Raw genomic sequence first — 72,089 nt, 5'->3', positions numbered from 1 at the left:
CCCCAGGGAATTAAATATTTAGCATTAGTAATGTAACAGCACTTAGGACACAAATTTCTATTTTCGTAATGAAAGCTATACACTGTGTGCGCGAGCGGCTAAGACGACAGCCGCGACAAGTGAAACCGGCCAGGGATATTTCAATAAGACACCTCATTGGACAGCAAGTCTTACCACATTACCCGTTTGTAAGAGATCTGCAAGTTTAATTCCCAGTGGAAACCCGTTACCCAAGTATTTAGATTCCTAATTGCATGCAGGATGAACAGTTGGGCAAGATGTCTTGCCATAAGTGGCTGAAATGTATAGTGCTTTCTAAATAATCCTATATAAGTTCGTGCCTCTTGTCGATTTCAAAATAGCAGGACTGTCAGGGAATCAAGATCTTGTTTGTTTTAAGTTTAATTGCATTTTAAGCATAAATGCTCTCAGTGTTACAATGAGAAAAGTTGGATACTGGGCTCTAATGAGCTGTGCTGGTAGACGCCTGGAGACCCTAAGGGATTCCTTCCGTAAATTAACTGGATAAAAGTACTTGGTTAGGATATAGTTGATGGCTGAGCTGTTCTTAAAACCCAGTTATAGAGCTGTCTCTCCCGCCTGTTTTCATTCTAAACAGGCCCTGTAGAGACTTTAACAGCTGCCTGTTACAACTGTTCATCTTGTCAAAATGTATTATATTACTCCACTAATAAATAGCATTAAAGGGTATTTGACTTCATTTCTCATTTTCAGAGGGGATCAGGTTGATAAACACAACTGGCTTAGGTTGGCCTTATTTTAATTTGTTTGTGTCATCTAAGTAATATTAAAGGCCCACGGTTTGAATTTTGCAAACATTTCCGTCCCCCCCCCCCCACGTGAAACTCACAAAATAGCACTGACAGTGGAAACAATTAATGGAGGCTGTTTGTTGTGGAGTCTTTGTCCTTGAAAGACGTAGGACTTTGACATGTTTAGCCCACATTCAAAGCATTTGCAAAACCACAGCGAAACTGACACTCTCTGAAGCACAATCAGACTAATTCTTTTGCCGCTGGTTCCATCTTTTCTTAAAAAAAAAAGTTGCAAAATGACTTGATTTCATAATTTTCTTTTGCGTGCCGTTGTCTCTATGTCAGAATGTACCCTCACGGATCGTGATGTTTATCTATTCTATTTTTTGTAATTTTGATAAAAGCACATGCTGTTTTTTTTTTTCAACGTTTTTTATTTATTTTTGGGACAGAAAGAGACAGAGCATGAACGGGGGAGGGGCAGAGAGAGAGGGAGACACAGAATCGGAAACAGGCTCCAGGCTCCGAGCCATCAGCCCAGAGCCCGACGCAGGGCTCGAACTCCCGGACCGCGAGATCGTGACCTGGCTGAAGTCGGACGCTTAACCGACTGCGCCACCCAGGCGCCCCAAGCACATGCTGTTTTAACACAAAAGGGAGACAAGCAAAGTGTAGAAGTTTATTCGCTAAGCTCTCCCTTTCACCCTCACCCCTGATCCTACTTACCTCCTTGATGGTCACCTTTGCTAACAGTCTGATAACATATCAAGCCTTCATAACACTTTCTGCGCGTAGTATACATGTGCACATACAGGTATATATTTGCGTAGACACTACATATAATATATTTAAAGAACAGAATTTGGGTCATTCTGTATACATCTGTGACTCGCTTTTTTCCGCTTAATTTATCATGGACATCTGCTTATATTGGTGCCTGGATCTTCCTTGTTCTTTTTAACAGCTGATCGCCATTCTAAATTCTGGAGGTAGAAAATGTATCTACTGCCTGTTGATGTCGTTCAAAGTCATCTCCAGATTTTTATTTGGGCAAAATGATGTTACAGTGAACTTTGGAGTGTGCCTAGTTGTGTGTATGTTTGCGGCATATGTGGGTATACCTTTGTGGATGTGTCATGATAAAATATTGAACTAATGTTTAGTGCGTGATTACTCTGTGCCAGGCATTGTTCAAAGCACTGTACATATATTAACTCATTTCATCTTTATAATAAAGTGTGAAGATGCATAATTATCCCTGGGTGGCGCAGTCGGTTAAGTGTCTGACTTTGAGCTTGGTTCAGGTCCTGATCTCACAGTTTCTGAGTTCGAGCCCCACACTGGGATTCTGTCTCTCCCTCTCTCTGCCCCTCCCCAGCTTGTGCTCTCTTTCTATCAAAATAAATAAAGAAACTAAAAAAAATATATATATTATTATCCCTATCCCTATTTTACATAGAGGGAAACTGAGGCACAGAGAGGTTAGGAAGTTGCCCAAGGCCACCAGTGCAGTAACCAGCAGAGCTAGGCTTTAAACCCTGGAGGTTTGGCACACCAGAGTATGAGTTCTTAAGCAATACAACGTGCCTGCAGAAATAATTTGTGTTTTTTCCTTGTAACATGCCTTTCCTTGTTAGTGTGTTTGAATGCAGTTACGTGTATTTATTGCCATTACATTTCTCCTTTGGAGAGGTGACCTGTTCATGTCCTTTGCACGTTTTCCTGTAGCGTTGTCTTCTTATCAAATTATAGATGACCGCTATTGAGAACGGCTATTGACTCCTTGCTATACTTCATTAAATTTTGTTTCTAAGCCTGTTGCTTGTATTTTCCTCTGTTTTATTTTAATATTACCAAGTTTCGCTTTATGGATTGAGGTGTAAGAGAGCCTTTCGATACGTCAAGATTACAAGTACGGTTTCCTGCATTTTCTTCTACCACTTGTAAGCTTTTTGAAGCTTTGACCTTTAACCCATGGGAGATTTATTTGGGTGTGTGGTGTGAGATAAAGATCAAAGCTTTTGCTCCTGGTAACGACCACAGGTTCCTTTTTTAACTGTCCATTCTTTTTTCTCCATAGTTTGATATATGACACTTGCCTAATGCTATATCCCACCTCTCTATGTCTTCAGTTTGCCAGTTCTTTGGAATATTCCATTTGTCTAATCCTGCCACGTCACTTTTTACATTAGAACATGAAAGAAAGTCTAAATCCTTTTTAAAATTAAAAAAAAAATCTCTATCAAATACGCATCACTCTTTTTCTCTTTTTAACGTAAGTTTCACACCCAACACGGGGCTTGGACTCATCACCCCAAGATCAAGAGTTGCACACTGTTGACAATCAGCCAGGCGTCCCCATCTCTATCAAATACTCTTAATCTTAGATTATAAAGGCAGTGCAGATTTATGTTAACCAATGCAAATAGTTTCGAAAGGTGTAAAGTTGTGGTAAAGAGAGATGTCTATGCCCTAATTTTCAGAACCTGTGATTATGTTCCATTACATGGCAAAGGGGGAATTAAGGTTGTAGGTGGAATGAAATCACTAATCAACTGACCTTAAATAGGGAGATTATCCTGGATTATCCAGGTGGGCCGGTGTAATCCCAAAGGACTTTAAATGTGCAAAAGGGAGGCAGAAAGGTCAGTGTCAGGGTGATGCAATATGAGACAGACTCAGCTGAGCTTTGCTGATTGCTGACTCTGCAGTTGAAAGAATGGGGCTATGAGTCAAGGATTATCTTTGTGCTTTTTTGTGTGTTGGACTCTGTTTTCTTGGTTCTATGGCCTCCTCTTTCTTGCTTCTCATTTTCATAGATCACATCCTTCCACAGCTTTCTAAGGAAATATGCATGGAAGTAAAACATTTTTGTCTGAAAGTGTTTTTACCATAGGTATCACACTTTTCCAAAAGCTCTATTTTATACTCTGTTGATTCCTGTTTTGTAACAGCCTGTTCTTGTTTCATAGATACAGAAACTTCTCTTATTTCTCTGAAGTCATTAATAACTTGATAAAATTTTTTTGCCTTATTTTTAATTTGGTAGCATCTGGGATAAATCCTGACAACAAATATATATGACTATTATTGTCCACACTTCAAATTTGACAAATTCTGGGAAAGCCAGAATTTGAACATAGGCCTGTCACCAAGTGCCATCTCATTTTACCTGCCTTCCAATACATCTGGGGAGTCATTAGGAAGGATTTTCTCTTTTTCTAGCCAGCCGGGGAAGTTTTTGAAACTGATAACTCATGAACGACATTAGTTCTTTAAAAAAAAATTTTTTTTTTAATGTTTATTTGCTTTTGAGAGAGACAGAGACAGAGTGAGAATGGGGAAGGGACAGAGAGAGAGGGAGGCACAGAATCTGAAGCAGGATCCAGGCTCTGAGCTGTCAGCCCAGAATCCGACACAGGGCTTGAACCCATGAACCATGAGATCATGACCTGAGCCAAAATCAGACGCTTAACCGCCTGAGCCACCCAGGCGCCCCGGGGATGGTTTCTTTTCGAGGCTCCAGGGGAGAATCTGTTCTCGCCTCTTCCAGCTTCTGGCGGCTGCTTTCATTCCTTTGACTTGTGTTAATAATTTGATTTTAAATACTATTTTCTTTTGTTCTCCGCAGGTCTCAGTTTCCTCCAGATCCTATTTTTGTTCACATAGGTATTTTTCTTCCATGTTGGAGGATCTCCTCCAATGTCTTGTGGTCATTCGCTATAATACTTTAAATGAAGTTACTGAAAAGCAGACTGGAAGCCCTGTGTACATTTAGGGAGCTTGTCGGTGGATGAATTTCACTTCCAGATGATCAAGTGGCAAGCCAATTCTGGGTATGGGGGGACCCTTGAACTTCTGAGGATGTGGCATTCTGGAGTCAGGGAGGAAGAAGGGGCCAGGGCGTTCCTCATTCAAGGTGCTTCCTTTCCAAGCCCCGTGCCTTGATCTAGCCCTTCTGTAAGCCTTGTATGTGTAAGTCTGGAGCCTCTCGTTTAATTTCCCCTGCCCCACACAGTTGGCCTGGATGCACAGAAGAGAGGAGGACATCTGGGAGCCTGACCACTGCATACACAGACTTCCAGACCTTGCTCCTTGTCAGCCCCTACCGCCACCCCCCACCATACCTGGTTCCTCCTGTTCCTAAGCCTTTTCATGCCACAGGATTCTTTCTCATTATTGCTCCCCTCTGCAAAATTTAGCTTCTTTTGCCTTTGATCTTTTTTCTTTAAGTTTATTTCTTTGGAGAGAGACGAAGAGAGAGAGCGGGAGGGGCAGAGAGAATCCCAGGCAGGCTCCGCATCGTCAGCACGGAGCCCGACAGGGGGCTCAAACTCACAAACCGTGAGATCACGACCTAAGCCGAAATCAAGGGTCGGACGCTTCACTGACTGAGCCACCCAGACACCTCTAGCTGCCTTTACTCTTTAAAGCCAGTTTATGGGGCCACCTGGGTGGCTCAATCGGTTAAGCATCTGATTTCGGCTCAGGTCATGATCTCAAAGCTCGTGAGATCGAGCCCCACGTCGGGCTCTGTGCCGACAGCTCAGAGCCTGGAGCCTGCTTCGGATTCTGTGTCTCCCTCTCTCTCTGACCCTCCCCCACTCATGCTCTGTCTCTCTCTGTCTCAAAAATAAATAAACATTAAAAAAAAATTTAAAAAAAGATAATAAAGCCAGTTTAATACTTCACCCATTTCTGCTTTCTAAAAGTTTTGATGTCCTTTAAAATGGTTTCGATGCCTTTTATGCAGTCGTGTTTTCATCCCTTCCCTTTTTCCGTCTACACTTGCGCCCTTTTTATTGCTTTGTAGTACCTTTAGGGGATTCTAGGAAACAGGGGCAAATCTTTGTAGTTCATTCCCAACTAGTTGCCCCCCATCGTCCAGAGCTTCCTTTAACGTCTGATTTGTCCACGGCTCCTTTCTTGCCTACGGTGCTGTGGGAGACGCGTTTGCTTATTTTGTTCTCCAATGGAAACCGTAAGTTCATCATCTTGAAGCAGAAGTCGGCCATGATTGCTATTCCCTACCAGATAGACTTATTCAAGCAGCATAAAACGTGGTTTAAGCATTTGTTTTGAACATTTTCAAACCGATGGGAAATTTGCGAGGCTAGTGCGATGAATTCTTACTTTCACAGGACAACGATCAAATTCAGGGAAGTTAACAGGAGTACAATGCTGCTCTGGCATATTCGTTCCTATGCAAAGTTCACTAATTATCCCGATGTGGTTTTAAAAATATTCCCCCCCGCCCCCCAGCCTGGAATCCAATAGAAGATCACCCTTCTCATTGGTTGTCATGACTCTTCGGTGTTCTCCAACCTGGAAACGCCTTTAAAATTTTTTCATGCCAGTGACATTTGGGGTGGGTCCAGGCCAGTTGTTTTGTAGAATGTTCTTTCAGACGGGCTTCTCTGATGTTTTCTCATGATTAAATAAATATAGGACAACCCGAGAAGTGAGGCCGAGTTCCACTCAGATCATCACATCAGAAGGCACACGATATTGTGTCTTGATCAGTTGGTTACGGTGGTGTCGGCCAGGTTTCTCCACCGTAAATTTTCTCTTTGTAAACAATAAGTACCCTGTAGAGACGTACTTCGAGTCTGTGTAAATACCCGTTGTAAAATAATTTAATAGACCTTCTTTGAAATACAGCCGCTCTCTCTGGAGTCCTGAATTATAGTGGTGGTAGGTAAGAGGGTTATTGTACAGATTACAAGTCAGTCCTGCTAGGGATATGGTGGTGAACCAAATAGGGATGTCCTTCTCATCTAATTGCTGTCAATGGCGAACTAAAGGGCCTAACACCTTGAGGATGACCTTTCCCATCACCTTTAGCGAGGAGTCCCTTTCTTTCTTTGGCAGTGCTGCTGCGTATGGTTCTGCAGGTTGCGCACTGCACCAGAACATTGTTCGTGTTGTGGACATGGTAGATTTCGTACATTTATCTTAACAGTTTTTCAACAAACCATCTCTAGGACAGGGGGTCTTCTTCTCATTTGCACAACGTACCCGTTGCCTTTAAATATGGGGAGTGGGTTATAGTCGTTGCTTTCTACCAACAAAGTGGGTGCCGGTGTTTAAGACGATAGCTGAGCAATGTCAGTAATGTTAGACCGAGGCCAGTAACGTGAACGGCTTCTGGGGGCGGGGGACGTGCTGACTGGGGAGACGGGAACTCAGAAGGGTCTCAGTCCGGAATTTAGGTCAAGCAGTCAGCACTTGTTAGAGAAGAGAACAGACATGTCCACAAGCGAAGAGATCTACGTTAGAGGGATTTGAAAGATCATGAGTCAGTCCGATGGTTACAGATGCAAAAAGTTCCTAGAAAAAAAAAAAATTAAGCAGAAGGAAACGAAAGGAGATTAAAACCCAGCTCGTGAAATTCTTGGAGCTGACGCGTCTCAGAGGAAGTGGTTTGGGGTAAGAAGCAGAAGGATAGACGTGTCCAGGGGAAAGAGGACTAACTGCAGGAAAATCTAACCGGAGTGAAATCCCGGTCAAGTCTTGGATGGACTTGAAGACGAGCAGGAGAGCTCAGGAAGCAAGGACGGTTCTGAGAAAATGCCTTGTTTTTGGAGCGCCCCCCCCCCCAAATCTACATCCCTCTCTGTGGCCACTGAGCATTGCCTCCGGGATGGTGGCAAAATGCACCCGCAATCAAACACACCGTCTTTCCCCTGAGCAGCCTCTCCCGGAGCTTACAGCTTCAGGGCAGAGAGAGCGGATGCGCGAGGAGTCATAGCGGAAGGGGGATGGTTTCAGGGAGAGATCAGTTGTAAGCCCCCTTGCCTAGCGCTTGGACAAGATCCTGGTCGTGCTGGCCCATGGCAGTCCTGGTGGCCGTTGCCAGTTGCATACATGATTTACGTGCGTGTCCTGTCCTGCTGGTCTGGAAATGCCGCAGGAACAGGTGCTCCCTATATGCTCCCTCATGGAGAGGACAGGGCGGCCGGAAGGACAGACAGACTCGTGCATGGAGACGCAGACGTGTGCTGGCTGGCTCAGTCGGCAGAATAAACAGTAGCTTGCTAAAGACGCCATTTTTTGGTTTTTGGTCTTAACCCATGCCAAGTGAAAAGGACTACTAGGATCAAATTTCTTTATTGCGTCACTGCTTGAATTCCAAGGGCAGAACTGCACAGGGACAAGGGCTGGGGACAGGGCAAGCAAAAAGGTGCGTGAAACCCCCCGGCCCCGGCCCCCCACCAGCTTCTCATTTTCCGAACCGATGCACAGGAAGCTCACCCTGGTGGTAATTTGCCAGTTGTGCAAACTTCCGAGACCTCTTAGGATTCGGGTCTGATCTACCTCAAGTATAATTACAGAGAGTATCTTAATGAAACCAATAAAGAGCCGAGAAGCTTCTGAAAGTTGCTGGCTGCTTGTGCCCCTCAGAGCTCTGTGGAAGGGCGACATAATGATCTCCGTATGGAAGATTCTGGAAGGAGGTGCCCTTGACCATGGATGCCGGGTGAGCCACCCCTAAGTGTTTTGCTGCGGCCGATCGACTTTTCCTGCTTCCTGCCAGTGCCCTTTTCAGCCTCTGGGTCTTGTGTTGAGCACGCCTGGAGCTCTTGTTCTCTTCCTGAAGGAAGAGCTCCACCATTACCTTCTCAGAAAACCCCTCCTGGATCTCCGTGGTCTCCAGCGTGTATCGCCTCCTGCTCTCGACGCTGTAAGCTTTGTCTTTTTACACGCTCGACTCAAATTCAGGCACCGGCTGGGTACCTCTTTGTTGCATGAATAAACCAGGCTAACTGAGGCGGGGCCGGATGGTTCTAGAACGGAAGAGGCGTGCCGTTTTCCGCGTCCCCGGCTGGAGGAGGCTGCCATCAGAAGCACCTATGTATGTTACCTTGTAATGTTGCCACATCTGGAGCCACGTACTCCCTCGTGAAGGAGTTGACATCGGGATCCATGCAGAGAGGAAGCTTCTGCCTCCTTCTCTCCCCGTGCCCCGCCCCATGTCTGTGTTTCAGCTGGGACGATTCATCTCTGCTCCTCTTGGAGAAAAGTGTGCAGATCCGTGCTCTGGGGTTGGAAGTTGACTCGTGACATTAACTAATGAGTACTCACGTTTATTGTGCATTTACTGTGCACCAGGGACCGTGCTTCGTGTCAAACATGTGTGACCTCATTTAATTCCCACACGATGGTAGATTACCCTCGTTATTCCTATTTCACGAGTAAGACATCTGAAGCTCAGAAGGCAAGTTCGTTGGGTTCACGAACGCAAGGGCTAGGACTCGTGCCCGTGTGTCCCCACTGCCAAAGCTTTTGCTGGTATAGTCAGTCATTCTATGGTTTGCCCTGGCTTTCTGTTCTCCCTCCCACTTCTTTAAAAAAAAAAAACACACTTTTTTTTAAGTTTACTTATTTGTTTCGAGAAAGAAAGAGACTAGAGAGCACAGCGGGGGAGGGGCAGAGAGAGAGGGAGAGAGAGAGAGAATCCCAAGCAGTGTGCAGCCCGACCCGGGGCTCAAACCCACGAACCGTGAGATCACTACCTGAGCTGAAGTGGGACGCTTAACCGACTGAGCCACCCAGGCCCCCCCCTCCTTCCCGGTTCTGCATCACAGAAGCACTGGCTGGGGTCATGACGTCTCAGAGAAAGGAAAGGTGGTACAGGTCCTCTATCCGACCCGACTCCTGTTGGCACTCAGGAGAAAATGACATTTGTAAGCCACCACACTTCCACCCTTGGTCCGCAGGATGACGCAACCTACACTCTGGAGTCCCTGAAATAAGGACAGTGCTTAGCCTGGGAGACCCTCGGGGGATCTGCTGTGGCGTGCGTTTCCTTCTGACTTAACGTTACTGCCAAACACCGAAGATTCCAGCGGCCGGCCTTCCAGAGCCCCCGCGCCCCTGGGCTCTGTGTTTAAGCGCAGCCCTCAAGCAGCCCGAGATCGCAGACTCGCGGGATCATGTGGAATAAAAACAGCGGACCTGGCTCCCAGATTTACTCTACGGGACAGATTCCGGGCTGAAATCGCAAGACCTCTCTCCCCACCTTCCCCTCCCCTCCCCCCCCCCCCCAAGTTCATCCACTCCTGCGGTTCCTTAAGCTTGAAAAGATTCGAGGGTAAGGAGAGCACCGTCGAAGCAGGTAGGTTTCACCTCCTGGTGATGTATTTGTAGCTACCACATGTGGCCCCGTGTTAAGTAGCTGAACATTTCTGCTTGCTAGCAGCCGAGGTCAGCCCTCACCTCCTACGGAGCTCCCGCGGACTTCAAAGAGCATTCCAGGAGCTTGCAGAGAAGAGGAAACGGACAGGGTTACCCCCCCCCCCCCCCCGAGCTGCCCCCATTCATTTTCCGTCCTTGCGCTCCCTGCTTCTTACAGCCGTGCAGGGGACACCAGGGCAGAGGAACTTGAGGGGTTTCTTCAGATAACGTGCTAGGAGCCCCGACACTCGAGGGAGACGTCGCGTTCTCTTAGCAGCCACGTCTTAAAAACAGCATAACTAAATGTGATCTCAATCGGGAAGGTCCAAGGGTCAGAAAGCACAGGTACGCTGCATCAGCTAAGGACATCCTTGTTACATATAAAAGCCTCTCTCTTTCCCTCTCTCAGGGAAACAGCAGCCGCTTGGAGGGTCGGCCCCAGCGTGACAGTTCCACGGGTGGAGGCAAAGCCAGCCCGACAAGGCGCTGCCGACAGAGCGGACAGGAAATGCGCCATTTATAAACCCTCGCTGTGCCTAGCTTGAAAGCATGAATGAGGTTGGAATAAATAGAAGCTAGCTGGACGCCCCCTGTTCGGAGAAGTCGTCACGGTGGTCAGCCCGTCGAATTTTTGCTTTGCTTTGCTTTCTTGCCGGTGAGGTTCTCAGAGCTCGAAGCGGCCCTTACAGTCTTCTACGTAGTTTCCTGTACTGAACACAAACCGACATAGTCCGTGTTTCGTTCTACTTGATCGTTTGCATGCAAGGTTAAGGCAATAAAATAATGGATTTGTTTAGATGTGCCAACGTTTGGCAGAATTTTTAGCATAGTACAATGGGTTCCGACAGAAGCAAAATTACTCCGATGGACTTGACGTGGGCATAATTTGTGAGATTAAACGAACAGTCGGAGAGTGTATTTTAAATGTTTTGTGTTTATTTATGTATCTTGAGAGAGAGCTGGCGAGGCGCAGAGAGGAAGAGAGAGCGTCCCAAGGAGCCTCTGCCCGGTCAGCACACAGCCCAACTCTCGGGGCTCGAACTCACCAACCTGGAGATCATGACCTGAGCCGATATTAACAGACTGAGCCACCCGTGTGCCCCTAGACTGATTTTTATTTTCGAATGTCGTCAGTCGACAGCTGTCTGTCGTCCGTCACGGTGCATAAGGAGCTGCGTTAGATACTGTGGGCGTCACGTGTGTAGGGCGGAACGACTCACGTAGAACGTGGAAGATCCCCTTCGGATTTCTTCCTGCAGTGATACATGTGGAGTCTGGCCTCTGGATTCTGGAGTCTGGATTCTCTTGGGGACCAGAGGGGGTGGGGCCCTGCGATCGGCCCCTGCGCTTAGAGCTGTGCCACACGGTCTGAACTTGAGTCAGGCCCTCTGTCCCTCCCCTCTTCTAACCGTGCGGGGGGGTGGGGGGACTGTGGCTGGAGCTGAGCTGGACATTTCTCTGTTTGTCTACCTGTGAAGCCAGCTGGCCCATTTGGGGCTTAAAGTCAGGTTCTTAGACTTCTTCACACCTTTCTTTAGACAGCTTGCCGCTCGGGATGTAGATGCTAATTATTACTCCTTAATGACGGCTTTCTCTAATGGAGTCACCAAGGGGGAGAGACTCACTCTTAAGAGTGTGAGCTAGGTCCTTGGCCTAGAAGCAAACAGTTTGGGTATTATGGGGCCAGTATGTCTCCTCTCACATTCCAGGGGACAGCTCCGTGGACATCACACCCCATGACCAGCCTACTCCACGATAATAAGCATTTATCAGGCGCTAACGAGTACCTGGAGATGGCGAAGCCATTGATGCAAACGTGTGAGCTGCAGCCCTATTTTTTTGGTGACAACCAAAAGGCCACCTCGGTGACTTCTTGAGGCAAAGTTTGTCTTCCTCTGACAATGTGTGATGCTATGGGTTAGTCAGCTTGAGTCAGAGCAACGTGAAAAGTGGCTCAGCGGATGGGCTTTGTTAGCTCAAGACGGAATGTTCTCCTTCCTTATGTTCTTGTATAACAAAGCTGGAATGTCACGAGACATATGTGTACAAAGAAAAACGTTTACTTTTTAGTGAGTTCAGAATTTCCGAGTTATGGTACTCCAACACCTCCAATATGCACAGGAGTCTGAATCTTTGGTAGGCCTTGAACCTGTAAGATGAGGGTTAGAAGGGCCCGTTCACCAATTTCCAGATCTGAATAGTCACCACGTAGCACCCTTACCACTACCCTTCTCTCCCCGTGTTCAAACAGTGTCTCCCTCGTCTCCCGTGGCACCCCTCGCTGAGCCCGGATGTGTGAACAGAACCTTTCTCAACAAAAGAGGTCAGGTCAGGTGATTGGGGCTGGCCCTTGAGATGACATTTCTATGCCAGCTCTGATCGAGGTAGCTTCAGTCAAGGACATTTCAGTGTCCTACTTGCTTTGATCTGCCCCTGGTTTGTGTTTGGCTATTCCCACCCTCGTCCCCTCGTGACTTTCGTCCATTACCCTCAACATGGCGCAAATTTCCAACCTACCCTGACGGACTACGCATGCCCTGATAACTACCCAGAAGGAAAGTTGCTTTTCAAAGTCATCTGCAATTTCACATCACACGGTGAGGCCATATGATCGTCACTGACGTTTAACCAGTGCTAGCTAGACCTTAAGAGTTTGAAAAGTGAACCATATTCAGTCCTTTGATTAAAGTTTCATGAAGTCTATTGATTGGGACAGATGCATTTTTTCAGAGTATATTCGAATATTTTCTTTAATCCCAAATAAAGGGATTAAATTTGTGTATTTGTGTGTATCTGCAACTGACCCAATAGTAAAACCCTTTCTGAGCACTCATTATTTGCCAGGTCCCACACTAATCATTTTAAATACATTTGGCTCGGGGCGCCTGGGTGGCTCAGTCGGTTAAGCGTCCGACTTCGGCTCAGGTCATGATCTCGCGGTCCGTGAGTTCAAGCCCCGCGTCGGGCTCTGGGCTGACAGCTCGGAGCCTGGAGCCTGCTTCCGATTCTGTGTCTCCCTCTCTCTCTGACCCTCCCCCGTTCACGCTTTGTCTCCCTCTGTCTCAAAAATAAATAAACGTTAAAAAAAAATAAAAAAAAAATACATATATTTGGCTCAGTCTGCAAGGGCTGCCATAACAACACAACAACAACAACAACAAAACCCCACAAACTGGGTGGCTTACACAACAGAAATTTATTTTTTCCTACTTCCGGAAGCTGGAAGTCCAAGATCAAGGTACTGGCTGGTTCGGTGTCTCCAGCAGGCCTTTCTTCTTGGTTTTTGCAGACGGCCACAATCTGGTGTCTCTGTGTGCCCAAATTTCCATTCTCATTTAGGACACCAGTCAGATAGGATTAGGGCCCGCCCTTTTTACTTAATCGCCTCTTTAAGCCCCTGTCTCCAAATACGGTCACAAGGTCTGTAGTGAGGATGCTATCGTCTCCATTTTAGCGATAAAGGAACGGAAGTTCATGGAAGCTGAGTCGTTTGCCTGATGACCTTCATGTAGCAAGACTACATGCTATATTTGCACGCTCCGTATTTCTTATTCGGTTGTGTCTATCAGAGATATAATTGAGTTGATGGAGTGAATTTGAAAAGGCCCATTAAGGGGCGCCTGGGTGGCGCAGTCGGTTAAGCGGCCGACTTCAGCCAGGTCACTGTCTCACGGTCTGTGAGTTCGAGCCCCACGTCGGGCTCTGGGCTGATGGCTCAGCGCCTGGAGCCTGTTTCCGATTCTGTGTCTCCCTCTCTCTCTGCCCCTCCCCCGTTCATGCTCTGTCTCTCTCTGTCCCAAAAATAAATTAAAAAAAAGGTTGAAAAAAAAAATTAAAAAAAAAAAAGAAAAGAAAGAAAAGGCCCATTAAAACTTCTAGATTTCTTTCAAAGGAGGTGTATGTTGCAAGGCCGTCAATGGAGCGTCTGCCCCTCACCAGTGGCGTGTGACCTGCCAGAGGTCACTTCACCTTTCTGGCCCTTGGTTTTCTTGTCCATAAAAAGGGACAGTAATATACCAACCTTAGAGGGCTGTCATGAGGAGGATGTGAGATAATGTACCTTAAGGCCTCATAATAATATCTGTGCGCAGCAGGTATTAAATATGTTGGCGGTGCGGCACCTGGGGGGATCAGTCAGTTAAGCGTCCGACTTTGGCCCAGGTCGTAATCTCATGGTTCATGAGTTTGAGCCCCGCGTCGGGCTCTTTGCTGGCAGCTCGGGGCCTGGAGCCTGCTTCGGATTCTGTGTCTCCCTCGCTCTCTGCCCCTCCCCTGCTCACGCCCTGTCTCTCCTTCAAAAAAATAAACATTAAAAAATGTGAATAACTAAATAAATAAACACATCGGTCGCTATTATCATTTACGTGTTGTTATGCTGAGAAAGACGTATTTTCGGAAGGGGACAAAGTGATTATTGCTGCGTTTTAATATGTGAAGGTGTTATTCCATGTCAATTACTTGGATCTATATATTACACTTTTAAATATTATCACTTTTAGGGGCGCCTGGGTGGCTCAGTCGGTTGAGCGGCCGACTTCGACTCAGGTCATGATCTCACGGTCCGTGAGTTCGAGCCCCGCGTCGGGCTCTGTGCTGACAGCTCGGAGCCTGGAGCCTCTTTTGGATTCTGTGTCTCCCTCTCTCTGACCCTCCCCCGTTCATGCTCTGTCTCTCCCTGTCTCAAAAATAAATAAAACGTTTAAAAAAAAAATTATCACTTTTAGTATGTTATGTCATTTACATTGGCAGCGTGTCAGAGCCTGGTGTCTATGTCAAAAGTGATTTAATTCATCGGCCGTGTGTCACAAATGTGACACGGCGCTGAGAATCAGACCAATAGTACCTGCTTGTAACACGCGTTGGGTGTACCAGTGGGCTTTGCGTAGAGTTAGGTGACATGCTAGGCCATTGTAGCAGCTGAAGAATTTTCTGGAGGGTTCTGAAAGACTCTAAGAGATGGCCATCATTCCCTAAAAGTCAGTGTTTAAACAATCCCCCCAAAAATGGCTCTGCAGTCACTCCATTGTGCTGAGGTCTAAACCGGGCCAACGGAATGTTGTAGAATGAAGTCCATCAGAGCCCATGCTAAGTGGTAAAATTTGGCTTATCTTTCTAAACAAAGCCTTTTGCACTCCTGGTCTTCCATGTTTAAGAACAAATTGAAGTCAAATCGAATGAACTGAGGACTACGAGAAATGCTTTGTCTATCCTTAGGGTAAGTGGGCTACTGGAGAATCTATATATTTGGTTATTATTTTGTGAATATTGTTTTTATTTAAAAAATTTTTTTACATTTATTTATTTTTGAGAGACAGAGAGAGAGAGACAGAGCACAAGTGGGGGAGGGGCAGAGAGAGAGGGAGACACAGAATCTGAAACAGGCTCCAGGCTCCCAGCTGTCAGCACAGAGCCCGACTCGGGGCTCGAACTCACGGACCGTGAGATCATGACCTGAGCCGAAGTCGGCCGCTTAACCGACTGAGCCACTCAGGCGCCCCTGTTTGTTTTTATTTAGAAAAACAGTTGAAATAAATGGTCTCACTTGCCAACGTGATGGGATGGTGGAGCGAGTGAGCCCTATGTTTTCAGGCTTAGTGCTTACAGTGACGTGGAGAAGGCAGTCAGGGAACTAGAAAACACAAATGTAATGGGATCGTATTACCTAATTCCAGGCTTGTAATAGTCCTAGTTTTTAATCTTTCTTCCCTTTGCCCAGGACTTAAATATTAATCACATCATATTTAAAAGTGTATCATCGGGGCGCCTGGGTGGCGCAGTCGGTTAAGGGTCCGACTTCAGCCAGGTCACGATCTCACGGTCCGTGAGTTCGAGCCCCGCGTCAGGCTCTGGGCTGATGGCTCGGAGCCTGGAGCCTGTTTCCGATTCTGTGTCTCCCTCTCTCTCTGCCCCTCCCCCATTCATGCTCTGTCTCTCTCTGTCCCCAAAATAAATAAACGTTAAAAAAAAACCAGTGTATCATCAAAATTATATATCTAATATATAATATATAAAAAATATATATCAAAATTATATATACATTGAACATATTTAACCAAACAAGGTCAACTTTATTAAGCAGTCATTATACATATGATAGCAAAACAAATTAGAGGAACATACTGGTAAAAGAAAAAAATACAGACACCATCGCTGTTAAAAAAAAGTCGAGTTTAGGGGTGCCCGGGTTGGTCAGTCGGTAAGCGTTCGACTCTCGGTTTTGGCTCAGGTCATGATCTCATGGTCTCGTGGGCTCGAGCCCTGCGTTGGGCTCTGTGTTGACAATGCAGAGCCTGCTTGGGATTCCTTCTCCCTCCCTCTCTTTCTGACCCTCCCCCACTCACACTGTCTCTGCCTCTCTCAAAATAAACTTAATTTTTTTTTTTTAAGTTGAGTTTATAATTCACGTGAAGGATTGTTGGAATTTGCTGTTATTGTTGGCCGCTGGTGTAAGTCCAGGAAAGTATCGTCTGTCCGGGTGTCTCGTGGGAATGTGACCACATGGGAGCGATGACCAGGCCTTTCTGAGCAGGTTCCCGCTGCCCCATGATGCCCTGAGTGTCATACCGCAGGGCTGTGGTTTCTCCCTTTGATAAACAGCCATACTAATGGGTGCTTCACCCATTATGGTGCTTCACTCCCTAAAGACATGGTAACCTCCAACTCAAAAGCCTCTCTAAAGGTCAAGCACAGACAGAGCTGTTGGCTTCAATGAAAATGACCGACACCATTTCATGAGTGTTTACTATGTGTCAGGCTCTTTACATGCATTCTCATTTAATCTTTGTGGCCATACCGTAGGGTAGATAATATCCCCATTTTCCGGGCGAGGTTATTGAATGTAGCAGAGACAATTCTATGTGTCGAGCACGTCTCATTTTTAAGGACTGTACCCCCCAACCCACTTGCCCAGTTAGGCTTGGACTACATGGCTAGTTCTGGCCACTGGTAAATGAAAATGGCAGGTGTCACTTCCAGAGGAAGCAGAAATAAGGGGGTGCGGGCGCCCTACACGCTGTCTTCCCATCACGGCAGCCTGTGTTGAACTGGCAAAGTCAATTCAATTATAGAGGCTGGATTGCTGAGTCATTACGTGGAGGACAGCCACCCTGGCGAACTCACCTAACTCACAGGGGACTCTATATGAGTAAAATAGACATGTATTTTAGTTAACCACCGGCTTTTTGAGGTTCGTTTGTTACTGAAGCATAGCCCAGCCTATCCTGACTGATACACTGAGTCTCATGGGAAATAGCTTACTTGGCCATGATTTCTTGGACACTGATCTAGGACTCCCTCTCAGATCTGTGGCTGCCAGGCATCTTTTATCCTTTCTAACATTATCTCTTTAGTTAGAAAATTGAAAAGAGCTGAAGTCCAGAGTGCAACATTTAAGGCCCCCAGAGTGTGCTGCTATGGGACATTACACTGTGGTTTTCATCGTCTTCTCACCAGCCTGCAAGCTGATGGTCAGAAGAAACAAGTTGGTAGGTGGGTTAATGGATGTCTAAATGGTATTTAGTCTTCCAACTCCAGATGGCTTAACGTCAACTATCCATCTACACTCGTAGGCTGGATCCATCTTATGACCAGGGAATTTACCAGAAGGCTGAGAGGGCTAAAGGAAGGAGTCAGAGCTCTGGATTACAGAAATCACATGTTAGGTCCCTGTGGATCTGGGCTTATAAAATTGTAACTCCTCCACATGACTCCAGAGGGTATCCACGCTGGTTGTGTGTTGGGGCCAGAGAGATGGTTGTGTTGCCCAGGCTGGACCAAACCCAGCTGGGGGCGCCTGGGTGGCTCAGTCGGTTTCAGCGTCTGACTTCAGCTCAGGTCATGATCTCCCGGCTCGTGAGTTCGAGCCCCGCGTCAGGCTCTGTGCTCACAGCTCAGAGCCTGGAGACTGCCTCGGATTCCGTGTCTCCCTCTCTCTCTCTCTCTCTCTGCCCCTTCCCCGCTCACGATGTGTCTCTCTCTCTCTCAAAAATAAATAAACATCGAATAAAAATAGAAACCAGGTTTGTAGGTAGTTATTCGCAAGGATTTGGTGATTTATGCTGGACATTCATTCATGCGCTCGCTTATCGGTCATTTTTTGATATTTCCAGGTGTTAACCAAAGAAAGATCAATAAAACCAGTGGCCTTGCCCAGCAGGAGCCCAACCATCTTGATGTTGATTCTGACAAGTGAACGATTATAACACAGCATGATAGATATTACACTCCATAGAGACAAGCATGTTCTGCCATGTAATTGCTGAAGCAGGCCCCCTGATTCAGCTAGCTTGGGCCTGGGAGAGGCAGGAAGGTCTTCCCAGAGGAGCAGCCCATCAGGGTCTTGAAACCCAAGTGGTCCAGGCAAAGAGCTGTGTATAAAATTAAAAAGCCCGACCTTGAGAATTTCTCGGGGAAGCTAATCCCAAACCTTAAGGCCCGGAACCCACGCGGTCCACGGATAGGTCTCAGGTGTTCTCTAAAACCCCTAACTGGACCCTGAATTCTGTGTGCGGCTAAATGTTTCTGACGATACTGTCACCAAATTCTCAATGTTTTCCACAACTTCCAAAATTGGTCACCACTGCTCCAGAGGACAAGGCCGTCCTTTGGGAAATCTTGCTACTTTGTGGTCGAGAAATCTGCTCGCCTGTGGAAATTCGATGGTGAAGATAAGCTTATGGAGAATCGTGTCACTCCAAAGAATTTTCTGCAATATTCTTATGTCTGGGCCTTAATAAAACAAAATGGCTTCTAATCTCCATGCCAAGGTGTTGACTATTTTTTAAAAATTCGAAAGATAGGGGCGCCTGGGTGGCGCAGTCGGTTAAGCGTCCGACTTCAGCCAGATCACTGTCTCACGGTCTGTGAGTTCGAGCCCCGCGTCGGGCTCTGGGCTGATGGCTCAGTGCCTGGAGCCTGTTTCCGATTCTGTGTCTCCCTCTCTCTCTGCCCCTCCCCCGTTCATGCTCTGTCTCTCTCTGTCCCAAAAATAAACGTTGAAAAAATAAATAAATAAAAATTCGAAAGATAAACATAGAGTTACGACGAAAACACTTTCTCCCATCCCTCAGCCTTACCACAAAAGGAGACAATCTTAGCTGTTTCTTATATTTCCGGGGGGGGGGGAATCAATCATAGACCAATATATACACGTTTTTGTTTCACTTAGAAATTGTATGCACTGCTCCATCTCCTGCTTTTCTTTTCTCTGTCTTTCAAGGACAGGTACATCTCAGAGATCTTTCTGCATCAGCATGTGCTGGTCGAGATGGTTCTCTGGATGGCTGCCACGGTCTTCCCTTGTCTGGCCGCATTGTCACGGGGTACCCAGCCCTCTGGCAGGACGCTCCTTGAGGTGGCTTCCAGACATCCAATAATGCCAATACACCGCGTATCCTCATACATCTAGCCTCAGGCACTTTTGCCAATATTTTCCTAGATCAAACTCCTAGCAGCACAGTGATTGGCTTCAGGTATAAGTGCATTCACAATTTTGGTAGATATTCCCAGCCGGCTTCTCCAAAGCTGAACACGGTGATTTTTGCCAACGTGATAGGTAAGAGCCATTCTTCCGCAGCGGCTTTATTCGTATGTCTTTATTTTATTTTATTTTTTTTTTCAACGTTTATTTATTTTTGGGACAGAGAGAGACAGAGCATGAACAGGGGAGGGGCAGAGAGAGAGAGAGACACAGAATCGGAAACAGGCTCCAGGCTCTGAGCCATCAGCCCAGAGCCCGACGCGGGGCTCGAACTCACGGACCGCGAGATCGTGACCTGAGCTGAAGTCGGACGCTTAACCGACTGCGCCACCCAGGCGCCCCTCGTATGTCTTTAATTACGAGTAAGATTGAACACCATTTCATACATTTATGCAGTTTGTATTTTGTACCCGTCCCCGTGAATTGCCGATGCACATCCTTTGTCCATTTTTCCACTGGGTGTGTGTTTTTCAAACTGAATTAGTTAAACCCTTTGTCAGTTAAGGAAATGAGCCCTTATAATGTAGGTGGCAGAGAGCTTCCCCAACTTATCTTCTGTCTTTTGCCTTTATTTAGAGTGTCTGGGGCCAGGCTATGTTTTGAAATTTATCCGTATTTAGATTTATCAACACCCAGAAAAGCTGTTGAGGGTTGAACCGGGTCTCACGGCCCCTTCAAGTCTACAGAAGACTATAATTAGCTAGTTGTACTAACAATCACAAAACCTAAAGTATAGAAGGTCTTTGCTGACTTGGGTAGGCAGGTGTAGGGCACCACTGTTGTCTAGAACTTTCCAATGATTCAGCTCTCCTGTAAGATACAGTCCTCTGGATTCTAGCCTCTAAACAGTATGATACTACAATCAAGATATGATTTTTTCAAATGTCTTTATTGTTGCCACAGAAGCCATATAGTTCACCACGGTGATTGAATTCTCAAAATCCGGTCCGTTAAGACCATGCCTATCACTCAAAAATGTGCTGGATGAGTCCGTGAATATTTGGGGCAGAAGCAAAGTGATTCGCAAAGGGATGAACCTCTCTAGAAGTTTCGATGAATTCAAGAACACTCTGAGACTTCTCAGGGGAGCAGGGAGAAGAAAAGAAGACATTTGAAGGAAGACGTTAAATTCCTTTGAGGTAGGGGCACCTGGGTGGTTCAGTCAGTTGGGCGTCCGACTTTGGCTCAGGTCACAGTCTCGCAGTTTGTGAGTTCGAGCCCTGAGTCAGGCTCTGTGCTGACAGCTCAGAGCCTGGAGCCTGCTTCGGATTCTGTGTCTCCCTTTGTCTCTGCCCCTTCCCTGTTCTTACTCTCTCTCTCTCTCTCTCTCAAAAATAAATGTTAAAAAAAATTAAATTACTTTGAGGGAGCTGTAAATAATTTACGACCTAGTTTTCCACTTTTTTTGTGGAACACAGATCATCACCCTTGTAAGTTTTTATAGCTATAAACTTACACTGTTAAGGAAAACTCAGCCAACTAAAATACAGAGCTTCTCAAAACCTTGATATGCCTATGATTCACCTTGGGATCTCATCAGAATGCAAGTTCTGATTCGGTTGGGGGCTAGGGTGGGACAAGGTTCTGCATTTCCAACCAGCTGCTTCTCCCCAGACCTCACAAGTAGCCAGGCTCTAAAATACACACAAGGGGCGCCGGGGTGGCTCAGTCGGTTAAGCCTCTAACTTCAGCTCAGGTCATGACCTCATTCACGGGTTCGAGCCCCGCGTCGGGCTCTGTGCCGACAGCTCAGAGCCTGGAGCCGGCTTCGGATCCTGTGTCTCCCTCTCTCTGCCTCTCCCCCACTCATGCTCTGTTTCCCTCTGTCTCAAAAATAAATAAACATTAAAAAAAATTTTTTTTAATAAAATAGAATGCACAGAGCTTGAATCTTCCTCCTGGGCTGGCTGGCTCTGCCTCCTTCCTTGTTCCTTCCTTCTTCCTCTGGCCACGTGATCTGATGGTATTTATGTGCGTGTAAACACCTGCTTTATATATGTCTCTATATTTCTGTTTCCTAAAACATTAATTGAGAAGTAGGCCATTGTTACAGAAACCACAATGTACTTCATGACAAACCATTGGGTACAAAGGCAAAACGTTGACAAATTGACACTTTCTTGCTTGGTCACGCCTGCTTTAAGGAAATGAACCCCAAATAGGCTATGTGAATTGGAAATTGCCTTCAACCACATTTAAATGGTTCTCCCTTCAAATATTAGCAGTTGAGTGTGTAAACCAACATTTCTTTTCTAATCAAAGGTTTGCGGCAAATGGTTTATAAACGAAAGAAATGAGGGAAGAATGCTTTGAGGTGTTTCTAGTAATAAGAATGGAAATAGGAGATTTTCTTTCTTTAAATGGCAGACGCCGGGGCGCCTGGGTGGCGCAGTCGGTTAAGCGACCGACTTCAGCCAGGTCACGATCTCGCGGTCCGTGAGTTCGAGCCCCGCGTCGGGCTCTGGGCTGATGGCTCAGAGCCTGGAGCCTGTTTCCGATTCTGTGTCTCCCTCTCTCTCTGCCCCTCCCCCGTTCATGCTCTGTCTCTCTCTGTCCCAAAAATAAATAAGTGTTGAAAAAAAAATTTTTTTAAAAAAAGAAGCTGACCGTCGTTGGAGAGTCCGAGGCCCGTGCGTCTCTGCCAGCGGTCGTAATAAATATTTTTCGGTGGAAAACGAGTCGAAGACCCAGCCACATTAAGGGAGAATCTATTAACGGAATAATTGTATAGCGAGGACCCCCGAAGAAAAGCTTCCAAAATTCCATTATCTTAACTGTCACTCGCCACTTTGAGCTGTCTTTGGAGCTGTGTGTTTTCATGAATTACCCGAGCTGTTTGTTTTTCCTTTATCACTCATCACCCTGTCAGCCGGGCCATTCATAACAACTTTTGGCAGTTCATCAGGGGAGTTCAGAGCTTGAATAGGACCCCATCCACTCTCACACCTCATTGTGTGAAACTGTTTACCAGCATTGCCTTTTTCTGTAAATATTACAAGCAGAGCCCTGAAAGGAGAGACGCGTAAAAGCAAAATGGCCTAACCTTGTCGCAGTTGGCTGCGCTGGCATATCTGGGTTGGCTGCGAATTTGCAAGTCCTTGTGTTTTGTTGATCCCGCCGAATAATACCTAGTCGCCAGCCTTGAAGTCTTGCGTCTGCTGGTTAATTAGACAATATTTAATTTGACTGAGCATTTGTGTCACTTTGGTGGAAGTGAGACTTTGCAATTAGGGAACACAGAGCGGGTTCCTGTCACCATTCGGCGCCCGTGCTCTCATTTAAGGCACAGTTGCTGCGGTGGATTGTCACACTTGATGTGCCGAGTTCCTCCCCCACTGTCTTTCATGCTTGACTGGTAACAAGGTGGCCCCTATTCTGTAGCCAGCAGCACACGGACAGAGTCTCCTGGACTTAACGGCCGAAAGTTTCTGCATGATTCACCCACCGGAAATAATTTCCTATCTGAAATGAACGTCGCCAATTCTCTATGGAGGCTAATATCACCAGCCTGCAATGGGTATGATTTTTTTTTTTTTTTTGGTCTTGACTTTGGCTGAAGTTATACATGCACAGATTTTAAAGTGTCAAACGGTCCCAAGTGTGGGGAGGAAACATCGCAGTCTCCCCAGCTCCCCCTTCCCCAGAGGCAACCACTTAACGGCTGATTGTTTAGAAATTAATTTCACAGTGAGAAATAGCCTGTTTGGCTTTGCCTGGTTTTGGACGCCACGGAAATGGAATCATACTGTGGTGACTTGCTCCTTTTCGGTTACCATTAAGGTATTTTGTCTTTTTTAATTACTCCTTTTTTTTTTTTTTAGTCAAGGTATAATTATGTACGATGAAATGCACAGAGCTGAAATGTACAGGTCGACGTTTTGACAAATGAAGGCGCCCATGTAACTGTATACCCGTCAGACTGTGGGGGTACTTCACTACCCCAGGGAGGTCCGTGGACACGACTGCGGTCCGTGTCCCTCCATGAAGCGATCGCTTTTATTTCTATCATCCTAGATTACGTTGGCCTTCTCTAGAACTTCCTACATCCTCCACTCCCCTCCCCCCTTTTTTTTGGCATCGCTTTTGCTCAAAATGATGTTTCTGAGGCTCACGCAGAAATTTCTTCCTTTTAACTGCCACATGGTAGTTTCCACTGAGGGAGTAAACCCCCGTTTGTTCACAAACATGCTTGCTGATGGCCATTTGATTGTTTCCCGTTTTTTTGCTATCATTCTGTCCTTTTATTAGCGAGTTGCAGAAAGTTCGTGTATTTCTAGATAACAAATCCTGTGTCAGAAGTCCGCTTGGCAAACATTTCTCCCAGGCTGTGTTTCATTGTTTCCTAGTGGCGTCTGATAAGCACGCATTTCAATTTTTGATTATGCCCAATTTATGATTTTTTTTTTTTTTGTCACAATGAGTGCTTTTCGTATCCTGTCAGGGAAATCTTTGCCGACCACAAGGTCATACAGATAATTTCCATCGAGGCTTTTGGTTTCAGATTTTACCTTAAAGCCTCTAAAGTTGGTATATGGTGTGAGGTAGAGGTGAAGGTCCTGCTTTCATCTTTTTTTTTTTTGAATGGATATACAATTATTCTAGTGTTATTTGTTACAAAAACTTTCCTCTCCTCAGTGTGCGTGGGCGCGTGTGCGCGCGTGCACCTTTGTTGAAAATCAACTGACCTTATTGGCGTGGATGTATTTCTGGACTTTATTCTGCTTCGTGACTTGTTTCTCTAACACTATGCAAATAACCCACTGTCTTAATGATTGTGGGTTTATAGTAAGTCTTAAACGCACGGAGTGTAAGTCTTCTAAATGCGTTCTTCTTTTAAGGGTATTTTTACGATTTGTCGTCTTTTGCTTTTTCATATACACGTAGAATCTGTTTCTTTTCTTTTTTTTTAATATTTTTTTTAACGTTTATTTATTTTTGAGACAGAGAGAGACAGAGCAAGAACGGGGGAGGGTCAGAGAGAGAGGGAGACACAGAATCTGAAACAGGCTCCACCCAGGCTCTGAGCTGTCAGCACAGAGACTGACGCGGGGCTCGAACTCACGGACCGTGAGATCATGACCTGAGCTGAAGTCCGACGCTTAACCGACAAGCCACCCAGGCGCCCCGTGTTTCTTAATTTCCCCTAAAAGGCTCGTGAAATTTTGATTGGGATTGCACCAAACTGTATAGATCTAGTTGAAACTCTTCCAATTCTGAAGCATGTTATGTGGCTTGTTTTTAGTGAGTAGATTTCTGCAAGATGTAGTAGTTTTTGCAATATGAATCTTGCACGTACTTTCTTAAATTTATTTTGGAGTAGTTCATGTTTTTCCCGCAATTGTAAATAAATGGCTTTCTGATTTCATTTCCTATTTGTTTGCTGGTAAAAAACTGAAACAGAATTATATTTTACATACTGACCTTGATTCCTATGACTTTGCTAAATTCATTTTTCAGTTCTGGAAGTTTCGGGGGGTAGGTTTCTTAGAATGTTTTATGTATACGATCATGCCAGCTGTGAAATTTGCTTCTTTTTCATTTGTATCCCTTTATATTTTTCTCACACTGTTGTACTAGCTAGGACCTTCCATGTATTACTGAATAGAAGTGGAGAGAGAGTGGCTATCTTGTTCCCGAACTAAGAAGCATTCAACATTTCACTTTTAAGTAGACATTAACTGTCATTCTTCTGTAGATGCCCATTATCAGGCTGAAGAAATTCCTTTCTTTTCCTAGGTTTTTGAGTTTTTTTCATGAATGGGTGTGAAATCTCATCAAAAAGTTTTGCATCGGGATCTTTTTTTTTTTTCTTTTTGATTCTATTAAGGTGGTGAATTACAACTATGGATTGGTTGTAATAGAGTAATACAATAATGTACTGTAAATACAACAATGTAAAAATTTTTTTAAAAACCACGGGAAGGCAACCTTGCAATCCTGGCCTAAGTTCCACTCACGAATAACATCTATCCTCTTCATCTAATGCTGAATTTGATTTTTAAATTTTTTTTTAATTTTTTTTTCAACGTTTATTTATTTTGGGGACAGAGAGAGACAGAGCATGAACGGGGGAGGGGCAGAGAGAGAGGGAGACACAGAATCGGAAACAGGCTCCAGGCTCTGAGCCATCAGCCCAGAGCCCGACGCGGGGCTCGAACTCACGGACCGCGAGGTCGTGACCTGAGCTGAAGTCGGACGCTTAACCGACTGAGCCACCCAGGCGCCCCTGAATTTGATTTTTAAACTTTTTATTGAGGACTCTGTATATATATTTATTCCTGCATCATGTCGGTCTAGACTTTTCTTGTAATGTCTTTGTCAGGTTTTGGGAGCAGGGTTATGCTGGCCCCATAACAGAGCTTAGAAGGCATTTCCCTCTATTTTCCCCGAGACTTTGGTGTAAAACTGGTATTGTTTTTTTCCCCTAAAACTTTGATAGAATTTCTGGGCTTGGGGTTTTCCTCGTTGAGAGGTTTTTCATTATGAATCCAATTTGAGAATAGCTTTCAAGCTTTTTGAGTTTTTCCATTTCTTCCAGTGCTAATTTTTGGTAAGAGGTGCTTTTCAAGGAATTTAACCACTTGCACTAAGCCTGGAATTTATAGGCATAAAATCGTCAATGCGTTTCACTTTTTGGAGAAGTGACACCCTTTTCCTTCTAAAATAAGCCCCTTGATTACTGGTAATATTTCTTGTCTGAAGCCAAATTTGATAACAATAGTAAAGCTAGTTCAGATTTTTGTTTTTTTTTTTTTGTTTTTTGAGCGGTGTCTACACGGTATGTTTTTTTTTTTTCATCCTTATCCTTTTCATTTTACCCGTGTCTTTATATTTAGGCTGGTACGTCTACAGGCAGCGTAGAGCGAGGTCTTGGCTTTCATCTAATGGAACAGGTCTGCATTTTAATTAGTGTGGTTTACATTTAATGTGACCATTGAGGTGCTTGAATTAAAACCTATCACGCACCCAGGTGTTTTCTGTCTGTTCCCTTTGCTTTTTGTTTCCTTTTTCCTTTCTGTTTGCCTCCTTTTTGGTTAACTGAGCATTGTTTATGATCCAACGTTATATCCACCATTGGGTTTGGGTTATCATGGGCACCTCTTTTTTTTTTTTTTTAAGAGACTCTTTTGTTTATTTATGTTGAGAAAGAGGGAGCAAGTGGGGGGGGGGCAGAAAGAGACAGAGAGAGAGAGAGAGAAAATCCCAAGCAGGCTTTGTGCCGAGCCCCACGCAAGGTTCCATCCCACGAACCGTGAGATCGTGACTTGAGCCAAAACCAAAAGTCAGACGCTTAATCTCCCGAGCCACGCAGGTGCTCTGGGACACCTCTTCTGAAAAAAAATTTAGTAGTTACCTTAGAGTTTACCATATACGCCTTAGGTAATTAAAGTCTCCTTTCAACTAATATTCTGTTTTATGACTAGTCCAAGGACACCGGTACATCCCCCAATCTCTTGCTCACATTCTTATTCTATTGTTGCCACATATTTACTCCTAGATAGGCTGTAAGAACACAATACTACTGGGGCGCCTGGGTGGCGCAGTCGGTTAAGCGTCCGACTTCAGCCAGGTCACGACTTCAGCCAGGTCACGATCTCGAGGTCCGTGAGTTCGAGCCCCGCGTCAGGCTCTGGGCTGACGGCTCGGAGCCTGGAGCCTGCTTCCAATTCTGTGTCTCCCTCTCTCTCTGCCCCTCCCCCGTTCATGCTCTGTCTCTCTCTGCCCCCAAAATAAATAAACGTTGAAAAAAAATTAAAAAAAAAAAAAAAGAACACAATACTACTATTTTTGCTTTTGATGGTTAGCTTTCAGAGCAATTCAAAACACTAAGAAACAGATGTCAAACTTCTATGTACCCTTAGTTATTTGGTTCTCGATTTCCCTGTGTAGATTCCAGTTTCTGTCTGCTGTTGCACTCCTTCTGCCTGGAGAACCTTCTTTCACATTACTTACCGCGCGGGTCTGCAGGCAATGGATTCACTCCGATTTGGTATTGGTTTGGGTTCGGCAAAGCCCTTTAATTCTCCTTTTCTTTTCGAAGACATCTTTGCTGGGTATAGGATTCTGATCTGACGGACTTTCGTTGCTGTTCAGTTACAGAGACATCGTCTGTTACCTCCTGGGTTGCGTAGTTTCTGAAAAGAAGCCTGTGACAAGTCTTAGCTTTCATTTTTATTCTGCTGTATGGAATGTGTCTTTTTGCCCTGCCTGTCTTCTTAATTTTCCCTTTGTCTCTGGTTTTCAGCAGTTTCCACATAACATGCTTATGGTATTGGGTTTTTTTTTTTTTAATGTTTATTTATTTATTTTTGAGAGAGAGAGAGAGGGCACAGCAGGGGAGGGGCAGAGAGAGAGAGAGAGGGAGAGACAATTCTAAGCAGGCTCTGTGCTGTCAGGCCTTGAACTCACAAACCATGAGATCATGGCCTGAGCTGAAACCAAGAGTCAGACACTTAACTGACTAAGCCACCCACATGCCCCCAAACAACCTCATTTCTTTTTTTTTTTTCTTTACATTTGTTTATTTTGAGAGAGAGAGAGACAGAGAAACAGGGGCGGAGAGAGACAGATGGAGAGAAAGAATCCCCAGCAGGCTCTGCACTGTCAGCCCAGAGCCGGATGCGGGGCTCGAACTCACAAACTGCAGGATCATGACCTGTGCAGAAGTCAGACACTTAACTGACTGAGCCACCCAGGCGCCCCGGGGTTCTGGGGGCTCTTGTAGAAGGGGAGCATTTATTCTGCGTGGTATTCTTTGAGTATCTTGGAAGGGTCGTTTGATATCTGTCATTCGTTTTAGAAGAAGTCTTGCCTATTATCTTTCCTTATCATTTCTTCGTGGCAGGCTAACCGCCCACAGTTAGATCTTTTATCTGTACACCTCTCTTGGATGCTCTGCTGTGTCCCTCCCCCCCCACTCCATCCTTCCCCACTGTTCTGCAAATCAATGCCAGAGCTGTAAGGAATCTAGTTTCCATATGCGTGAGGCTGACTAAAGAAACTCTGTTGCTCTAGTCTCCTCTCTCCTTCTCCAAATCCCTGCGGGTTTATCCCTTTAAAAGATTGTTTCCTGCCATGTTAGGAGGGGAATGAAAATAGATGCAGGTGTGCCCAGCGTTCCATCTTTACCCAGAAGTTGACTTGGCATTTCATTGTTTAAATTACGCTTACGCAGTGATAAAGACTAAAGTTTGTACTGTCGTTGGAATGAACTAACGCATTATATCTTGTTTTCTCATTTGGAAAGATTTTTTGCCTTCTCAGAAACAAGGGAAGAGAATCGCCAATAACAGTGGCTAACATCTCTCATCCATTCTGTGTGCCTTTGTTGTAAACGTTGCTCTTGAATTAACTGATTTACTCCTTGCAGCGACGTTACGATGTAGACGATCTTCTTATACTCAGTCTTACGGTTGCGGACAGACTGAGGTACAACTAGATGAAGGCATTCATCCAAAGATGCAGAAATACAAAATGGCAGAACTTGGTTTCTTAACCACTCTACGCTGAGCGCCTTTAGCGGATGGGAAGAGAAACCCTTTTAGGTAATATCTTTGCTTTTGGTCTCTGGGATTCTTCGTGTACCACTGTTAAGTCTCTAAGAATCTTAATCCATGAATCAGCAAGTACGAATTCAGTGCCTCTTATGTGCCCCCAGTCGTTTTGTTTGCCGTGAGGGTACAAAGAATATAGCAGGGGTTTTTCCTTCAGGAAGTTTACATGTCTCCAAAGAAAAGGCTCCCCAAAATATGAAAATACGCCTTATGAGAAGTCCAGAATGGTATCACCATTCAGGAAAAAAAAAAAGAAAGAAAAGTAAGATTGATTTGATGTGGATGCTCCGAAACCATGAAAGGACAATAAAAACAATGCTGATTATTCACAAGTTTGCTCAGCTTCTGACTTATTCATGCGCCTTTTCACTTTTTGTTTTTTACCTCTTTCCCCTTAGGCGTCGTATCGTTTACAAATACTTCTTCCCAAGAACAAAATAAGAGGATTGATAACAAACTCGAAAGTTCTTTATAAAAGCTTCAAGTGGAAAGAGTCTCAAATTCTTGGTCCAGGTATATAAAACCTGGAAGATACACACACACACACACACACACACACACACACACACACAGGTGTAAGCGTCCATGTGCACTTTTTATTCCAACTCTCTTCCTTCCCCCATCGAGGTGGTTAACTGAGAATGGACATGTATCAGTGGTGTTCCTTCATGTTTCTGGAATAACTGTGAGTAAATAAAGGATTTAATTGGTACAAGGTTGTGTTTAGATTGGCTAGCGCCCTATCTGACTCTTAAGAGGCTCCTGACTAGGGTTTATTGTTTCACTGATTGAATGAATGAACTTAAGGGAATTTATAAACCTTCTTATAAACAGTAGTCTTCTTGAGTCTGTATTCTGATCGGAAGAGATTTCCTAATGCAAGGTGCACCAGCATGTCTCAGGGAGAAGGGAAGTTCTATGGGACCGAGAGGCTGCGTTTATTCACAGTCGCGGCCCCTCTCTCCCGTGCTGTACCGGGCAGACAGCAGGCACTCCATAAATATTTGTTGGATGAAAAACCGAATCACTTGACATCATCTGCTTTGATGCTGGAGGAGGTCCACGTGCCACGTAGAATTCCAGACACAACTAACGGTGACAATAGAACACGTTTTTCAGGAGAAGCTTGACAACACGATGGCCGGGCCATGCACTTTGGAGCCATGCAGCCCGGGGATCTGGTAGCTAGGGAACCTCAGGAAAGCTGTCCACATTCTGCAAGACTTCGTCTCCCAAGGTTTGGATTTGGAGCAGTAACGGTATTCGTGTGCGTTGTAGCCGGTTCAGTGAGACACACCCCACCGAGAGCTTGTGCCACGACCCCCTCCCATAAGTGCTCGACAAATGGTAAATCAGGGATTGTGACACAGAGATTTCGGGAGTTGAGGCAGTGGCCTTTTGGGTCTCTAGAGAATCCTGACAAAAATGGAGAGACCTGAAACAGAGATGCCTACATCCTTCCTGTGTGTCTCTTTTCTTGCTTTAGGTGTTTTGAGTGGCCTTTGGCTGGCTCTAGGGGTATGTGGGAAGATACGGGATGGGATGGGAACTAGAAACCCTTTCCGCGTTTAGAGAAATGCCCTCTACCAAGGATTTATGCCGACAGGGCACCATGGGCCCACCCTATCCTCTGAGGATGAAAACAGCCACAGACAATGGGATATGACACAGTAATGAGTTCTCATTTGTCAGGTGTCAGCTTGCTGACGCGGTCTGAGGATATGGTGTTCAATAATTCTTAGAAACTGGCAATAACAATACCATTTGCACAGAAGTTCCTACAGTTTTCACAGCCCTCCGCACACCCCATCTGTTGTAATTTCCACCACAACGCTTTGAGGAGCCCGAACTGAATATCACCGCTCCCATTTTATAGGTGAGTACATCCGTCCCGAGAAGTGAAGCGACCAGGCCCAAGGCCGTCGGCGGCTCAGTGACTGACCTCGGACTTGAACCCGTGTCCTCCCTCTGGGTTTGTTACTTTTTTTCCCATGAAAAGCCAGCAGGCTCTTCGTTCTAGAGAATCCATCTACGTTGATTATGAAGGGTGCTCGCAAACGCCCTTAAGGACTTGTGTTTATAAACGTGTCTGGTAAGGGGTAGCAGCAGCCTGAGTTTTAAACCTCATTTTCTTTTTGATCCAACACGGAACGAAGTTTTGTTTTGTTTTTAATCTGGATGCGCCAGGTCTTTGATGACGTCAGCAAGGAAACATCCCCCTCCTTTGGGTAAAGCAGGAAGCGTGAGACTGTGGTTATTTTAACCAGTTGCTCCATGGGAGGTCCGCTAAGCAGAATGAACCTCAGGACAGAGAACGGTGAAACTCCAGAAGGTGTAACCTCACCGGCAGAGGAGGTCTTTGTGGAGGATTCCTTATCGTGGTATCCTTTTCATCCTCAATTTATATTCCAAGTTGTTACCTAGAATAAATCCTACTCTTTCTTTCTTTCTTTCTTTTTTGAGAGAGAGAGAGAGAGAGGCAAAGGGAAAGGGAGAGAGAGAATCCCAAGTAGGCTCTGTGCCTGCAACACAGAGCCTGACGTGGGGCTCGATCTCAGGAAGGGTGAGATCATGACCTGAGCCGAGATCAAGAGTCAGACGCTTTAGCAATGGAGCCACCCAGGTGCCGCAGATCCTATTGTTTCGAACTGACGCGCTAACCGTCTTTGTTTTGAATGGAGAAAAGGGAAGATATGCCGATACCCCTGGAGCAGCACAGAAACTATGCCCAAAGTGGAATGTCTTTCACCATCACGAATAACATGAGTCTTTACAGTTCTCCAAAGTAAATCGTCTCTGTCTAGCTGGTTTCCCATTTACGTGGATTGGTGGCATCTTCTGGGTTTCCAGGTGACACGCAAAACCATTCTTAAGGTCGTGGTCAAATTCCTTAATGAAGAACGGGAAGCCAAACTGGCCAGGCTGTGCATACAACTGGCTGGGAACAGGCTGATCTTCTCCCTTCTGGGTTCTTAAGAGAGGGTGGGCTGAGAAAGCCATGAAGAGCCACCATGACCGTGCCAAGTCTTCCGGTGTGAGGCCAGCCACCGTGGCACAGTCTACCCTGAGCCTGTCTTCTGTGATCCCTGCACACGTCCCTGCCCTCTGATGAGACCACACCGTGTCACCTGATTCACCGTGCCACCGTGCCTTCCTTCTTCTCCCTGATTCTCTAAATGAACTCATTGTACTCCAACCACAAGCTGGTAATTATTCCATCGTAATAATCGGGAAGAAATGGGAACACTTGGCACATTTCGACGCGAGGGCTTAGGCAGGTGACCTACTTTGTCCAAGGGCACACTGCTATGAAATGGAACAGTAGAGACTTGCATCTAGCTCCCTGCGCTCCCAACCGAACGCTCTCAGCCCTCACTCTCACGGTCTCTGCTGAGATAATGCCTTCCCGGGGGGAACCGCTAGAGGCTGGGAAACAGAGGCCTGAGAACTTTTAAATATGAAATTATAACACTGTGCCCATGGAGATTCTTATTTTAAAAAACCCAGAGGAAGGTTATATTAATATATTTATTTAATATTTATGTACCATATTTACATTTACAAAACGCTTTAGAGTGTAACGGAATGGGCAGAACTTTTTATCGGGGCATATAATTGTCTTTTCTTTCATATTCATTTATTCCTTTGATTTGTATAATGTGCTCTCCACTTGGTCTACTGAGATCATGTACAACGGTAACAAACTTTAAATAAGATTAATAAAAGATTATTTTGTATCACTCACAGGGAAAAATGACTAGGGCCATGCCGGTCTCCGTTTTTTTTTTGTTTTGTTTTGTTTTGTTTGGTTTGGTTTGGTTTGGTTTTTTTGTTTTTTTAATAAATGTTATGCAAAACAGCATCCTACCTCAGAATTGTGTCTGTAACCCCAGCTGTGCTTGCTCATGGTGCTTTAAAAATAAGGGCGCCTGGATGGCTCAGTCAGTTAAGCGTCCGACTTCGGCTCAGGTCACGATCTCGCGGTCCATGAGTTCAAGCCCCACATCAGGTTCTGTGCTGACTGCTCAGAGCCTGGAGCCTGTTTCAGATTCTGTGTCCCCCCCCCCCGCCCCTCCCCCGTTCATGCTCTGTCTCTCTCTGTCTCAAAAATAAATAAACATTAACAAATAAATAAATAAAAAATAAATAAAAATAGATTGAACTCCTACTCCTCATCTATTTTGTGGTATTCACTGTCCCCCCCTCAGGTGGTCAGGGATCTCGCCACGTTGGATGAGGAAATGTCTCCAGTGTGCATCGCCCGGAGTGGTCACGCTACACCCTTCTTTCAGTCCCTTCCGCCTGGAACTCTCCCCTCCCCTCCCCCACCCCCATGGTCGGATAACTGCCGCCTGCAGTTTCTTCAAGCCCGAAATCAAGGGGCGCTCTCTCCAAGCCTGTCCCAAGCCCAGATCTCAAAGAACTCCCTGTCTGAGGCATATCTCTTTCATTTGCCCTATAGCACATAGTACTCTGTGTTAAGAGCCCTAGAATTCCAGGGGCGCCTGGGTGGCTCAGTCGCTTGAGCGTCCGACTTGGGCTCAGGTCAGGATCGCACGGTTCGTGAGTTCGAGCCCCGCATTGGGCTCTGTGCTGACAGCTCGGAGCCTGGAGCGTGGTTCAGATTCTGTGTCTCCCTCTCTCTACGCCCCTCCCCCTGCTCATGCTCTCTCTCTCTCAAAAATAAACATTAAAAAAATTAAAAAAAAAAAGAACCCTAGAGTTCCAGGGTTTGGTGAGAATAGATTTTAAAACTGTGCTGATGAGCTAATATTTCATCATTTCTCAATTGTTACGACCAGCTTTAAAACCAGTGCCTTAAGGAATCTCTTTAGTGTCACGTACTCTGAAGGCTTACAATGTGTTCCCCCTCTTTTGGAGGACTCAGATCATTACTGAGGATGGCCTGCAAATATGTGGCTGGGGCAAATGCCTATATTGGGTCCGAACTTACAGGTTCGAAATAACGTGTATGTATAATCAGTAGATTAAAAGTTATTCTGAAAAAACAAAAAAAAAAAAGAGAGATTTTCTCATCCCTGTATACTTGTGTGTGAATATTAATTTTTTTTCTTTAAAACCTGTAGGCAAGATTGCTTCACCAAAGTTTAGTTAGAAAGACCAGGGGGGCGCCTGGGTGGTTCAGTCGGTTGAGCGTCCGACTTCAGCTCAGGTCATGATCTTGCTGTTTGCGGGTTCGAGCCCCACGGTCGGGCTCTGTGCTGACAGCTCGGAGCCTGGAGCCTGCTTGGGATTCTGTGTCTCCCTCTGTCTCTGCCCCTCCCCAGCTCGTGCTCTGTCTTTCTCTCAAAAATAAATAAACATTAGAAAAAAAGGAAGAAGAAATTTATAAAGAAAGACCAGGGCAGGGGCGCCTGGCTGGCTCAGTTGGTTAAACGTCTGACTCTTGATTTCAGCTCAGGTCATGATCTCATGGTTTGTGGGTTCGAGCCCCCGTATCGGATCCTCTCTCTCCTCTCTCTCTAACTCTCCCTGACTTGTGCTCCCCCCCAAAAATAAATAAATAAACTTTAAAAAAGAAAAGAGAGGCCAGGGCAGAGACCTGTGCTGCTGAGGGGGGCTGGGGGACAGACAGACTGTTTAAGTGGTTCTCAGCTCAGGCTGCACATTATTAATAATGTTATATATATATCCTACCAACCAGGACCAATAAAACTCAGATCTGGGGGGGGGGGGGGTGGAGCTCAGGCACCAGTATTTTTTCCCGATTTGCAGCAAGGGGATGAGAAGCACTGGGTCAGCAGGCTGCTCGTATCTGCTCCTGCAGAAAGTGAACCACAAACAGTTGTCAGCCGGGGCCACCGGGTACGGGTGCCCGATTCTCACCCAGCTCAGGATCCCGTGTCCACCTGTCCGTGGTTTCTGGAGCCAGTCCCGCCATCTTCAACACCGTGTCCAAGGAGCCCGCCGGTGCTGCGGCCACACCCTCCCTGGGCCCTCGCCTTCCGTTTCTCGATTGTTCTTCAGCTGTCCTCCGGGTCCCTCAGCCCAAGCCTCGGCCTGCTTCTCTGTGCCTGACCACTGTTGGCTTCGCTGCCCCCACCTCCTCATGCAGTCAGGGCCAGTTCCCTGGGTCCTAAGCCACCCGCTGGGATCCTGCATCCACCGGGTTGAACCAAGGGAACCATAGTGGAGTCTGATACCCCCGGCTGCTGCCACATCTCCCTTGGCAGGTCAGTTTCCTTGAACATGGGCCCCTGAACAAGACCTTTGAATTCACGGAGAAATGTCTTGGCTTCCTCCACAAGGTCACGCAGCAAAGGGACGTGTGAAGAACGGGGACCATGAATGCAATCAGCCAACCACGGGGGTGGGGGGGGGAAGCCAACAGAGGAGATACTGATGGAGCATTTCTTGAAGGAAGCGAACATCCAAGCATTGCACGAACGTCAACAACGCAGCGGATTTACTTTGATCCCGGAGGGCAATCCGATGTGACAATATAACTGGTGATCACATTGCCTCGAAGCGTCCAAAGCGCGGCAACTCAACGTGGCTTGAGAGAGGTGTGGGAACTGTTCAGACAGATCACCCGGAAACCTCAGCGTGCCGCTCACAGACACCAACTGGAGGAGAGAATGGGCTTGGGTCAGATCCGGCCCGGGACGAGTAGGTCCACGCTGCAAAACGGCCTTCTCCCAGGGAAGCATGCGAGCCAGGGCTCCCACAGCCACAGCTGGGGTTACCGAGGGCTGCGTAGACCCAGTTGTGCCAAGAGCCCCGAGTTCAACCCTTTGCGTCCGGCGCATGGGCCACAGCTTTCTGAATTTCCTCCCCTCCAGGCATCCGGGCGGATTGCACTTCCCCGACCCCTCGGAACACGAGACGAGGCGTCGTGCGTCGCTTCCTTGCAGAAGCAATTAGGAGCCACTGCTCTATTTCATTGCTGACGACGAACCATCAGCCTCGTGTCGAGATGGTCTCATCAAAAGATGGGTGCTGAGCGACTACAGAGAGCTCAGCCACCTGCTGACCCCCACTGGACAGACAGCATGAAAGAGATGTGAACTTTCACTGTGTGAGGCCACAGAACATTGGGGGTCGGGGTCGGGGGGATGTTGGTTGCAGCAGATCCTGGCTTATCCTGACTACTTTGACGACTTTCCCCGGGGAAGGTGCCCTTGTAAGTGCTCTAGAACTTTAACGTTTACCCCTGGCCTGGTAAAGTAGAAAAAAACCAGTGTTTTCCTTACGGAGAGGGGGCACGGGTTTCCGGCCTCACCTTTCTGTGCTCGTCCAAGTGGGTGGAGGCCAGGAGACGGAGCGCGAAAGTGAGCCCACGTCGAGGTCTTCGCTGCACCAGGCCGGATGCCGTGCGTGCGGCCAACCTTGAGAACGGTGTGGCCCGAGGAGTTTTAGTTTTGCGTCACGGATGGAGGAGAGTTCAAAACAGGCTCGGCCGCTTGCCTAAAAAGCCTACAGCTGATGGACGTCAGAGCGGGGACCAGAACCCAAGCCCGCCTGACTTCCAAATCTGTGTTCGCGTCCCCAAGCATACACATCCAAGTAGCGAGCCTCTAGCCCCTTCCACCCTGTTCGGAGTTTCTCTCCCAACCGTCATCCCTCTGAGATAACCGTCAGTGAGGCCCATCTCCTTGTTCAAAGCTATTATTCTTAGAATTATGTTCCTCTTTCATTCCACCCAGATTTGTTTTTACTGATCTTTGACACCTGAGGTGCTACAAATCCGTGTGTTTGCTTAAACTCCAATCAAACACACTCATGTTTGTTTGAAGTTGGCGTATCACCACCGGGGTATCTGCAAAGGCCTTCTCTGCGGCTACAGGTTTCAAGAAACGTGAGGGCTGCCCTTTGTTCCCGGGATCGAGCAGGAGGGCAATGGCATGAGACAGAGAAGGGACGGGTTTATTTGTGGAAAGGGAAAAATGAAGGCTGACTCAGCTGCCGTGTCTGCGGCCCTGAGCGTCTGCTTCAGGAAGACCCCTGTGACGCCCCCCCTGGGCCTCACCAAAAAAAAAAAAAAAAATACAACGAAATCGCGACACAAATCCACAGCTCCCCCCCCCCCCCCGCCCCGGGCACACGGAGGGGTTCACTTGGCTTTTAACGGGCGGCCAAGCTCCCTCCTTCAGACGTCGGTGGAGGGCCGGCCTGGGCCTGTGTTCTCTGACTCCTGACGCGACTTTCTCGACGGAGAGCCAGGAGTTTTCTCAAGTGTAACAATATTAATTATCAAGTCACTTGAAAACACGTGTGATGTATGTGTGCATTTATTTCACAAGAATGGTATAAAGATTAAATACTTAATGAATCCATTTTTCATATCAAGGATATATTTGCCCTCCGCCTAAATATCTCTCTCCCTTCTGTTTCTCATGAGAAATATAGCTATCTTTATTATGTAATCAGTAATATATCATTCCTTCTAAGCAGGATCTAATTTTAGCAACATGATGAATGGCCCAGGAATGTATTCCACTGCCCTCCGCAGAAAGGAATATATATCAGACCTGCTCAGGTGTGTGTCATTTCTTTGCACGGGGAAGGTTCTGCTCCCCAAGCGGAAGCCTGGGTCTTTCTGGCCGAGAGCCCCAAGCTCCGTCTCTGGGTTGGCTTGGGCAGACGCCGTCAGGAGGTGGCCATGTGTGAACAATAACCAGGTTTTCTGGCTCCCAGGTTTTCTGGGTGAGCTCCGCGGCTCTCCCAAGCCTGGGTTTATTGCCCCAGCCGGCACCCGACCCGCCGGGCTTTTGATTTCTTCGGTTCATTTACACGCGGGCACTGCTTGGGGAGGACGACATCCCCGTGGGTGACCGCCACCTCTCACTTTTTCTCATTTTGTCTCCAGCCCGGAACAGTTCTTTTAAAATGCGGGGATCGGGGCGCCTGGGTGGCTCGGTTGAGCGGCCGACTTCGGCTCAGGTCATGACCTCGCGGTCCGTGAGTTCAAGCCCCGGGTCGGGCTCTGTGCTGACCGCTGGGAGCCTGGAGCCTGTTTCGGATTCTGTGTCTCCTTCTCTCTGACCCTCCGCCGTTCATGCTCTGTCTCTCTCTGTCTCAAAAATAAATAAACGTTAAAAAAAAATTAAAACAAATAAATAAATAAAATGCGGGGATCATTCCAGTTTGACCAGCAGGATACGGAGTTAGCAACTTCTTGTTCCTTGAGCCGCCAAAGAGAAAAGCATTCTTTCTCTCTCGTGCTACCCGGGTGTCTTCTGGATGCTTCCGTGTGTTTGCCACACGCATCCGCACCTCGCACCTTGACGACATTTTCATTTAGTATGATTTTATTTTGAAGTTCGCTTGTGTACGTTGAGAGAGAAGGTGGGGAGGGGCGGAGAGAGAGAGAGGGAGGGAGAGAGGATCCCCAGCAGGCTGCGCGCTGTCAGCGCGGAACTCATCCTGGGGCTCGCACTTGTGCACGGGGAGGTCATGCCCTGAGCCCAAAATCAAGAGTTGGACCCTTAACTGACTGAGCCACCCAGGGGCACCACCGCCCCCCCCCCCCCAATTTAATTTTAAAATGACTTTGAATTCATTATTAATTTATCTGTAAGAGAGTCAGAGCAGCACGCCATCCCCATTTTGCAGATGTGAAGGTTGAGGCTCCGACAGATTAGAATGTGACTTGTTCCAATTTTGAGATATGGCCCCGTAACGACCCAAACCTACAACTCTATAGCACTCTCCTGACTGTGCTTCGGATTTGATGGTATCTCTATAAAATGGAAGGTAAAAGTTAGCGGTGTTTCTTTTTGCAACAATTGTATCTGAAAAGCTCTGAAACTCTTTGTGCAACTACTGTATTTGTTGACGCTAAGATGTCTTTTTTTTTTTTTTTTTTCATATTCGTGTCTCTTGAAACTGGGATACATCCTACAGTCACCGGGGAATCAGAATCTAGTCGGCAAGAAATTTTTTCCTTCTTTAGTGGTTGCAGCAGACTGGTCCTTAAAATGTTCCAAATCTTCACGGCTCTCCGACTCCGTGCCCTTTGCAATGTCACTTTCTGACTTCCCATCAACCATGTCAATTTCCTCATGCGGTGAAAATAGTTTGGTCTCATCTTTACTTCTTCCTGTAGAGGGCGCTCTTGGTGCCCAACCCATTTCCCTCTGCTCTTAACCGGTTTCAGCCTGCCTGACTTCCAGAAGCACCTGCATTTCTTTGCCTGAGGGCTGGCTCTGGCTGCCAAAGCCCGCTTTGCCGGCTGTGATGGCTGAAAAATATGTTCGCAGACTCTTTCACACTCCTCCCTCGTCTCCTCTTGAATGTGGGCCAGACTTCACGACCTGACTCGCTTCTATCAGATGGAATGTGTTGGAAATGACAATGTGATTTTTTAAACTAGGCCATAAAAGGCACTGTGGCCATGCTCTGTCTTTGATCACTCACTTTGGGGGTAAGCTGCGCGCTTTGTCGTGAGGGCCCTTGAGTCATCCAGCGGAAAGGTCTGTGTGGAGAGGAATTGAGGCCTCCAGCCAAAAGCCAGCACTGACTGGCCGGCCGTGTGAGGGAGTTATCTTAGATCCTCTCACGTCAGCCAAGTCTTCAGATAACTCAAGTCCGGCTGATTTCTTCACTGCAACCTCAAGAGGAAACCCAAGCCGGAATCAACCGGCGAGGCCATTTCAAAATCCCCAGGCTTCACAAACAATTTGAGATAATAAATATGTGGTATTAAGCCACTAGGTTTGGGGATCCTTTACGGCTCATCAACATATAACTAACTGCATGGGGCAGGCTGGGAATGTGGGTGGATTACATGTTGGAAGCGTTCGTCAACCGGTGACAACAGTGGTTCGCACAAACACCCCAGCTTCCTCACCCTCTGGGTAGAAGAATCGAACATCCAGAGTGTCTCCGGGAGGGTTACGTTCCGGTTGCCGGAATGATAATTGGCTTGATGACACCCTTTCTCGGCCACTTTCCTTTCCTTGTCTCACTTCCTCCTGTCTTCCTCTTTCCTACTGCTGTTCCCTTCACTTCCCATATCGAAGACCAGCTCTCGAGTCTTTACATCAGAATCCCTGCTCTCAAGTCTTCATCTCAGAATCCCCTTTTGGGGGTGGGGGGGAGTGGGAACGCACACTAGGTCCATCTCACTTAACCAGTCGCCGAGGCCTGTGGGTTTTCATTTGAGATCCTCCCTCCATGGCTGCAGTTCAACAGGACCACCCTGAGCCGAGGCAAACAGCGAATGGATGGATGAACGAATGAATAAATAAAAGAAGCAAACAACAAGGACAAAACTCACACATACATAAATTTGTTGGTGAACATGTGCCCCCCCTCCCCAATTGTTAACACAGTTGCAAACTCAAAACCAAGAAAAGAAAATCCACAGGTGTCGGACACAGACAGGATACTCAGCTGCAGTGATAAGTGGGAGGCGAAACGAAAAGGCTCCTATGTGAATCGAAAGGACAGAGAGGCCTTAGCAGGTGAAGTTTGAAGCTCTGTGAGTGGGACCATGTAGGTCTGAGCCCCATGAGTGCCAGAAGCAGGAACCAGGCTGCCTGCCTAAAGCCAGGGGTCCTGAGAAGCTTATTTAGTAACCTCTGAGTCAAGGACTAAAGAAATCATCCACTAGTCTAAGGGGAAGAGCAGAGAAGCTTGTAATTTTCCAAGGCCATGCGAGTAATAGGAATCACTCAAAAGAAATGGAGATTTGTGCCACAAATGGTGTAAGGCCTGGTTACCATTACTCAGATACCTCACACTAAGAATTTTTCCCCAAATCTCGTCCACAATCGGTAAATGTAAAAACACCACGCAGGGATGCTCTAGAGCACATGTAACTTCCACAGACTCCCCTTTCTCTCTTACCTCCCTAAGGAAGAGTTTACAGAGAGAATAAAAAGACAAGAAACCACAGAAGGAAGCCAACCACAGGAGAGGGGGCAAATGGGGAAATGTGCATCTCCAGAACTAGAATAGAACAACAATCTGAAAAGACTTTATTTATTTTTAGTTTATTTATTTATTTTGAGAGAGAGAGAGAGAGAGAGAGAGAGAGAATCCCAAGCAGGTGCTGCACTGTCAGCACAGAGCCAGACACAGGGCTCGATCTCACAGACTGTGAGAGCTGGACACTTAACCTACTGAGCCACGCAGGCGGCCCTGAAAAGGCTTTAAAATGAATATTGTAAAACATTCCAAGACACGAGAAAAGGAATATTAACACAAACCAAGAATAAAACTATTTGAAAATGGTCAGATTTGGGAGGAAAATTCTAAAAGTGAAAGAAAAAAAAGTCATTAGGATGAAAACCTAATAGGCCTATCAGTAGATGTGGCTGATGGGAGAATAAGCAAACTGGAAGACAGATCAGAGGAAATCACTCAGAATATAACCAAAAGATAGCGATGGAAAATATGAAAATCGATTACATAAGAAGGGTCTACATGTTTCTTAAGAGCTCCAAATGGAAAAAAAAGATAGAGTAAAAGGCAAAAAGATAATAGTTAAGAATTTCCATTATCTAAGACATGAATCTTCAAATTAAAAAGTATACCAGGTGCCATGCTGTACAGTTAGAAATAAGCCCATTTTAAAACATAGTAGCTGAACTGCAGAATATCAGCCTCAAAAACTAACAGAAAGAAAAAGAACACATTACCTACTACTAAGAGCATACTTCTTGAGAGCAGGGCAGAACATAGCTATTGTGTTATAAATGCAAGGATAGATGCTCGGGAAAAAAACGCACTTAAATGCTGACAGAGGCACTATCATTCCAGAGTGAATGTAAAATAAAGTCAGCTTCAGGCATTGAAAGACTATTTTGGCAAATAATACTTTGTGAAGTAGTATGTGAAGATTTACTTTGGCACAAAAGGAAAAGAAGTAAAATGCAGTATTTAAGAAAGTGATAAATGTTTTAGTAAAGCTAAATAAACCTTCAGTGACATAGTTTAAAATGTCTCCTTTATGGGGCTCCTGGTTGGCTCGGTCAGTAGAGCATGTGACTCCTGATCTCCAGATTGTAAATTCAAGCCCTGTGTTGCGTGTAGAGATTACTTAAAAATAAATTGTTTTGGGGGTGCCTGGGTGGCTCAGTCGGTTAGGCATCTGACTTTGACTCAGGTCTTGATCTCACAGTTCGTGGGTTCGAGCCCCACGTCGGGCTCTGTGCTGACAGCTTGGAGCCTGGACCCTGCTTCGGATTCTGTGTCTTCCCCTCTCTCAGCCTCTCCTCTGCTCATGCACTCTCTCTCTCTCTCTTCTCCAAAATAAATAAACATTGAAAAACATTTTTTAATTTTTTTTTTGAAGGAGAGCTTGAGCAGGGGAGGGACAGAGGGAGAGGGAAAGAGAGAATCTTAAGCAGGCTCCATGCTCAATGCAGAGCCCAATGTGGGTCTCCACATGGGGCTTGATATCATGACCTTGAGATCATGATGAATCTTAAAGGGGCAGAGCCTGGGTGGCTCAGTCAGTTAAACATCCAACTCTTGATCTCCGCTCAGGTCTTGATCTCAGGGTCTTTATTTCAGGATCCTGAGTTCAAGCCCTGCATTGGGCTCCACACTGGGCATGAAGCCACTTAAAAATTAAAATAAAATCAAATCTTGGGGCGCCTGGGTGGCTCAGTCAGTTAAGCGTCTGACTTCGGCTCAGGTCATGATCTCGCGGTCCGTGAGTTCGAGCCCCGCGTCGGGCTCTGTGCTGACCGCTCAGAGCCTGGAGCCTGTTTTGGATTCTGTGTCTCCCTCTCTCTCTGACCCTCCCCTGTTCATGCTCTGTCTCTCTCTCTGTCTCAAAAATAAATAAACGTTAAAAAAAATTAAAAAAAAATCAAATCAAATCTTGAAAAAAGTCTCCTCTATGAATATTTAAAACTAAGGTAGAAATAAATTTCTAAGTCATAAAACCGTGGATGATGGGAGAACAGATCAGAGTTAAAGCACATATTATTCAAAAAGAAGTGTTATTGATTAATTCTAGAGTTTAATTTAGGTGTTACTGTTAAGGTAAGGATAATAACAAAAGATGGAAATCTAATGCATAACTTGTACACCAATAGAAGAAAAATGTAAACATGGAAACTGGACTGTTACCCACCAAATCATGACAGAGTCGATTTTTCTTGGGAGAGAGAAGTAATGATTACAATCAGGAAGAGCCAGGGTGGGAGGACAAACATTATCTGACATGTTCTCTATATATTCTTTTAAGTTTATTTATTTATTTTGAGAGAGATAGAGAGTATGAGCAGTGGAGGGGCAGAGAGGGAGACAGAATCCCAAGCGGGCTCCGCACGGTCAGCGCAGAGCCCAACGCGGGGCTTGAACCCACGAACGGTGAGATCATGACCTGAGCTGAAACCAAGAGTTGGATGCTCAGCTGACTGAGCCACCCAGACGTCTCGTGTTCTATTAAAACACTTAGAAAAAGAAAAAAATGGCACATGCTTTGTACCTGCCTTTATTCCTTTGCCTATGGGATAGGATGCAGATATTCCCCTGATATTCAAGGTCCCCCATGAGATGCCTTTATTTTTCCCAGCCAGTTTAGCTCCCCTTCCCAGCACACATTTTCCCTTTGCATCGGGCCAACCTCCTCCTTTTTCATCCATCCTCTTCTTTAGGGTGTTATGATCCAAGTCCTGCCAATCCTTAAAGCCCCTTCTTCGTATCCCCCAGTGTTGACAACAGCAAATAGAATTATCTGTGGCACATAATGCAAACTATAGTCTGTTAACTCCCTTATTTGTATATAACTGTCTTATATGTTATCTCTCCTCTATAATTGTTTTCTTTCATTCAGTAATCTCCCGTAAAAGATTATAGAATATTTATCAGAGGTCAAGAACTATGGTGGTTATTCCCTGCCCTGGAATCCCTTATGGAATGTTCCACAGCTAAGCACATAGTAAATGCTCATAATGTGTTTGCTAAATTGAAAGCAGTCCCTCTGGTGGAAAGACAATGGGGAAGAGGAAAGGGAACAAAGGAAAATTTGACCATTCTTTAGTAGATAAATTGCACAGATGAAACAATCATATAAGTCCCTCATTTCAGGGTTCTTTTATCAACCTCAGTGAACTAGAATATATTTGAGATTCAGAAAATGTTGGTTAAGGGGCGCCTGGGTGGCGCAGTCGGTTAAGCGGCCGACTTCAGCTCAGGTCACGATCTCGCGGTCCGTGAGTTCGAGCCCCGCGTCGGGCTCTGGGCTGATGGCTCAGAGCCTGGAGCCTGTTTCCGATTCTGTGTCTCCCTCTCTCTCTGCCCCTCCCCCGTTCATGCTCTGTCTCTCTCTGTCCCAAAAATAAATAAACGTTGGAAAAAAAAAAAAGAAAATGTTGGTTAAGAACACTCTCTCTCTGCCCCTCCCCTGTTCACGCTCTGTCTCTCTCTGTCTCAAAAATAAATAAACGTTAAAAAAAAAAATTTAAAGTTGTCTGCTCCTGTAGCAAAACCTAGCCCATCCTGACTAATATAAAGCATGAAAGGTCACACGTTTCCACCTCTACCTGAGAAAAAAAAACTACCGAAAGCCGTGCCTCAGAACTCACCTGCTCTGGCTCAAAAATTCTTCTGTCCAACCTGATGTGGCTGCTGTTCTCGCCGGATGTTAGAATCAAGACGCTAGAGGAGACATCACCTGAAGTCAGCACTGAGCCCAGGGAGCAGGGAGAATGGTCAGACTGTACAAAGAAAAGTTAGGGAAATCGGGGAAATCCTGAACAGAGGCTAAGGAACCCTGGGACCGCCTAGGATCAGTGGAATGAACTATGTTCACAAGAAGCCTTTGACGTCATGCCTGTATCGTAGAGACGCTTTTCCGGGGTATTATAGTTTTCATTACATTTTTATTTTGCTTATTCATTTTATTTATGTTATTATCCACGCTTTTTCTTGACTACCCTTAAAAAAATGCTTACTATCTCCCAAGCATCATAGGGAACACTTCAAGTACGCAGCAGGTCCCCTAACGCTCCCAGCATCCCTCGGAGCCCACAGACTCTGTCCCATCGCTGCAGATGGGGACGGGGCTGTGCTCAGGGATTTGCAACCACCCCAGGTTTCATCTGGTGACAGCAGCAGAGTGTCCCGTGAGCCCAGCCCGTGTAATGCCAGAGTGCCCGCAGCGCTGACCCTCTCCACGAGTTAGCAGAACACGGGCTGACCCTCAACAAAGACTCAATTATGTTTCAGGAAAGCCTGCTCCAAAAGGCTGCAAAACACGTGTGACATTTAGGAAATTTTTATCAAAAAAAAAAAAAAAAAAAGAAAAGAAAAAGATTCTACTTTAACAAGTGTTGGAGCTTCAAAGGATACAAAGCTTGGGTTATCAGAGAAAGTCACATGTGGGAAGCAGTTCTCTCTCTCCCGTTGCTAGCGAAACGAGACAGTCTTGAATTTCAATGATCTTATAAATGCAACCAGAGTGATAAATATAAATATATTAAAGCTCTTTCATTTCGAACAAGGACTCTGTATTCTTTGGCCATATACCTTTTTTTCCTTTCTTTTTCTTTCTTTCTTTCTTTTTTTTTTTTTTTTTAACAACTGCTGCCCACTGATGAGTCATCTCCTGGTTCTTTACAAGGCGAAGAGAAGGGTCTTTGCCTGGAGTAAAAGGAACAGAGAAGAACCAAGGTGGGAATCTCCGAGCGGTTTCATCGCTTACCGAAAGTCCTGCCCCGGTGACATCTCTGGGGGGGGGGGTGCTCAACCGCCCTGCCCCGGACACCCACACTTCCTCCCATGAGCCGCAAGCAAGATTTCAAGTTCATTGGGCATCTGCCTTTTGTTCTCATGTTTGCTCGGCCATGCAACCGGTGAATGAACACGGTTTTCATAGAAGTGCGGCGCTGTGGTTTCAACACGACGGTGGCAGCTCCAGGGTTCTCCAGGGGGACTCTTAAGAACGGAGGGTCCCTTTCCCTGAGCTTGGGATTTCCAACCCCCCCCCCCCTTGTCGCGGGTGCTGTGTGTTCCCGTCCCTCCAGAGCCATTCCGATCCACCAGAAGCGGGGGCGAGTACAGATGCTTATTATCAGGGCTGCTTCTGACAATTCCTAATGTAATCCATATACTACACATACATTCTAGTTACACAATTTATGAGGTATAACAAGGGGAGAGAAGTGGAGCTAGGATATAATTGTGACTGATGTAAAACAGACATGGAGAATGAATGGCCTTACAACATTTGCTTTGAAGTTTGTTAAAAGCAGTAAAGTGATATTCACTATAAGTGAAACCTGCTGTTACAGATATCCACTGGCTCGGGGAGCATTTTCTCTTTGCTTCATTTCTCGGATTGCAATTTGCCGCTCGAAGGTTTTGAAAGATCTTCTTTCGACATGCGATGGGAGAGAAAGAGCGGAAAAGTCCCGGAGCGCGGACTAGGGGCTCATCCTGCGTCCGCCCTGGGCGACAGGGCTGCCTTAGCCGCGGAGCACGCAGGACTGTGTGCCGTTTCATTGCTTCTAAAGCCAGAGGACAATAATAAGTGTGATAATAATATAATCTGCTAACATATGAATCAATTCATAAAATAAGATGAAACAAATAATATCATGATAATGAACATAATAATGAATCCCGTCTGGGCTGTATTTGTCTTTTTGGCAATTCTTATGGAGGAGGGGGCCCATGAAGGCGGAGTGCCAAGGGCCCACAGATTTCATAACGTGGCTCTGCTCGCATAACCTGACTCATTTAATTCTCCTAATTCTAAAAGACTGGAGGACATAGGGAAAGTGATGCTTCCAAGACTCCAGAGATTTTTCTAAGGTTCTAAAACCAGAAAGTAGTACAGCCAGGTTTTAAGACAACTGTCTAACAGGGGGCTCCTGGGTGGCTCAGCCGGTTAAGCGTCCGACTGCGCGGCTCAGGTCCATGATCTCACGGTTCGTGGGTTCGAGCCCCGCATCGGGCTCCGTGCGACAAGCTCTGAGCCTGGAGCCTGCTTCGGATTCTGTGTCTCCCTCTCTCTCTGCCCCTCCCCCACTCGTGCTCTGTCTGTCCACTCGTGCTCTGTCTGTTTGTCTCTCTCTCTCCCTAAAAAATAAACATTAAAAAAAAAAAGACAATTGTCTCACTCTTCCCATGGAGAAGATGGTGACACATAGGCAACTCTACATCGGGACACCTGATGTGGGGAATGAAAAGTGTCCCTTGTATATTTGGCAACAAAGAAAGGAATGGCCAATCAACTCTGAGGTTGGCACGTGTTTTTCCACACAAGACAGGAAGATATCTCGAACTATATGTAATACGGATGTCCCCAAGTTCACCTGTGCAAGGTCAGGACTTCTCTTTAATGATCAAACACATAATGCTCTAAGCACCCGCAGGAAGTCCAGGCTCCATGCTGTCCCTATCGCCTTCCCGATCTTTCTACTGGGATCCCCAAAGACTGTTTCCATGTTCCACTAACAGGTCCTGGTTAATATGCAGAGTCTCAGCTGGCTGCCTCTCACCAGAGAAGTTCTCCTCACTCATGGACGTGTGCCCCCACCCTATTCTCCAAAGCACAGCTAAGACAGAGCTGGGACTTCCAGTCCGGTCTTTACTGAAGTCTTGGGGGCTCAACACAAAGGGTAACATACGACTAATACCTAGGTCGACCAAGCAGTTTGGCCAGGACTCAGGGATTTCCCATGAATTTTCAGTTTTAAACATTCTTTTTTTTTTTTCAACGTTTATTTATTTTTGGGACAGAGAGAGACAGAGCATGAACGGGGGAGGGGCAGAGAGAGAGGGAGACACAGAATCGGAAGCAGGCTCCAGGCTCTGAGCCATCAGCCCAGAGCCCGACGTGGGGCTCGAACTCCCAGACCGTGAGATCGTGACCTGGCTGAAGTCGGAAGCTTAACCGACTGCGCCACCCAGGCGCCCCCCAGCCTTGATTGTTTTTAATCAGCCCATTGTCATTCCAATTCCAGTCCTTTTCCCTTGATTTGCTTTTAAGGATTTTCTCCTTGTCTTTGGTATTCTGCACTTGCGTTACTGTATGTAGGAGTATGGATTTCTTTAATTTATTCTCCTCAATATTTAATATGCTTCTTTTGAGGTCTTGTGACAATTCAATTCTAGGAAACTGTCAGCTCTCATCTACAATTTACACATAATGTTCCCTCCCATCGTCCCTACACTCATCTCCGGAACTCCTTCGAGATGTGTTTGGATCTTCTGATTCCATGCTGTGTGTCCCCTAATCTCTCTTTCATCTGATTCATCTTCTTATGCCTCCATTCTGCATTCTGAGTAAGTTTCTCAGATCTATCTTGTGGTTCCCCGATTCTCTCCACTGCTATATTTAATTTGCTATTTAACTAGCCCTTCGAAATTTAAATGTCAACGAGTACAACTGAATTTTCAGTTTTAAAAGCAGGACATTCCCAGGCAAACAAGGATGAATGTTCACCCTATTAATACTACAGGTGTCTAAAAAAACCCTTTTTTAAAAAGTTTATTTTAGACTGGGGCCTGAGGAGCACAGGAAGATAAAGAGGGCATCCAAAGCAGGTTCCACACACTCAGGACGGAGCCCAATGGGGGGCTCGATCCCACGACCCGGGGATCATGACCCGAGCTGAAATTAAGAGACGGACACTCAACTGACTGACCCACCCAGGTGCCCACCACAGGTGTCTCTGGAACCCACAGCCCTGACTTGACCTCACTTCGGGCCTCATCTTGGTCATTAGCCTACCTCAGCTTGGCTAAGCCAGTTTGTCCCCATCCCCCTAATCTCTAAGCATGCTCTTTCCTCTTACTCCAGACTCAACCTTTCTTGGCCTTAGAAAGAGCAAAAAATCTCTCCTCCCATTTACGACTAACCTCCTTTCCTGCTTCAGCCTGGTCAAGAACAGGGGCATCTCTTCCCTTGTGAGGTAAGACACGTGCTTTTCCGGGAGCATTTTATGATTTTGAAAAAGACAAAAACACTCTTAGAAACTAGGAATAAAGGAAGACTTTCTCGATCTGATAAAAGCATCGTTGAGAATCCTATCACTTTAATAGTGAAAGGCTAAACACTTTCCTCTGAGGACTGGGTACAAGATAAAAATGTACTATTCCACATCTGCTCAACAGTGTGTTGGCGATTTTAGCCGGTACAATTAAGGCAGGAAACAGAAATAAAAAATATATAGCTCAAAAAGGAGTAAGTAAATAGTAAATCTGTTCTTATTCACAGACATCCTGATTATGCACACAGCAAATCCTAAAGTAGCTACAAAACCAAGGGCCAAAATAAACACATTTCGCAAGGTGCTAGGATACAGGGTACTTATAAAACTTAATTGTATTGTCATATACTAGTAGCAAAAATTTGGAAAATAAAGTAAAAAATTTTTACAATATCATAAAAAATATACGCTTAAAAATACATTTAAGAAAAATGTGTAAGGCCACCGTACTGAAAACTATAAAATATTGCAAAGAAAACTGAACGACTTAAATAAATGGAGACATGTAATGTCAATGGATCTGAGCACTCGATATTGTTAAGATGTCACTTCTCCCCAGACTGATCTCTAAATTAAATGAACCACAATAAAGATCCCAACAGTCTTTTGGTCTAGATTGGCAAACAGATTATAAAACTCAAGTGGAACTGGAAATGGTTACAACAACCTCAAAAATAAGAACAAGTTTGGAAAACTCATACAGCTTACTTCCAAGACTTACGAAGAGGTACAGTAACAAATGTAGTGTGGGATTTAGTGTAAGAATAGGCTGATTAATTAAACACAATAGAGATTCCAGAAATAAACCCACAATGACACAGTCAACTGGTTTTTGACAACAGCACCAAAATAATCGATAAAGGAAAACATTTAACAATTGCCATTGGAAGAGCTGGGTAGCTCGTGGGGACAAATGAGCTTTGACCCTTATCTCACACCATATACAAAAATTAATTTGAGATGAATCACAGACCTAATTATAAAAGCCAAAACTATCAAGTTTCTAGGAGAGAATATAGGAGAAAATTTTCACGACCTTGGGGTAAAGACGTCTTGGAAAAGATACTGCAAGAAATAACCATAAAATTTAAAGCAACAATATGTAATATTTCATCAAAAGTTAAAAATTTTTACTCATCAAATCCCACCACCAAGGACATGAGTAAACAAAGTACGGGCTGGAAGAAAACATTTACAAAAAAAATATATGTGGCATAGAACTTATACCTAGACCATATAAAGGACTTTTACAACTCCTTACTAAAAAGACAATGCAACTTTTAAAATGTGCAAAAGAGTGCTCGCTTCGGCAGCACATATACTAAAATGTGCAAAAGACTTGAACAGACAAATCACAATAGAAAAGGTACAAATGGCCAATAAGCATACGAAAAAACATTCTACATCATTAGTCATCAGAAAAATAGTAATTAAAACCATAGTGAGATACCACTACATCCCCAACAGAGTAACTAAAATCTTCAAAGACTGGTAATACCAAATGTTAATGAGGATGTGGAGTGACCAGAATTTGAATACATCACTGGTGAGAATTTAGTATGGTACAACCACTTGGAAAACTCTGGAATTTCCTTGTAGAGCTAACCATACACCTGTTCTGGGTTGAGTAATTCAAGTCCTAGCTCTATACTTAAAATTCATGAAAACTTTGGTTCATAAAAAGATGTATAGAGGCGTGTTCAGAGCAGCTTTATTTATAAGAGCTCCAAGTGAGAACAACCCAAACGTCCATCTGCTGGAGACTGGGTAAACAAACTGATATATTCATAGAATGAAATACTACCCAGAGGGACCTGGCTGTCTCAGTCTGAGAAGCATTCTCCTCTTGATCTCTGGGATGTGAGTTTGAGCCCTATGTTGGCTGTAGAGATTACTTAAAATAAATAAATAAACTTAAAAAAGGGAAATAGTACCCAGCAATAAGAGGGAACGATCTACGTGAACAAATCTCAGAAACGTACTGAACAAAAGAAGTCAGACAGCAGAAGTATGATTCCATTGATACCAACTTTTATATCAGGTAAAACTAGCCTATGGTAGTAGATATACACACATGACAAGGGAAAACATGTGTACACAAAAGCTTGTACACGAGGGTTCATAAATAGGATTATTTATAAAAGCAAAAACAACTCGAATATCCATCAACTGATGAGTGGGCAAACAACGTGGTATAACCATACAATGAAATATTATTGCCATACAAAGAAAGTACTGACACAGGCAACAATATGGATAAACCCTGAAAACATTATGTTAACTGAAATCCAGACACCAATGCCACATATCACATGATTCCCTTTACGTGAAATGACCACAATAGGCCAATCTATAGAGACAGGAAGTAGATTAGTATTTGCCAGGGGGTGGGAGGAGACAGGGATGGGGAGTGACTGCTGACAGATACATGGTTTCTTTTTTTTCCAGAGTATTGCAAAAATATTCTGGAATTAGATCTACGATTCTATGCCGATATAATAGTAAACACTCTTTAGAAAATATGATGGTTTAAACAATCATAATTAAAAAATTTAACAAAAACGCAAACTGCCCAGGACCCGTGTAAGGAAAGTTATTAAACTCTACTGAGGAGCATAGAAATAACCTAATAACTCAAGGGGGCACTTTATCTTTGCATGAGTGGACTCAGTCTTATGAAAATATCACTTCTCTCCAAATTCATACACATACCTGGTTCCAAAGGAAACCCCAGTAAGGTTTTTGGTTTTGTTTTTTAAAGCTTATTTATTTGTTTGTTTGTTTGTTTGTTTGTTTTTTAGAGTGAGAGATAGAGGGAGGGGCAGAGAGAGAGGGAGAGAGAATCCCAAGCAGGCTCTGCGGTGTCAGCACGGAGCCTGGGGCTCGATCCCACGAACCGTAAAAGATCGTGACCTGATCTGAAATCAAGAGTTGAACACCGACTGAGCCACCCAGCTGCCCCCTATGAAACTTAAAAGAAAAATGATTCTTTTTTTAAAAAATTTATTTATTTATTTATTTATTTTTTTTTTTCAACGTTTATTTATTTTTGGGACAGAGAGAGACAGAGCCTGAACGGGGGAGGGGCAGAGAGAGAGGGAGACACAGAATCGGAAACAGGCTCCAGGCTCCGAGCCATCAGCTCAGAGCCTGACGTGGGGCTCGAACTCACAGACCGTGAGATCGTGACCTGGCTGAAGTCGGACGCCTAACCGACTGCGCCACCCAGGCGCCCCAAAAATTTATTTATTTTTGAGAGAGAGAGAGAGCGAGAGAGCGAGAGAGTGCGCACACGAGCGGGGGAGGGGCAGAGAGAGAGGGAGACCCAGAATCTGAAACAGGCTCCAGGCTCTGAGCGGTCAGCACAGAGCCCGACGCGGGGCTCGAACTCACAAACTGTGAGATCATGACCTGAGCCAGAGTCAGATGCCCAACCGACTGAGCCCCCCAGGCTCCCCAGAAAGAAAACTGATTCTAAAAGTGCTCCAGAAATATAAATTTGCAAGAATAGCCAGGACAAGAATGATGAAAATAAACTTTCTTCTACCAGGTATAAAAATTAACTAATTAAAGTTGGTACAGAACAGATGCAGGATGAGGGAGGTCCAGACGAACGCAACCGAGAGCCAAGACCAAAACCAAGCACGAATATGGATTGAGACAAAGAAAAGGTAGCCTTCAATAATTGGAAAAAGACTGGACTGTTCACCAAACAATTTGGGGACAACTGACCATCTGTAAACAAAATTTACAAAATGCACGCCTGACACTACAAGAAAGCGGAGGCGGATTAAAGGTTACATATAAAAACGACACCATGGAAGTCCTAGAAAAATAGGTCATTTTGTTAACTTTGATTAGAGGAGGCTTTTGAGGAGGAGTTTTGAGGTATATCAGCAAAACTAGACTCTAAAGAGGGAAAGGATTGACTCCTTAAAAATGAAAACATTCTATAGGGCAGAAACCTTAAAATTAAAAGACAAACATTGGGCAAAAGCCCTTGCCACGTACGCTACAGACAAAATGGCGGTTGTCTTCAATGGGTGATGACTTGTAAGACTGTTTTTACCTGAGGTGCCAGTGGTTCAATTCAAATACCGCTGAAGCATACAAGGGAATTTTCTAGCTTCTGTAACAGTCAAGTCCCGGGCTGGTGCCCTACCAGTTTAATGGTCTCCCGGGCAAGAGAGCTGCTTCTCTGAAGCTCTAGGAGACAAGCTTTTGGAAGGATTTTGGCCCCGATGGGGTCACATGGCCATCACTGAAGTAGCCTGTGGCTGGAGGAGGGTTACTTTCTCTTTTGTTCTTGGGTTCTAGTGGTTTATCCATCCATGTCTCTGGCCAGGCCTGGGTCATATGCTACCCTTGCGGCAGGGAGAGGGGTAAGTCAGCGCCACACAAAATGTCCAGAATGCATTTTTCATAATGCAGAGTGATTCTCTTACCAGAAGAAAGGAGAAGGAATGTGAAGGGGCAAAGCCAGCAGATTTTCACTAACATATATAATGAGTTCTCACAAATCAATAAGAAAGAGTATTCTCAAAATGACATGAAAAGCCATGGAGATTCATCGTTAGTTAAATATACTCTTCCTGAGCCCTGTTCTTTTATATTTCTGCTGAAGGCTTTCCAAGGTTGTGGTTAGCTGATTTTTTTTACAAATTAAGCGATAATATTTTATCACAAGATACTAATATGTTATAATAAGCTTCTTGCCTCTGAGGTTAATATGTAGAGTATAGGAATCTTCTGATGACAATGTTTTAATTCAAAGGAGTGTCTCTAGTTGTCAGAATTTGAGGCATGATGACTAAGTACAGTCCCTCAGGCAGAATGAATGCTTAAATCTTTATTTCACCAAAGTTCAATAAGTCTTCCTTCTTTCATCTTTGAAAAGTGAGGGAGGAACTTGTTCTTAGTACTTTAAAAAAAAATAACCTATAATTTTTCAGTGATTTTACATGCATGTTTCCACCATAAATTTTGGGAGCCGAACGTTACCGATTTTGTTGTGAATTTAGTTTGTCTCACTGAAAGAAAAATTAAGCTATTATTTCAATATGTTTTACATCTTTTTATGGCTAGAATTGTTACCTATTCGATTTCACATTACTGCTTTGTAAAAACGTCAGCTGTGTGTGTTAGACCCACGCGAGACGATTCATAGAAGATAAAAAGTTTAACTTTCGAGCGTAGCCCATGCTGGTGAGAGGGCCTGGGCGGATTTAGAAGTACCTCCTGCTTGGCAGAGTACAGCTATAGAGAGTTCAAGAAACTTATGTCCCGGCACTCGAATCCTCAGGCAATAGGTGTTTCATCTCTGGATAAATAAATGGTCACTACCATGAACCAAAAGAGTAAGGAGCTTAGAGTTCCTTGCTGGCTCTCTGTGGCCCTCATCCTGGGGCGATTTATGCATGGCTGTTTCTTTCCTCTACTAATCTCTGTGAACCCCACAGAGGGCTATGATTTATTTACTACTAATTCCCTGGGACCTGCTCTGGGCCTATCGTGGAAGGACTCACTGAATATTTGTTGAATGAATGAATGAGCAAATGAACAAGTTGCTGAACGGGCATATATATGGCTTCCCAACCCTCTTGTTTAACCAGTGCTCCCCTGTCAGGATGGAACAGTGTGCAAGTCAGAACTAGAAGCCCCACAGGCTAACTCCGTGGATGGCAAAGGGACACGTTTCATCGACTTGAAATCTATTAAAAGATCATCCTTCACAAATTCTTTCAAGCTTCTTAAGAAGAGGATATTCTGTCATCATAGGTGCCCCGGCCATGAATTTCAAAATTTCGTCTTTGAGAAAACATGAAATATTATACCAACTTAGATAAAAATCTTTGGGCTACCTTTTTTGGTCATTCATGCATTTATATTGTCAAAGATGAAACAGAACTGTGAAAGGTGGTGACCAAGAGGGAATGTGATTTAATTCAAGGGAATTAAAGGGTAGAAAGGGAAGCAAGGAACATAGGCAAATTTGCTGAATATTTTTCTGTGCTTGGAAAACAGTATCACCTGATGTGTACCCAACGCTGGAACAGAATGAAACATCAGTTCGATTCAGAAAGTATTTCGAGGGGCGTGTGGGCGGCTCAGTCGGTTAAGCGTCCAACTTCGGCTCGGGTCACGATCTCGTGGTCCGTGAGTTTGAGCCCCGCGTCGGGCTCCGTGCTGACAGCTCAGAGCCGGGAACCTGCTTCGGATTCTGTGTCTCCCTCTCTCTCTGCCCCTCCCCGGCTCGCGCTCTGTCTCTCTCAAAATTAAATGAACATTAACAATTTTTTTTCTAAAAAAGTATTTTGACGATTTGTTTTTGTTTCAATTTGGTTTTGTTTTTGTTTTTTTAAGAAAAAATTTAGATTCAGCTCTCTGTGAATGATCCTTGGGTATCTATTTCCGTTCAGTGAAACTTTGCTGTTTCAAAGTGAGTAGGATGAACAGTGGGATAGAGCGTAGCTGGTGGTCCGCCAAGATGATCTTTCATTCCGGTGTGGGTTGTTGCTGCGGTGGTTATTCGCGTTTTGGCGTAAAGCTGACACCTCCAGTGCTGATGCGGGACTCGGGGTTCCCTTCTGGAACAGGAAATGGAGACCCCAGATGAGAGCGAATGGAGCAGACTCCTTAAGTCAGAAACATCCGCTGAAGAAAGAAAGTTTTCCATGGGATCTTGCTGTGGTTCAGGGGCCCATCATCCAATTCTGAGCTAAAAGAATAGACGACCCGTCGGGCTTTCAGCAGTGGCTCATTGAGACCCTTCCTCTCTAAGCTCAGTATTGACCAAGAAGTAGCTACAAGAATCCGACAGATGGAGATCAAAGCATTTTTACTGCTGGCATCATTCAGTTTCGAAAATACGACTGGCATCTGTGGCCCCCATGATTGGGCTTCCACACCTGGCCTGTCAGGCCCTCCTGCAAGACAAGGTGTTGGGCCAGATGCTTTGTAAGGCAGGCACTTTCTTGGTCAAATGTAAATAGGATCACTGTCTCCCATCTAAACTCTTAAAATTAGATCAGGGGCGCCTGGGTGGCTCGGTCGGTTAAGCGTCCGGCTCTTGATTTCAGCTCAGGTCGTAATCTCACAGCATCCCACGGTTCGTGAGTTTGAGCCCCGCATCGGGCTCCGCGCTGGCGGTGCGGAACCTGCTTGGGATTCACTCTCCTTCCCTCCCTGCCCCTCCCCCGCTCTCTCGCTCTCTTTTTTCAGAACAAAGAAACCTAAATTTTTTTCTTTTAAATCGCATTAGATCAGACCAACAAACATGAACTTCGGGAGCTCTGGTACCAACCAGAGGCTGGGACCATTGGGATTATTTCTTGCGCACTTCATGCGATCACACCCCGTATTAGAAGCCCCCTTGAGGACTTTCACTACTCCGTGTACCTACTTGTATGTTTCCCTACTCGCTGAATGGAAGAATTGTTGTTGTTGATTTTACTATCTCTTCTGTGGACCATGTGTGTGTTAGTCCTCGGGCGGGTGGATCCATTCATTTGCTCACTCATGGATGCACCTACGAATCACTATGGAGTGTGCCTGGCCCTGTGCTGATCCCAGGGGTTACAAATAGAAATAATCTTCAACCCCTATCTTTGGGGGAAGGAGGCACATAGAGATATTGTATGATACGCCCAGGGAAACCGGCTCGTGGAGACACAGAGACAGGCCCAAGGCGAGGGCCGTCGGGGTGTCACTGAGCCTAGGTCTTGAACGAGAGCAGCAGGAAGAAGAAGTTTCCTTTGTAGCAGAGGGGGCCGCTCTGGAAAGGCCCTGGGCCTGGTGTGGAGGGGAACAGGAGGCACAGCAGGCCGGGCCCGGTCCGGGGAAGGCTTTGGAAGACGGAGGAAGAAGTTCAAGCTTCATTCAGGAAGCAACCGAAAGCCAGCCGAGGTCTCAAGCAGAGGCGTGACTCGCTCCGTTTTTTTTTTATCAGGGAGATAACTCTGCATTGGAGGGATGGGATTCCTTCTTAGCAAAGTTAATCCTTAAAGGGCAATAGGCATTTGGCCGCTGAGAAGCCCGGCTTTTAGCATAGTTTTTGGAGGGTCTCGAGTGATATTGATGTAATTGAGCTTTTAGCAAAAAAAAAAAAAAAAAGATGAAATCGTAATAGCCGATATGTTTAAAATGAAAGGAACGTGATTTGCCTGATAATAATGCAACCTCCCCCCCCCCCCAAAATGAATCTTTAATTCAACCTATGAATCTTTAATGCCAACATCGCAGCATAATACTTTGAAATGGAAACTCGAGACGCGAGCCTTGCGAGATCAGCCCTACCGTGGGTTTGGGGCAGACAAATTGAGCCGTATGAACTACTGACACCCTGCTGGTGGCAGCAAATGTGTGCTGTTCGCCTGGTCAAAACAAGAGGGAAATGAATCAATGGCATTAAAAGGGAACAACATGGGCAGCCCAGAAGGAAGGGACGGTGGGTGCCATGGCCCTGGTCCTGGAGGCCACCTGGCGGGACCCCTCCTGCCTGTCGGGAGGGAGAGGCGGCAGAGGGAGCCCTGGGGGAAAGGGGACCAGCCCGTCACTGCTCCCGGCGAGAGGGCCCGAGCGAGGGCACTTCTGACCCATTTAAAACCAAAAGGTAGATTACCGACACAGGCGTTCCAGAATGTCCGCTGGCAGTTTCGGGAGGAAATAGGTTTCATTGTTCAGCGCTGAACACCCAGCCTGATACGTGCTTTCTCAGAATCATCTTTCAGCTCTAGAAGGCCTTTTGAACCTTCCAGAACCCTTCCACGGATGGGGTTGTGTTTAATACAAACAGCGGCAACTCAAGGGAGGAACCACCTGGAGTCACTGTATTTCTCACTTGTGCTTCCCTATTTACGTGATTGAAAAAGTCACGAGGAGGGACGCCTGGGTGGCTCAGTTGGTTAAGCGTCGGACTTCAGCTCGGGTCACGATCTGGCCTGAGTTGGAGCCCGGGGTCAGGCTCTGTGCTGACAGCTCAGGGCTGGAACCTGCTTCAGATTCTGCGTCTCCCTCTCTCTCTGCCCCTCCCCCACGCACTCTCTGTCTCTCAAAACGAATTAAACATTAAACATAATAATAATAATAAAAAATAAGTAAACAGTCACGAAGCCATGAGCCTGTGAGATATTAAATAGCAAACACCAAACAGTCGACCAACAGCCGTTTTAGATGGGACACCGCTACCTACCACGAGAAGGAACGAAAAGAAACTCTTGGCTTCTGACTCATGGCAATGGCTCAGAAGCCAGACGGGAATTAGGCCTGGGTCCAGGCCTCAGTTTCCCTCTGGGTACAAGAAGACGGGCTCCAAAAGGTCTTGATTTTGATTGCCGTCCCGATGCCAACGGTTGACGTGCTTAGCTCGCTGTTTTGCAAGAAGCAAAGCGCTCTCGTGTGGGTGGGCCCGGCGCTGTGCCCGCCGCCCCTCCCGGGGGAAGTCTGCCCTACAGATCCGGGCACCCAGGAGAGGTCAGAGCCCGAGCTCAGCCTGGCATCCACGTTGCGCCCGGCCGCCAGCCCGGCTGCTGGGCTGCAGGCAAGTCACTTGACCTTTCGGCGCTTCGAGTTTCTCAGACGTCAAACGACGATAATAAATCATCACAACCGCGGTGGATTTCTGGGAGGGTTCGACGAGACGGTGCCTCCCAACTCAGCTTACGTGCAGTAGGCTCTCGAAATGTGGAGACGGTTACTCTTATCATTTGATCATTATCAGCGCCTTGCCTAAGGGGCCGACCCGTTTGGGGAGCGTGGTTGCTCCGCCCTGAGCAGGACAGCCACCTGGCTGCCCTTGAACTCCCCCCCCCCCCACCACCCCCCTCCAGCGTGAGGAAGGATCTTTCCTCCGGTAGGCATGGGGCCCGGTTCACGGTAGCGGGGTTTGGGGTTCGCTCTCAGAGAGCAGGTGGGACTGTGAGGCCGGGGAGCCAGCTGGTGGCTGTCCCCAACCTCAGGCACGAGCTGAGGAACCTTGCCCGTGCTCCTAGTTTGGGAGGAGAGCAATGTCCGTGTGGCGCACGTTGCGGGCGAGGGTCTTCTCGGGCTGACGGCAGAGCAGGGCAATCACCGTTCGTGCTAAAATGCTGGAATAATTATTTAACACGTCTGATTTCATTTTCAAGCCCCTCCCCCCCCTTTTTTTTTGCCATGTGTACGGATCATCACAATTTAAAAACACCAAGAGTACAAGATTTAAGTACCTGAACCTGTCACTGCACGTTGTAACTGGAGAACAAAAATGTTCCGTGAAGGGTGCGTGTGTGTGTGTGTGTGTGTGTGTGTGTGTGTGTGTCTTTGGCTCTCCTGAAGTTTCCATAACTACAGCTGTTTAAGATTCTGTGGGTATGGAAAGCACATATTGTTGATCGAGAAGGGCTATTTTTGCTTTACCAAAGGCCAATCACACAGGTCAGTGGCACCCCCGTGCTTCACCGCTATTCTTTGGGCATTAATTTTAATGTTTAAAATGCAAGTGCATTTTCCAAAGGCTGCATAAAGCACTAGATAAGTAGAAGACCACTGGCTTGGGAAGAATGAATGCCCAGCGAAGCCTTTCGCATAGAGAGAATGCTGAATATCTGTGCCATTATTTACCATCAGAATCAGATATGGTTGTCTGACTGATGGACAATTTTTTCCCGACCTGTTCTCTTTGCAAGTGCCCTATACTGTCTAGACAGTTGCATATTATTTATACATTCATTTCAGATTTTATGGTTTGTTTTTTTCCCCCCCACTAAAGTTGCGCAGGGTTTCATGCAGCCTAGTAACTATTGGAAATGCGCTTCACGAAAACCCATATAATTGCACCAGGTGAATGCTTTCTTTCTGAGAGTTGTGTCACCATTAAAATAAAATTTTAAAAAGGGTGTTTTTTGGTGTTGTTGTTGTTGTTTTTTTTTTTTAAGACCATCATACGAGCTCGGAAAGAAAATGAGACTAAACTTCTCAACCCTCACTCCAACCACACAGAGGGACACAACGGTGTGCGTGCACACACGCGCGTGTGCGCGTGCGAACCCCCCCCCCCCGCCCCCGCCCCAGTCTTCAGGGTACCAGCAGAGCAGGCCATGGAGGGAATTAGAGACAGCTAATTTCAAAGGTTCTTAATCAATTCAAGTTGATCCCATTTGTTGATTAGGGAGTCAAAATGCATTATTTGCATTCTGTTTCAAATTCAGAATTTTCTCGCAGAGGTTCCAGGCTGGAGAAATCTCTTTCAGAGCGATCCCCTTGGGCAGAAAGGGAGTTAATTTGAAAACTCTGGTGAGTCTGATAGGTTGTGAAAGTTCCACATGAAACATTTATAATGGCTCCTTTCAGGGTGGCGGGTCTGGGGGTATGTGTGCGCGCATGCGTGCATGTGGCCTTCGGTAGCCAGGAGCCGGCGGCTTTGTGTAATTAACCGGGTAGTGAGCACAGTGCCCCCTTTCCGTCCAGACGCTTCGGTTGTGTAGCCATTACAGTCACAGAAAGGCGGAAGGGCAAACCTTAAGAGGTTAGTTGGAGGGACATTCCCTTCCCCAAGTGCCTCCCAAGCTGGGGCCTGGTTCTGTGCGGGGCCTGAGGCCCCACGTCCGGCCAGCCCCACGGCTCCCGATGCAAAGTTGAAAACACTGTATTTTCCGGCTTCCTTGTGGGGTTGCTTTCGGTGTGAGACCGGAGTTGGAAATTGGTTCCTTCAAGCCCAAGCTGGTGACCTGGTAAGCTCTGGGACGGGTGCCTGAGTCACAGGGAGTGAAGCCCGGGGGGGATCGTTCTCCTGGGACCGCATGCTCAATGTAGCCAGGAGTGAGGGCACACGTCTGGGAGACCCTTCCCTCTGATTTCACGCACTTTTGGCTAGGAAAATCCCAGGCCTGCTGAGAGAGAGGTAGTTGATGTGTATGTCCAACGTGTCAGGAAGACACTACTTATTTGGGGGCAAGATTATATATTAACCTATTTGCCCCCCCCCCCCCCCCCCCGTGTCAACTGAAGGGGGTGAAGGCAAACGTTCCCCAGGAGTGGTGGGGGCGGGGGAGGGAATGTAACTCTGGCTGGATACAATTTGTTCTTTGGAACCTCACCCCCAGGCCCCCCCAATCTATACCCACTTGAACTGCTCCCTGTGCCCCGGGGAGGGTCACAGCTATGACATCTTAAAATTGTCCCCAGCCGCCAAATGGCCCCCCACGTTCTGTTTATCAGCCAACACCAACATTAAATTGCAAAACTTGCTCACCGTGTGGCTGAAGTCATTCTGGAGGTAAAGAGTCACAGCGATGATGTCGGGAGGGGAAGAAAGTTTTCCTTGTCTAAACACCCATTCTAAAACACGCCATTTCCTTCGATAACAATGCAAACTGGCCCTTTTCAAAGGCTAGGGCTTTCTCAGCCTTGATTTTATTTTCTGTTCCACTCCCACAGCAGAAGATTAATTCCCACAGTCTGCACATTGCCTGGAGTTCAGTGCACATGTTTACTGAGGTGTACAACCCTCAAATAACTTTAGTGCTGCTTTCCCCCACTGTTAGGAAGTATATTTAAAAGAAATTGCCTTTTATAGATTTAAATTACAAAAGTCCTGATATCATGCAAAAGGCAGTTTAACTCATGCAAGCATACAAATAGGGAAATCTTAGGGAAAAAGATACCAAGGCTAATATGAATGTAAATAGGATTAGCTGCCTGCATTAGCAAAGGCTGTGAAATTTCAAGTACTTTCTGTTAGGTTATTCTTTAAAATACACCTAGATTTCATGTGCGCGTTTGTAGATATTTGGGAATATATTTTACTTTGTCCTGGGCTTGAATTTCAGAACAAGTAGAGACAACGGACTCCCATTTCTGCGTATTGGCAGCCGAGGCAGACGCGGAATTTAATCTTCTGGGTGCTCAAATATTTATTGACATAAAATTTTAAACCTCCCTTTAAAAAAAAAAAAAAAAGAAAAAAAAGAAAAGAAAAAGTTCGGCCCAGAAAACAGAGATAAATATTGCAAAGAAATGAGAAAACCGAGGACGTGGTGGTTTTATTTTTTACCTTCAGAGAAGCCTCGTGTGGTCCCAAAGATTGATTTGGATATAAGCGAGCGGTTTGAGGCAGTTTGGCAAACAATAGCCCGCGGGCCGGATCAAACACACTGCCCGTTTTTTTGTTCATCCTCAGAGGTAGGAATGGTTTTAACGTCTGCCACGTCGTAAAGGGAAAGCAAAAGAAGAATAATATTTCATGACACATAAAAACTATATGAAATTCAAAATGTAGTGTCCATAAATAAAGTTTTATTGGAATGCAGCCTTGCTTATTTAACCGTTGACGGCTTTCTCACTACGCAAGCAGATTTTGAGTAAGTTCTAACCGTGACCCGACGGCCCCCAGAATGTAAAATATTTACCATCCGCCTCTCCCGGGAAACGTTTGCCAGCCCTGGATTTGGAGGAAAAGTATCTTCATGCAACTCGATGGCTGCGAATCGCGAGTAGGTAGTTGGACACCCCTTCTGGGAAGAATCTCACGTTGTCTGTTTGAATTTAGACCGTTTTTCTCAGCTAGAAGCATCGGAAACAGAGGCTAGGTAAGGCGGATTGGTTTGAAAACATTAAGCCACCGCCTTGCGAACCTAGGGGCTCACAGGTATGACACTTTGGGAGGAGATGTGGTTGAGTGAGAGAGCCCTGCTCCGGGTCTGACTTCCTGGACTCACACCTCCAGTGCCCCGCGTGGGATACCGTACTTAACTTCTCCGCACCATGATAATAGGGACAGTCGTGCAGATGGTCTTGTGGGTTTGTTGCCAGAATTGGGATGATGCATTATCAAATGTTTAGAAGAATGTCTGGCCTTTGCAAAGCTCAATTAGTGCGAGCTATTAATATTATTGTTAGGGGCGCCCGGGTGGCTCGGGCGGTTCAGCTTCTGACCCTTGCTTTTGGCTCAGGTTATGATCTCACGGTTTGTGAGTTCGAGCCCTGCGCTGGGTTCTGTGCTGACAGCGCGGAGCCTGCTTGCGATTGTCTTTCGCCTTCTCTCTCTGCTCCTCCCCCGCTTGCGTGGGCTCTCGCCCGAAATAAGTCAACTGAAAAGAAATCTGTTAAAAATATTATTTTTGAGACAGGATGTTTGCATTTAAGTCCTCGTGAATTCCGAGATAGCTTTTATTATAGAAGTACCTATCCTTTTCGTCAAAATCTTTTTCAGAGGGTCCGTTAGGTAATGGCGCTTTGGGGTTTTGTTAGCAGAACATGTCCATGTGATATGTATGCCTGCTGAGGAGGAAACACCAGAAATGTACCCTCCCGGGGACTCGGATTATTTTCCCCAAGCTCTACTAATCTGATCTGTTGGATGAGACCGACAGAGCGGCTGAATTGATTTACTTCTGCCCAGTTTGTCCTATAGAACACAACTTTACATCCAGTTAAGGATGTCCAAGATCGCATAGCCTATCATTTTTAAAATTTTTTTTTCTTTTTTAACGTTTATTCATCTTTGAGAGACAGAGAGAGACAGAGCATGAGCCGGGAAGGGGCAGAGAGAGGGAGACACAGAATCGGAAGCAGGCTCCGGACTCTGAGCGTCAGCACAGAGCCCGACGTGGGGCTTGAACTCACGAACTGCGAGATCATGACCTGAGCCGAAGTCGGACGCTCAACCGACTGAGCCACCCAGGCGCCCCACGTAGCCCATCATTTTTACATGAGGACTTTGAGGACCCGAGACCGGGATGAACCTGCCAAGGCCACACAGTAATGCAACCTCACGGCCAAGAGCAGGACGCGGGTCTACTAACTCTTAGACCTGAAGCTTCTTTAATAATAAAAAACATGTACTCAGTACCCTTTTCCTCAGCGCCATGATACTGAGCACAGTACCTAGCTCACAGCAAGTGCTCAGTAAATACAAGAACGAAAGCAACAAAAAAGATAGAAAGAATGAGCTACTTGAAATCTTCAAAGCCCCCTAAGACATACACACACATGAGAAAGAAAGAATTATTCCAATGGTTAAATGGTTATAGTAGATCTGCTCCAGTATCTTGTGCGTGATCGTCCGCCGCGATCATTAGAGTCCAGTCCATCATTCTTTTGCCGGGGAAGCGTCTGAATTATTAGTGACTCAGCCCATACATACTGGTTTATGTTTTTCCCTTTCCATCGTTCACCTACTCATTATTTATATTATAGTGGTGTAGTTTATGAATCTATATAAACCACCTTAATCCATCCAATAAGGTATGGTGTGCATAAATGAATGAATAAATACTCCTGGATCGAGGAGTAAATAAAAAAATGAGAATAAATAGATAAGTAGGGTGAAAGAGAGTCAATCAATGACCCATTAATCTTGTTTTAGACCGGCGCACACTAGGTGCTTAACGAATATAGGTTGACACGATAGCTGGATTAATATATTTTAGAAATACGCAATGTCGCAACAAAATATAACGTGGCTATCCAGCCTACTAAATCGGGCACGTTATTTCAGAGCCCTTGAGTGAGACACGTTTTTTTCTGTCTGTCCTCATGAGGGATCTGGGAATACGCAGCCACCTTCTTCCCAGAGCACGTCTGATGCGTGGAAATGGAGATTCCGCAAACAGATCAAAGAGGGGTGCAGCTCCCTCCTCATTCAGTCATTGCGTCTGTGCGTTTCTGCCAGCCCGGTACTCGGTGATGGGGATCTATCCTGGAGTCATGGGATCCATGGAGAGGTCATGGAGTTCATAATATAGAGGCACACCTGGCCTTTAACAGATCATCACAAACCATGAAAACACAGGTATCCTTCACAAAGGAGTGGTCGGCAGGGTATGGCAGGTGAAGATCGGTTTGGCTAAATGATGCCTTTACTTAGCAAAACTTTCGTGTGAAAGAGATGACGGGGGAGGTCCCATTTAAGCACGTGGAAGTTGGAACATGTTCTTCGTGACGTTGAAAGGCACGCTTCCCACGAGCAGGATGCGTGATCACACTCCCAACTTCCAGCCCTTCGGAGGGGGGGTCTCTCTTCTCACTAGAGAGCTTAGAAGGCCAACAACCAGAAGACCCATCCGCTCAAGATCCACTTTGGTCCACTCCGGCCCCTTTTCTAAGGTCATGCGCCCAAAGCCGAGATCATAAATGATCTCGGGGAAAGAGCTCAACTTTCTGGATGTATCGAGCGGTCAGACAGCCCCGTGGGTTGACTGTGTGTCTGGCTACTGTCTCAACATGATGATGAATATTCATCTCACATAAATAATACATAACTCATATTTTTATAAGCATCATTAACAATTTATGCATTTGATAAGCATTTGGTGGAGGCATTTGATGAGCGCCTAGACTGTACAGAACACCGATCTGCAGACTGTGGAGGTGGTGGCCGTGAAAGTGTGCCACTCTGGTCCCCCTTCAAGGAAGAAGGCCAGTTACTTCCAGTCCAGGTGGTTATCTAGCAGCCTCCAACTATTGGCCTTCAGAGCCCACTCATATTTCAGCCAAGACCGTGCTCTTTCTTGGCAGCCCCCAGCTCTTGGCCATTTTTGCCCAGTGCAGAGCTTTACCAATGACCAGGCTTGCTCTGTAGCTCCCTGTTGAGTTGCCTTTATCAGATGAGCCTCGCGTTCTCAGGTTCTGTCTTCCTTCTCCTGCTTCCTCCCCACTCTTCCTTTCATCGCTAATGGTTCCGCACTGCCCTACAGCTCTCCCTCATCCGTCTGGCTTCCTTCCTTGTCCCAGGCTGCCTTCTAAGATGGCGCCCAATGATCTCGGTCTCCTCACGCCCTTGTGCGATCTCCTCTCCTTGAATACTGGCTGGACCCAGTGACTCGCTTTTAACAAACAGAAATCAACAAAAGTGATGGGCAGTTGCTTTGGAGATCAGGTTACCAAAGACTGTGACTTGGGTGTTACTGGCACTCTCTTGCTTTCTTTCCCATTTTCTCACTCCCATGAGGCAGGCTGCTATATTGTGAGCAGCCCTATGGAGACAGAAGCAATTTAAGCTGGACGCCAGCCTATGACCATCTGTGACCCTCAGTGCACTAGCCTACAAGCAACTGAATCCTGTCGATTACTATACAAGTGAACCTGGCAGAAGATCCTTCCCCAGTTGAACCTTTGGATAAGACCAGACCTTCAGCTGACACTTTGCAGCCTTGTGAGAGATGTTGAGTCAGATGTACCCAGTTGACCTGTGCCTTTATTCTTGACCCATAGAAACAATGGGGTAATTTGTTACACGGCAATGGCTGAATGATACACCCTCTTTTACCTTTCACAGACATGACTCCTCATAAAAACCTAACTCTGGACTCAGCTTTAGCTTCTGCTGTCTGCAGGACCCAGCTGACCATCAGTTCTGGTGCTTGGGAGAAGGGTCAAGCCGGGAGTGCAGATGTGAAGGTCGGCGGTATAGATGTGGAACAGGAGATGTGAGCATCCCTGAGCACGAGGTTGAAAAGAGAAGGATCAGGGATGGGATCCGTGTGTCACTTCAGGCGGGGAGAAGAGTCAGCCAAGGAGACTGGGGAGGGGATCTGAAAGCTCCCCCCACCCCCCACAGCCTCCCTCACGCTTCCCCCACCCCTTCTTCCCCCTCTCCACCAGAGGCTGGGCGAGCTGCCCCTCCTTCCTCTCGTGTGGCACTTACACACAGTCTCGTAATTGCTGCATTCAGTGTCAACCTCCCAAGAGCCCACGAGGGACCCTTGAGGGCAGGGCTGGCGTCTTACCGTTGACTTCCTAGTGTTTCACGACGCTGGTGTTTAGAAGGAACTCCCTTAATGTTCAAACAAATGTACGACGAGAGTGTATAAAGCCAGCGAAACAGGATGCCAGTCTGGTTGTGAAACCGTAACTAAGTCAGTTAACAACACTGTATTGTGCGTTTAAAACCTTACGAGGGGCGGTCCCAAGTGGTCTTACAATAATTAAAAAATACAAACCCAAACTATAGCTCAGCCCTGTCGACATCTGCCTTGTAATATATGCAAAGTAATATACCCAATTTTCTCGTTTAATATATGCACGTAACATATGCAAATTTTTCTCATTTAACCCTCCTCAGCCTATGAGGCCATTGGAACTGTTTCCCATTTTGCAGTGAGCAGACCAAAAATGACACAGGCCTTGAATGTTGGGACTTTGCAGTCCTGCTCTGTGTGAGAGCCCAAAGTCAGGTGAAGGCTCCTTGGGCCTTCAGTCTGGAGTTAGATTCCACTACTAGTGTTCAGGGGTGGGATCTCCAGGCATCAGGATCAGCTCTCCTTTTTCCCATCAGCCATTTACATTCTGGGAACCTCCCCCCACCCCCCTTTCTGCTGAGATCTACAGAGGATTGTCACATACCTAACGTGTCAGGTTGGCTGAAATGTCTGAGTTCAGCCTTTTGAGGCAAGGGAGAGCCTGGCCCGTCAGCAAGAATAATTTTTGAACCATCTGCGACCCAGCTTGTCAGGGTGCCACTCTGCCTATCTGTGGTTCAATGTCATGGAGATATGGACAGAGTCTACCCCTTGAATCACGCCAAACCATCTGTCGGAGAGTAAAAAGTTTAATCAGTAAGTTAGCGTTCTTCACTTTGGATCATTTCTCCTTTTTTTCTTTAAAGTTTTTTTTTTAATGTTTATATTCATTTTTGAGACAGAGAGAGACAGAGCATCAGTGAGGGAGGGAGACACAGAACCCGAAGCAGGCTCCGGGCTCTGAGCTGTCAGCCCAGAGCCCGATGCGGGGCTCGAAGTCGTCAACCGCAAGATCGTGACCTGAGCTGAAGTCAGACGCTCCACTGACTGAGCCACCCAGGCGCCCTGGATCATTTCTCAGTAAGCATCCCTCCCCTACCCCTAAACTGACAAGCTCTGTGGTGATTATGTTGAAGGAGTTGCAGTAAACTGATTTTTTTTCCCAGCAACATCCACAGATAAAAGATCGCAGGGATGCCCATACTTTCGGGTACCAAAAGCCCGTGAAGCGTCAGGATGAACATGTTTTTCTCGTAGTGTAGAACCTCCATGCTGAGCGAACATCTGGTAATTACACTGTATTCATATTTTGGCAATGGCCAGAGCGTTGCACCATCACGGAGCCAATTTTGGTTAGATGCAGGCCGTGTTTTTCCAGCAGAATTGAAAAATAACGCGAAATTGGCCAGAGAAAGCTTTTTTGTTGTTGGTGGTGGTCGGACTCATTTAAACGATCACTCTGAGTGATTTTTTACTTGAATTCCTATACAGGGCTTCTGGTCACAAGCTTTATCTGTTTCCAATTTATAACACAGCAAAGAGAAAATTTATTTTGGGGGCCCGGAAACGCTCCCTTGATCTTGCTGTGTTGCTATCACTATTGCGAGTAGCTTTGACGAACTGGAGATGCCAACTCAGAAAATGAAACCAGGGAAAGGCAAGGGACACCGCTCTAACAGAAGCACAAGTTAGTCCCGCTTACAAAGAGGCTACAAGGCACCAAGACCCACGTCGAGTCAGGAGACGGGCGTCCTGCTTTCTTGCTTCTTTATTCAAAGTGTGGTCTGTGGACCAACAACATCAGCATCGCCTGGGGAGTTGTTAGAATTGCAGGCTCTCAGGCCTCCCGCCAGACCTCTGGAGTCAGGATGTGCACGTGAACAGGAGGCCCGGACGGTTCTTACGCGTATTCAGTCTGAGAAACTGACGTAATGCCAGCCTTCCTTGGAACTAGCCGCCCTCATCTGAGTATTTCTTGTATTTAAAATGAGGAATTTGGGCTGCCCGGCTGGCGGACTTAGTCAGTAGAGCGTGTGACTCTTGACCTCGGGGTTGTGAGTTCGAGCCCTGCACTGATTGGGTGTAGAGATTGCTTAAAAAAATAAAAGCTTGAGGGGCGCCTGGGTGACTCAGTAGGTTCAGCATCCGCCCCTTGGTTTTGGCTCAGGTCTTGATCTCGCGGTTCGTGAGATCAAGACTCTCGTCGGGCCCTGTGATGGCAGCACAGAGTCTGCTTGTGATTCTCCTCTCCCCCTCTCTCTGCCCCTTTCCTGCTTATGTGTGCTTTCTCTCCCTCTCAAAATAAATACACATTTTTTTTTAAAGATAAAATAAAAGCTTTCAAAACTGAGGAATGTGGCCTAGAGCAGTTGCTTTCTAAAGTTGGATCTCCCGGGCGCTAATATCGAAAGATGCTCCCTGGCAGAAAGGATTCTGTGGCTAAACATGTTTCACACATCCCTGTTACTTCACAATGCATACTAACTTATTAAAGGCTCAGAGAAGTCCTGCAATAAAGGGACCTTTTTAAATAGCATGCATTTTTGTGATCTCTGAACCATTTTTCATATCAAATTGAGTATCATCCCACGAAATGAGGGTTCCACGGAATGTGCTCTGCAGGAGATCGTTTCTAGAGTCCCCTTCACTCTCTCGTCCTATAAAATAAACTTCCTCCATGCCCTTTCCTTAGCATTTTGTATTACGACTAACTGTACCTCTCGGTAACCTACCAGTTCTCAATGTTGCTCTTCTGAGCTTTTTTGAGCCTTTAAAAGTGTTGACGCGGAGACCTAGATAGAATGGCCAGCCGTCCTGCTTTGGCCCAGGACTTTCCTGGTTTTGGTGCCGAAAACTCCTCATCCCAGGAAACCCCTCCGTCCTGTGCAAATCAGGATGGCTGGTGACTGTAAAAACACATCAGGCCTAACAAGATTGGGAGACCCCTCACCTTCTATTTCTTTTCCTTTCTCTCTCTTTGTCTGCCTTGCCAGTTCCCATCCCTACTCCTTCCCTCAAATGATCAACACAGGAAGAATTGCCTGGTAGCTTGGTCAGATTGAAAGCAAAGCTGAAAAAGAAAGAAAGAAAAAGAAGGAAAGAAAGAAAGAAAGAAAGAAAGAAAGAAAGAAAGAGGAAAGAAGGAAGGAAGGAAGTTGACTTTGCAGAAGCAGATTCCACGGACACGTGGATTTTCTGTTCCAGTGAATGGATTTGTCCCAGTCAGCCAACCTGATGCAAGAAGAAATCCCAGGCTTAAGGTAGATGGTGAGTCTGTTTCACAGGAAGCTTCATCATAATTGAAATATAAAGATCTGGTTTGGAGGAAATGTCATTAATGCTAAAGGTGTCGGATGTATTTTTGTATCTTTAATCAGCTCTCGAAGAAATGTGGTATCCCCTGTAGTAATGAAATCTAGATCGCTCGGGTTTCCAAGTATGAACCCTTTGTGCAGGTAGCCTGCCCCTGCCCTCGAACCTTTTTTCCTGAGGCTTTCAAATATATTATATTTGATTGACGAGATCCACACATATGGACAAAGTTCCTAGTTCAGAGATTCCGTTTCCTTGCTATGGTTCAGCCTCCGTGACGTAAACCTCTTTATTAAAGACTTGGGAAGTTTCTGAGTCCTCCTTGTAACTCAGGTAATTCTAATTCCAGCCTTACCTCTCCGTGCATTGCATTTTTCCTAGTTTCAGTTAAACAGAACGTTTAAAAGACACCGTTGCGACCAGAATGGGATACCTTATTTTCTGCGAGAGCCAAAACAAGTATGTGCATCCTTTAAATAACAATATTTTCTGATGTTAATGTCGAATTAATCCAAGAAATGAATATGTATTGATGGTATTCTTTTGGGTTTTGAAAATCCTTACAACCACATAATTAAATGAGTGCCTTTAGAAATACTGATAAAAGCCCACCGCCATTCAAATATCTATACAAGACAATGGCCGTAAGCTGTGGGCTTGGGAGATTAGTTTGGCCACGAGCCAGTGTTTATCACAATATTTCCATCTCAGCTGATAAAATTTAATCATTCTTATTTAAATAGAAATCAGAATTAATGCAGGTTTTAAAGAGAAGGAATAATAAACAAATCGCACTATCTTTATTTCAAAGTTTCTGGCATATATTGTCTATTCAGAATGGAAATGTTAGCTGTTGTTGGGTTGTTTTTCTACCTTGGACTTTCATTCCAAGAGTACTCAAAAATAATGAGCTATTGCTTCTCGAATATTTATTTCTTCAGCTCTGCTTTAAGTAAAGTGGCTTCCACCCGCCTCTCCAGTGGGATAAACAGGGCTTTGTGTGAGACGGAGAACGCGGCTTGAACTGGAGTCAGCAGCGTTGTTTAGCCCAGGGTGGTTGGGGGTTTGGGCTGACCCACGGCCGTCCTCGTGCCCGGGGCCCTTGAGCCCCACAGCAGGAAGTGAGAAGGTAGCCGGTGTGGAGTGGGTGCCTGGCTGGCTTTGGACTGGAGCACGGGGCTGCTAGAGGGTCAAGTCCAGAGTCAGTCTCCCAGGGAACAGTCAGATACCACAGCTTTATGCCAGGAGTTACAGTCCAAAGAAACCTAATTGGCCATTTAGTTCCGCCCACTCTTTTTGTGGGTGAGCAAGTTGAAGTCCAGAGGGCGGAAGTGACTTGCTTGCTCAGGGTCCCCTGTCAGGTCAGCAGGAAAGCCACCTTGGAGTCAGGTCTCCAGAGCCCGGTCTCGTTTCGATTTCTCAACGGCTCTTTTCATCCAGGGCAACCCAGCGCCATTTTGTTTTGACCCTGTCTCTACATTTTGGTTAAGGTCTCCAATGCTTTCTACCAAATATACCAAACCAACCCCATTCAGATTAAAATACATCCCCATCCACAAAGTAAACAAACCACTGAAAAGAACTCAATTCTCCCTAGGACTTTTGTGTCTTGCGTGATGAGATCTAGAGAACCTCTTTTTTCCTTCAATAATACTGTAAAAATAGTAAATTAATTGCACTTAAATATAAGAAGAATAAAAAGAGCTTGCCCATGACTTCTCTGTCTTGATAATATAACTAATATTTAAAAAACAAAATTAGGGGGGCGCCTGGGTGGCTCAGTCGGTTAAGCGGCCGACTTCGGCTCAGGTCATGATCTCGCAGTCTGTGAGTTCGAGCCCCGCGTCGGGCTCTGTCCTGACAGCTCCGAGCCTGGAGCCTGTTTCAGATTCTGTGTCTCCCTCTCTCTGACCCTCCCCCGTTCATGCTCTGTCTCTCTCTGTCTCAAAAATAAATAAACGTTAAAAAAAATTAAAAAAAAAAAAATAAATAAAAAACAAAATTAGGGGCGCCTGGGTGGCTCAAGTCGGTTGAGCGTCCGACTTCCGCTCCGGCGGTGATCTCACAGTTTGTGAGTTCGAACTCTGTGCTGACAGCTCCGAGCCTGGAGCCTGCTTCGGATTCTGTGTCTCCCTCCCTCTGCCCCTTCCCCGCTC

At 45.9% G+C, this 72,089-nt stretch overlaps 1 long non-coding RNA gene across 2 annotated transcripts; it reads right to left on the bottom strand.

Annotated features, from left to right (window-relative positions):
* Positions 1-45,248: 45,248 nt before the first annotated feature.
* LOC123382383 lies at positions 45,249-58,490 on the bottom strand. Of its 2 annotated transcripts, XR_006590683.1 has the most exons (3): positions 58,098-58,485; positions 46,178-46,414; positions 45,249-45,551 (listed from the first exon to the last, which is right to left on the bottom strand). It is a non-coding gene; the product is annotated as an uncharacterized LOC123382383 (long non-coding RNA). The 2 variants fall into 2 exon arrangements; XR_006590684.1 differs by lacking the exon at positions 45,249-45,551 and having other exon boundaries at positions 46,070-46,414; positions 58,098-58,490.
* Between the last annotated feature and the right edge of the window lie 13,599 nt (positions 58,491-72,089).

The sequence above is a fragment of the Felis catus genome, chromosome E2 (genome assembly GCF_018350175.1).
Source record: "Felis catus isolate Fca126 chromosome E2, F.catus_Fca126_mat1.0, whole genome shotgun sequence".
Classification (NCBI taxonomy): Eukaryota; Metazoa; Chordata; class Mammalia; order Carnivora; family Felidae; genus Felis; species Felis catus.
Note: the sequence above shows the minus strand (reverse complement) of the source record. Positions and strands in the feature narration are given on the sequence as shown.